General features: G+C 50.3%; 4 protein-coding genes across 7 annotated transcripts; 3 read left to right on the top strand and 1 right to left on the bottom strand.

Moving 5' to 3' along the window:
* The first annotated feature begins 11096 nt into the window (after positions 1 to 11096).
* Positions 11097 to 18875, top strand: STC1 (stanniocalcin 1). Its single transcript, XM_068421513.1, is given in 5 exon segments — positions 11097 to 11156; positions 11158 to 11527; positions 13819 to 13961; positions 14986 to 15197; positions 18431 to 18875. Coding segments are annotated over 5 exon segments (1056 nt in total). The 3' UTR covers positions 18702 to 18875.
* Positions 18876 to 35248: 16373 nt separating this feature from the next.
* NKX2-6 (NK2 homeobox 6) lies at positions 35249 to 37402 on the top strand. Its single transcript, XM_068421295.1, has 2 exons — positions 35249 to 35366; positions 36804 to 37402. The coding sequence occupies exons 1-2, from the start codon at positions 35249 to 35251 to the stop codon at positions 37400 to 37402; spliced, it is 717 nt and encodes a 238-aa protein (XP_068277396.1).
* A 3753-nt stretch (positions 37403 to 41155) lies between these two features.
* On the top strand, positions 41156 to 43568 carry NKX3-1 (NK3 homeobox 1). Its single transcript, XM_068421581.1, has 2 exons — positions 41156 to 41501; positions 43159 to 43568. Exons 1-2 carry the CDS (start codon positions 41156 to 41158, stop codon positions 43566 to 43568), a joined length of 756 nt encoding a protein of 251 aa, XP_068277682.1.
* Positions 43569 to 56038: 12470 nt separating this feature from the next.
* On the bottom strand, positions 56039 to 69126 carry SLC25A37 (solute carrier family 25 member 37). 4 transcript variants are annotated; one of them, XM_068421530.1, is made up of 5 exons: positions 68911 to 68943; positions 64900 to 65026; positions 62144 to 62372; positions 60652 to 60708; positions 56039 to 59454 (listed from the first exon to the last, which is right to left on the bottom strand). In XM_068421530.1, exons 3-5 carry the CDS (start codon positions 62364 to 62366, stop codon positions 58934 to 58936), a joined length of 801 nt encoding a protein of 266 aa, XP_068277631.1. In that variant the 5' UTR covers positions 62367 to 62372; positions 64900 to 65026; positions 68911 to 68943; the 3' UTR covers positions 56039 to 58933. The 4 variants fall into 4 exon arrangements, with proteins under 4 accessions (XP_068277631.1, XP_068277630.1, XP_068277632.1 ...); XM_068421529.1 differs by lacking the exon at positions 64900 to 65026 and having other exon boundaries at positions 68911 to 69126; XM_068421531.1 differs by lacking the exons at positions 64900 to 65026; positions 68911 to 68943 and adding an exon at positions 67080 to 67338.
* Positions 69127 to 69506: the final 380 nt, after the last annotated feature.

Here is a 69506-nt window from a genome sequence, read left to right as displayed (position 1 = left end):
TGACCGTGCGCTGTCCTGTGCGTGCCATCACCCGCTCACCTCCCGTGATAAAAGGTGGTGCAGAGCGCAGCTCACCAGCACAGCAGGCTGCCAGGGAACGGGAGCCTGTAGATTTTATATCATTTAATTCTGGTGAGAACACCTGTGCCCAGCCTCTGCCCAGGTCCCGTGGTTAGAGGTATCTGTAGGTGTTAGGATGTGTTTTACTGCTCTTGGGCTACAGCCACCCACTCCACCCACCCAAAGACGAGCGAACACTTTTGCTACACTGAGAAGCCTTTTGCCGTGCAGGTAAAGACCCTGTGGATGATTTTGGGAAGGGAGCAGGGCCGGCTGGATGCTGAGGCTGGTGCTGCCTTTGCAGGCAGAACTGTGTAACAAGTGCAGCTCTGTTCCACCGCTTTAATGAGGAAGCTGAGGGTAAAAGGCAGCCGGGGGGATGGGGAGGCAGGCACAAGTCTGGCAAATCCTTTGAACAGTTTGGACCAGCAACTGAAATGTATTTAACCGTAGATATGAACCTCCAGCCTTTCTTCCCCTCACCCCCCCTTTTCAATTAGCAGTTGGTCCCCAGGCTAGCAGCCTGCTGATTCACTCACAGCAGCCATACAGCTGATGCTTCATAAAGTCTCTGTGTTAATCTAATCCCTAAATAGCTCTGGTCTCCATCACGGGCGCAGCGGCGATTTCGGTTCCAAATTGTAATTTTATTCTTGTAGCCTCTGAAAAGTCAATCGGTTCCTGGAGGCATTGCCTTGCCCGTTGGGCAGCTCGGATGGAAAAGGGCTATTGTAAACCCAATTTAACATGCCCTTCGGTATGGACGGGGCATGACCCAGAGCCTGCTGAAGTCAGAGAGGCTTTTCCGAGAGCTTGGAGTGGGCTTTTGGAGCAGGGCTGTCACAGGCTATTCTCAGTTTCTGTCTATATATTTAGATGGGATTCTGTGCCTCTATTAGGGCCTTTCACTGCTGCTCATAACCAGAGTAGCTGAGCGACTCTGCATTCTTTGCATCCTTGCCCAAATTTGCACTTTTATTCCCGGAAGCCGTGCTGAAGTGCAGAGCTGGTGTGAAGGGAATGAGTTTGCAGATTTTGCTGTGTGAGCTGGCTGCCTGGTGGCATTGTACACTAAAATAACCAAAACTCCAGGCTATTTTTAGAACGAGAGCATTCTCAAAAGCTTCCTGCCTTGATTTCCCTACCTCCCCCCGCTATTGTTCACTACTTTGGGCTACACTGTTGCTCCAGGAGTAGCCCCAAAAACATACCTGCCCCAGAGAAAAAAAATTCAATTTCTGTGACATGGACTCTTGAATTACATTGTTGCACCCATACCTCTTTTAGCCAGCTATTAAGTGCTGTTAATTAGCTAGCGTCGTCTTACAGCTTTAGGAGATTTTTGCTACCCTGAATCTAGGCCCTGGCAAGCCAAGCGAGACCATACTTCTTGCCTGTGACCTTTGGAAAAGATCTAAGCAATTTTCACTGATTATTCCAAGCCCCTTTCTCTCTCCTGAGCCCTATCTGGTAAGCAGGAGGCTTTCAGCATAGCTCTGAAATCCCTCGAAATAATACCTGCAAATACCTATCACACGCCATAAGAAATTCTCCATAAGAAGAGACAATCTCAGCTGAGAAATCAGGAGCTTCCTGGTATAAGATTGCTAAAAGCTTTTCAAAGCTTTGGTAAGCTCTTTGGATTAGCTATTTGGTAGCTATTACAGCGGTCACTGCGGAGCAATTGTCTGGATCAGGGGCGGACTGGCCACCAGCCAAATTGTCCTGAAGCCCTGTTGATAGTTCCCTGGCTATAGCAATCTGCAACGTCTGAGATTTCAAAGCCTTGACACTGGATGGAAAGCGTGGTTGCTGTAGTGAAGGGCAGGGGGTATTTGGGGGGAGAGTAGGAGTGTCCAAACAAATTGGCCAAAAGGTAGAAGAGTGAGGGTAAAAATGATGGTAAAATCCACCCAGTCCTTCAGCCCGTCTTTCTGAATATCACAGGTTGGTTTCCAGTGTTCTCAGGCTTTGTCCAGCCATGTCTTAAATATCACAAGACATTAAGCTTCAAATTACTTGTGTAGCTTGTCCAGCCAGGTCTTAAATTTTTAGATCTTAAATGAGCGTTGGGTGAGTGGCTGGATGCTGTCATGGCACGTACGGGGGTCCTGAGCGGTGGTGGCTGGAGACACCCACCCGGGTCCCTTTAGTGGGAAGGCAGCTGGCAGGAAACAGGCCCCTTCCTCAGGGTACGGCTAAGTATTTCCTTGAGTGCAGGGATTAGCAAAGCCTGGTTTCCCACAGATTCGTGTCTTGTGGGCAATTGTTAATTGCGATTGAAGCTTTTCCCACAACTGGGGCATTTGACGTCTCCCTTCCCCCTTCTTCCCCCACGGAGCCTCTGGTATCCAGTGAGGGCTGATCAGATGCTGTAGGGTTTGGTTTTTAGGGTTGTCTTCTAACAGCTTCTCCCAAAGCTGTGGTGATGGGGGACTCTGAGGTGTTACACCTCCTTCAAATACAGCTGAAGGTGCCCAGAGAATTAAAACGATCAGAAACGTGCACACACCCATGCATACAAAGTGTGTTTGTAGAAATGTCACCTTGTTAAATCAGGCTAAAATTACTAAGGGTGGATTTGAAAATCATGGCAGACTTCATAAACTTCATTGGGTTTGGGTTAACTTAGTGGTTTGGGTTTTTTTTTTTTGTTTTCATTTTATGGGTTGGGTTTTTTTTTTTTTTTGCTTTGTGGTGGATTTTTGTTTTATGTAGAGCCTGGTCTTGAATTTTTGGATGAAAAGCATGCAAGATTAAATTCTGCTAATCTTGAAATGAGGATTGTGGGCATTATCCTCTCTGTCTTAGCACAGGCAGAGCAGGACCAAAGTCCTGATTTTTGTTCTATGACCTAGCTGAGATGTTAGTTTCTTGATATTGGCCATCAGCTTGTGGATCAAGCCTTAAAGTCTCTGTATCGGTTTCCCGACTGTTACATGGGGATAAAAGCTCTCCTTTGTTCTATTTAAAATGAAAACTGTGAGCTAAGATAATGGAGTTTCCCAGAAAAAGATCCTTGGTGTTTAGGTGTTTGCGATGGACAGAGCTGCTGTTCTGTGCTGGGAGATGTAAGCTGGAAATCCCTGGGCAAATCTTTCAGTGTACTGGCTTGAACTGGGGCAAATTCCCAGTTCCTACAGGGCCTTTAAGATGCTTATTCTTATGGCTGCACACCAGATAAGTGACAATTAGAAAAGACAATCAATTTGTGGCTGCTCTGGTTTGAGTTTCCATCTGATGCAACTGCAATCTGGAAGACAAATCTTAATTTAGGACTACAAAGGGATTGTTCTCTCAGAAGATAACACGCTGCTGGCCAGGCTCTCATCTTCTGTGAAAATTGATTGTCCCGTTTAGCGATGGCTCTGTTTTCCCATAGCTGGTTCAGAAGGAGCTGCTGAAGAGCGAACTAAATCGCAGTGGGGGATGCTGTGATTGTTGTGAGAGGACCGTTAATGATCCCACCTCTTCTCCCTTCACCTTTGCAGGCTCCCTAAAACTCGCCTATTTGCGACGACATGATATGGATGTTTGACACTCTGTTCTGTGAAATCTGCTTTCCTCTCACTTTTAGAGAATGGTGTGAAAAAGGCAAAAGCCTGATTTAAAAATGTGGACACTGGAGCTGTCATCTCTTCTGTATTACTGCGTGTAATTTCCAGTTAGGAAATGAGTGGAGGTGAAATTTCCCATGGCAAATACATAAAGCCTCCTTGGAGGTAGGGGACAGCCCCAGATTAGCTTCTTCATTGTCACCCCCTTTATCCTTTTCCCTTTCATTTGGTCCACTCCCTAGATTCCTGTTTCTTTCTTTCACTTACATCCCCAGACCTTGCCTGGCTAGCTGCTTTGATAACACCTCCTGTCTCTTTTCCTAATAAATGGCCAAAACAAGTCTTCTGACTAAGCTAAAAAATCAGGTTCTTCGCTGTTCTGCTGGTTACCATACTAGTGAGAAAGCTTGGAGCAGCTGCCAGACATCTATGCAAGCCCTTTTCCTCTTCTATTTTAAGTTCAGTTTCGATCAAAAAGAGGGTGAGGGGGAGAGAGCGGGGCTGGAGGGGGAAGAAATCAGCTTGGAAACCACAATACATTATTCAGAGCTCCCTGTTTCTTTTTTCTGCTTCTTTGCAAAAGTAGGTGTGAGGTGTGGTGACGGAACGCACTGTTTGAACTGAACCTGCTGAAGGAGACAGCAAGCAGAGGATCGGGGATGCTGACTTGCTTCTCTACAAAACCCAGCCTTGCTCACTCCTCAGGCTGTGCTGCTGAGTTAATCATCGTCTCCCTTGGAGGCCAACCCACGGTGAACTTCAGCAGAAGTTCAGCCCCGGCTCTGGACCCTCCCATGGCTTTGCACCTCAAGCAGGACTTTGTAGGGGTGAGGCATGGCAGAGGAAGCTGCACCATTACTCCCTGGACAGGCTTGGAGAGCGAAGAGGTGTGCGGTGCTGCCTTTCCCCCCAGTTAGCGTAATAAATACTAAATTGTAAAGTTTCCAGGGGCAATGAAGCACAATCATTGTGGTTGAGTTCACGGTGAGCTAAGGGTATGGGGGCTTTGCTTTTCTTCTGAGACCGTCGTTTAGCAGGAGCCCTAAAAGGAGGAAAGTGGCTGTATTATTGATGTGCAACCGCCGAGAAAATATGGAAAATTTCCCTAGTTTTCTCCTTCTAAAAACACCCTGTGTACGTTTCTGCTGTGACAAACAGGTATAGCGTGTGGGTGTTTCAGGGCAGGGACTGGGACAAGAAGCATCCAGGGGCCTGTGCTCTGACTAGCCCAACATGCAGGGGGTAAGGTGATTTCAAGGGACCTTCAGCCTCTGCACTTCTGGGGTTGCATCGGCTGCAGGGCAGCCCCTGACACGGGGACCAGAGGCCATAAGCCCCAGGGGAGCTTTCCCATTCCCTTCTATGTGTTTTGAATTATGCTCCACTCACTTAGCTCCTCTTATCTAACGAGGCACTGTGTTGTTTAGGCCTTGGCAATTAATAGTTTGTCCCTGAGAGTAATCTCTGTAGCTTCTGAAAAATCACGGGGAAAGAATGATTCTCATGTGAAATGTTCTTGTCAGTACGGTAACCAGAATATTTAATGTACTAACTTTAGGAACTGTGACTTGTTATGGTAATAAAAAGAAAAAATACAAAATGACACTCTTGCAAAACAAATTCCAGTAACTATTGGCTAGAAAAGTTTCAAGAGACTTTCTCAAGAATAGAGTGAGGAGGCTGCCATGCCATTCCCCCTTTTTTTTCCTTTTCTTTTCTTTTTCTTTTTTTTTTTTTTAAAAGAGCTGCTGTACATATTGGAATGTATATTGCTGGCTGATTCCTGCTTGCCTTATTTCACACCTAGTGCTGAGGTCACCCTGCAAGAGGCTGAGCAGGGAATGCTCTTGCCTGCTTGTAAACAGGGGAAAGATCTTCCCAAGGATCCTTCCCCAGCACACAAAAAAAGCAGATTCATGATTCATGAAGGCTCTGGCCATAGATCTTGCAAAGAAATGCTTGGCAGCCTTAGAGAATAGCTGGGTTTATTTTAACCTTTAAGAATGACACCAATTTCACAGCTGTTAATGCTATGTGGCTCCTACGCTTTCCAATGCAAATTGCACATGAAGGGCTAATGCATTTTGATGAAGGAGGGAGGGTGAGGCAGAATCTCCATATTAATGTGCCAATATCTTTGTTCTGAAGTGTTTAATTTTATGCTTTAATGAGAGATCCTCTTTCTGGTTAAGGCAAGCCTTTGCAAGAAACTATTTGGATATTTGCTAGTGTCATCAGGCTCTGGAGCAGGGGGAGGAAATACTGCAGGCATGGGGGGTGCCTCTGTGGCAGAGACTGTGGCGGTGGGAGTCCAGTGTAGATGGGGCTGTCCCTGAGCAAAGGCTTTACCCAGAGCCCCTCAAAATTGGGTTTGGGATTAACTCTTTGCTGCAGTCAAAAGGATTGTGGATTTTGGATCAACCGCCTGGTGAACTGCTGGGTGGAAAGTAGATGTGATGGGTGTCCAACCGCTCGAAAATTTTGGGGGGCTTCCTCCCTCCCTTCATCTGTGCCAGCATCTCTGAGCTCTGACTGCCTTTACTCCAGGTGAACAGCTCTGTCGCTGTGTGCAAAACCTGGTGTTCTGTCTCCATGTGCATCCTCCAAAATACATTACTCATCAGCGTGGTGCGGGGTACCCTGCCAAAGCATATTGCCGCGTGTAAACGCAGCTTCCTCGCCTCCGTGGGCCACGTCTTGCTCCTGTGCCTCCTCTTGGCTAGTGCTTTAGGGCTGGGACTGGGACGGGCACATCTACCTGCTGAACAGAAGGATTAATATACCTCTGACTGTTTTTTCAGGTACTAATCCAGTCCAAGCCAGTGATATCCGTGTTTGGTTAGAGTGGAGTAAAGCTGTCAGCCTGCCACAGCAATGCCTTTAAAGGACTGTTCCACTTTCCACAGAGGAGTATTTTCACTGCCTGGATCAGGCCAAGGTACCAGGAATTGAGTGCTGAAAGTTCTTTATGTAGCTGATATGTGATGCACATTTGGTTTTAATCAAAATCCCATTGAAACAAGCAGTCAGGATTTAGAGCATAGGATTACAAGTAATACCAGGTTATTATTAGTAATCACTTTTCATCATGCATTGCCTTTACAAGATACAAAACAATGCCAGCAGAAATATACTAAAATACATAATTCCTTCTATTAAACTATCAAATTGTACGAAGTAAATAAATCATGTACTACAGTAATATGAGAAGACCTGTAACTTGCCTTCATTTATGTTTCTGATTAACTCAAACACAGTAGAAGGCAATAGTTGTAACCTTATGTTGGGCATTAAACAATTTTACCTTGAACGTACAGCGGTCATGACACAATTAAACCTTTTCTGACTTTTTGCATATAAACCACAGATATTAAATCCCTTTGTTTAATAAGATTTGAGCAGATTTTGTTGTTGTTGTTGTTGCCAGGTTTACGGAGCGGAGGCCAAAGCCTGTAGACAGATCCAAGTGGCTTTGTTGGGGCAGACACCCAGGTAACTCTTAACTTGTATCCTGCCTTTTGGAACGAGTTCTGACATCACTCGCCCCGGTGCAGCCGGGGTTATTCATTTGGGCTAAGCAAATTAAAAGGTTCTGCTTAGCCTCTCCCTTACTTTGCTTTTATACTGTCAGTGTAATTGAAGCTACTCCTGGTTTATAACTCCGCAACGGGGAATTGCATCCAGACAGCGTGTAGTGACGCATCAGAGTAATGGCGCAGATGAAGGGCTAATACCGACCTCGGCGGTTACACTAATGTGCACCTGCTGGGGCTCTGGTCCAGCGAGCTCTGCGCAGGCGGCTGGCGAGCTGTCAGGGCCTGGAGACAGCACACGGTGGATCCTTACAACGCACAGAGCATTTCCCACGAGGTTCCACGCACGTTACGGTTGCGGTGAGGAGCGAGTGTGCTCTGCCCCTTGCCGGCCGTGGGTCCTGCTCCGTGCGAGCCCACCCCGGACGCACCGTCCTGCTCCGTGGTGGCTCTTTCCAGCCATCCCATGGCGTGTTCGCAGAGTTAACTGCTGTGTGTCACCCGGCCGAGCCGCGAGGGAAGGGTGGGGTGGCTGCGGACGTGTGCGCCGAAGTGTCGCGGCCGTAAGAGGAGGCTCCTTTTCTTGGAAGGAGCAGACGTGCAGGGACGAGCCAGCGGAGCGTTGCTAACTCCCGAGGTGATGCAGTTGCTCACGTCCCTCCGGAGCGGAGCAGAGCGAGTGGAGGGGTCCTGTGCCGGGGAAGGGGGGCCGAAAGGTGGGCAGGGATCCAGTTACACAATGGCAGGGGGGCCACTGCCCTCGGGGAGCAGCTGAGCACCAGGCGGGGGGGTATTGACTTTGGGTTCCCCTCTTTTCTTTTTTGTCTTTTCTTTCCCCTATATTTCTTCATGAGGTTGGACAAAAATTGTAACGCCTTGGGAACAGGCTGACTGGTACAGTAGTGTGTGCTGTTGAATTTAATAGGATCTCGTGAAGGAAATGGGAAGAAGGGGACGGTTCACTCAGGGCTACCAGTGCTTTTCTTTTTTTTTCTTTACATGTATCAGCCAGGAAACAAACCCTTCTCCTTCAGGGCAGCGTGTAACCTATAAGGGAAGCTGTGGAGAAAATTCTTCTAGCAGGTTATGCTGAGCCTTTAGTAACGAATACTTCCTCTGGGGTTTTAATTTTTAGGTTTTTTTTTCTCTTCTGGTGAGATCTCTAGGGTCCAGGCCAGCTATTAACCGAGAACAGGAGGAAAGGAGATTTTGGGGGAAAACCTTATCCCATAATGGGTATTATTCTTGTGTCCCTAAACCTTCTAGCAATGGTCTTGGAGGCATGACCCTGAAATAGGCCAACCACCGATCTTTGAGTAGTCTAACAATTCCTGCACTGGTTGTTTCTTTTTCCCTTTAAAAGCTTGAGTACAAGAGAGAAGCCAAGCTCCTCTGCCACCACGCAGTGAGTGCAGAATGGAAGTTACAGGGCGATTTTGCAGTTCTTGTTGCAAAATAAGTGACTCAAATGTGCTCTGGTACCAAAGGACTCCAATGTCTCATGCAGAAATTTGCTTGTACAAGTCTCACACTAAATTTGACAGCAGCTCGGTGCGGGTCCTTCACTCCTGAGCTCCTTTTCACACTTGCTTAAACACTAATAAAGGTACTGCATTCACAGGGTCTTTTTGGAGACTTGATAAAGCTTTTCTGATATTATAATGTTTGCGTGTGTCCTGATCCAATATATCACTGTATTGTAGTGCCTGTTCCCGTCACCAACCTGAGCCTCATCTTAGAGTTAATCTCTTGTTACTGCTGTTCGTAATTAAAACCGGTTGCTTTAAAAATATGCAGTGGGTGTAAATACTAAATATGTCCCTAAAGGAGTAAATCAGCCCTGGAATAATGATATGAAAAATAATAGAAAATGTGCTGGAAGAATTTTAGTATCTATAGGAACTACTTGCTACTAGTTTTTCCTTACGCTTGGACTCAAATCAGGATGTATACGTGCACACAGGGCCAGGACAACCTGTTTTGTTTTGCAAACTATTTCAGTTCAGATTGAAACATTAAAAAGGACAAGTAGGAATGTTCACCTTGGGGGTGAAGGGGTGGAGAAATCAGGCTTTGAGTTTGAAATTCAATTTTGTGGAAAATGCAATGCTTCCACTCCAAATAGGACTTAGATAGAACGGTGATTCATCCCCCATTGAAGTCAATGCCAGAGTTGCTTTTGATTTAATCGGAATCAAACCCGATGGGACTATTCTCACTTGCAAACTGGACTGGTCCTATTAAGTAGAGAAACCACAGTGCTTTTGCAGGGCTGCTGCTGCTTTTTTTTTTTTTTAATTTATTTATTTAATGAAATTGGCTCAGTGTCACAAAACTGAGACGAAACCCGAAACCCTTCTGTTTCAGTGCTTTTTGAATGTTCTTGGAACATCTGGCACAGCTGTTATTTTGACCCCAAGGCAGGAGTACAACCTCGCTCCTCTTCCCATTCCAATTGAAGCTGACACCAAATATGCCAACGTGAACGGGGCTGCACAGCCCAAACTGAGCTGTCAGCTCCTCCTTGGAAGAAATCGGAGCTCAGGGATGGGGCGAGGAAGCAGAGCGGTCCCGTTGCCACGGGCAGAGCTGTCAAACTCAGGCTAAAAAAGGCAGGAATGAGGTAAAGCAGTGGCCACTGTTTCTGGAGCTCCGCTAAGGAAGAGGCTACTTCTGTTTTTCTTTAAATTGCTTCCTTATTGACTTAAATTTAGCCACCCATAAACCTGAATGAATGCCCACAGGACGAGGGTTTTTTTGCACCTCCATTTAAATGAGGTTTGTAGAATTGGTTCATCCAAACAGAACTTCTGTGCGTGGACAGATCTATGAGCCTGTTTGAGCTGCATTTCCTTACCTGGCACCTGCACTTCCTTGCCTGGCACCACAGAGACGAGAGTATTTTTCCCTCGACAGAAAAGATCGTGGGGATAGCTGAGTGAGAATCAAACATGCTCAGGATCCAAAGAAGCTATCTATCTCCTCTCTGATCAGTAATATCTGATATCTAAATCTTCCAACTTATTGTAAGCTGCAGGAACTTGTAACTTTTTATCTATAAATCTTCTTTCTCCCTGCACCTTCCCAATTTCCTTTCAGCTCTAAGGCTTAATACTACTGCTTATACTTTCATCCCTTAAATACTCGGAGCCTTAAATTGTCTCTGGTATACAGGATAATCAGTTCTCCAGTGTGTTAATCCTCATTATGTGCCTATTAAAATGAAGATTAAATCAAGCATTAGGGTGCCTCCTCCCGTTATGAAATCTGAAAAACAGGATTGAATTTGTGGGGGAGGAAAACTACCAAACACCTAAAAAATTGTTTCTTGAGCTTCACTGGGAAGCAGTAAAAGCAAGACTGTGCTGAACTCTGAGGTATGAACGTGTGCTTTTACTAACATAATTGTGCAGGTGAGGGGAAGATAAGGAATGTGGTGCACAAGGAATAAGGTTTTAGGCACCGAGAGGGTATTTGCATGTGCCTACGTGAGGTGTAGTGTGTTTGTACACGGGTTTGGCGTTGCGCACACGTGCTTTGGCAGGCAAAGGCGATGCCTCCCGTCTGCACGCACACAGGTACGTCCTCTCTGCCTTTCTGGGGGGCCGAGGGCAGGTGCGGAGCTGCCCCGCTGCGGGAAGGCTCCGTGCCAGCCCCCATCGTACGTGCCGTACAAAAATGCCCCTTCCCTTCTTCCAGGCTGGGATAACTGCTAAACGGGTGGGAAAATATCTTTTCTTAAAGGGCAGGTGATTTTTTTTGGGGGGGGTGGAAGATTTAGGACTGCCCTGTCATTTCCTTGAGCTCAATTATCCATAGGAAGTCCCCCCCTCCCTTTCCCACCGCCTCTCCAAAGATTAACTTTTTGGTTATTGTTGTTTTGGCAGGTACTTTTAATTGGCTGGAAAATATTCTTCCTGTGAAGTTGCAGTTTTCTGGGGCTTGAATGAGTCCAGTCTGCCATTGGCTCTGCCCAGCGCCTCCCGATTGGCTCGGCAGCCCGCGGGGGGACCGATAAGGGCGGCTATAAAAGCCCTCGGCGCTGCTCCTGGTCCCCCAGCGAGCAGGAGCCAGAGGGGCCAGGCAGAGCCGGGCTGCGGCACGTCCCCGTGACTCCTTTCTCTCTCCCTGGGAGCGCGTATCCAGATCCACATCTTTGCTCGAGCCGAAGTGGAAGAGGAGAGACACACACACATACACCAAAAAAAAAAAAAACCAACCCACCCAAAAAACCACACTTAGCGGAAACTTGTCAGAGAATGCTCCTAAAGTCTGGTTTTCTCCTGCTGCTGGTGATCAGTGCATCTGCATCCTATGAAGCTGAACAGAATGACTCTGTGAGCCCCAGGAAACCCAGGGTTGCAGCCCAGAACTCAGGTAACACCCAGCAAGGAGGGCTTTGAGCCTGAACCCTCAGCTGTTAAACTGTTTCAAATATCTCTACTGCTGATTTTTTTCTTTTTTTTCCCTTCCTTTTTCTTTTCTTTTTTCTTTTTTTTTTTTTGTTTTGCTTATAAACTTAATGACTGGTAGGAACAAATATTAATTAAAGGGTCTGATTCAGGAGGATATTGGTGCATAGCTGGAGAAGAAATCTCCTTTCAGGAGCTGGGTCAGGGAACCGGTGTGTGATCTGCTTGCAGGATGCAATCCGTTTTCTCTCCTCCTCCCCCATCTACTAAATGAGTTCTGTGCACTTTTTTTTCCCCCCTGCTTGCATGTATCTTTCTCTCTTCCCCAATTGCAGTCATACTTGGGTTTAAATTCCTTGCTTTTTAGGAAGTTGATAAAATCCGTGGAAATTTGACTGAACCATTGTTCTGCCAAACATCTGTCTGTTCAAAGAGGGGGAGAGAGATATGCGACTTTGAAGAATGCAGTAACCTAGAAACTGTCCACTGCTAGCATTTATTTTCAAAAACTGATTGCTATCAGTGAGATGGTACCGTAAAAATGCGATTGTGACATTTAGCAAACTTGCTTTTACAATGGATAAAAAAATTGCTGGCAAGTCAGCTCTGGATGTCTCTACTTTGTGCACTATAGATGCTTAGATAAGTTGGACACATTGTCTGGAACAATGGAAATTAAAAATCTGTCTTCTAGTATACTGAAAAGATATTAGGTCTCTAATTTGGAGCTCATTAACAGATGTCTTATTTTAGATCTGCAAGGCTCTGCAGCATTATACTAGGGTGTTTGCTCAATTTCCTTTTGTATTTGGTTGCTATAGAAACATAGGGTCTCACTATTGCACCGTGCCTAAAACAATAAAAGCTTAATGCATACTAAGTCTGCTGAAAGCAAAGTTATAATTTGAACCTGTGGAAACATAATTATGGGAATGACTTGTGCGACGGTGAGGTTATGAACTGGGGAGAGGATGATCTTACCAAATATTTCTCCCTTCAGGCACGTAAGCAAGAGTGGAGAATAAGCAGGGGTTAATTGGGTGATTTTTTTTTTTTAAATATTTTTTTTCCTCCTCTTTTCTGTAAAGATCCTGGTTGTATAGATACGTCTTTAGGCTACAACTCAGCTCTTAATAAGGTGTGTTCTCGTCCACTAAATGCAGATTCTCACTTTTCCCACACCTAGGATCTTGATGGGAGCCTGGGTTTGTATTTCTTCCTAAAGAATATCTCGTAACATGATCTGCAAAAGTAATGAATGTGCCTTGCACAGACACATAAGGGGACAGATGTTCAGCTTACCAAAAAAGGTTAATCCCTACTAATTTCAGGGCAATCATGTGGCAATACTGCTGATTCATTGTTAAAATGCGTAGTATCTGCACTAAAAAAGATGGGATGACATGGATACCCTCCTGTTCAGTCTAACTACTGCCTCAAGGATTTTAATTATACATGGTCAGCTCCATTACCTTAACTTGCTCTGCCCAAACCTCCCTCCTCTTTGCGAATCTCCAGCAATATGACCTTTCTTGGCTGTGCTTGCAAACTGCTGGGCACCAGGTTAGTATTTAGCACCAAGCTGCTCGTTCAAGTCCTTTGTAGTACTGATAATTGACACCCAAACTAAAATCTTATTTCTGGATACTTCACGCTTTTTAGAAAAGCACAAACACCTCCAAAGCCAGCGCTTGCTCGCAGTGAGTGCAAATTTCATGCCAGCTTATTGGCAATTGCCATCACTTCAGTCTCATTTTCAAATGAGGTTTGTGAGCCAGATGCTGCCAAGCTGCTCTGACCTCCCTTGAGTCTAAGACCGTGGAGAAGACCTCACCTCCCAGTGCTCTTCATGGGCCCGTCCTCATTACTTCTGCCTTCTTCAGAGGAACTCTGAGTGAAGCTGTAAATGCATGCGGTCGGAATTAGGTTGGGATGGAGCTGTAAGTCTCCACCTAGCCAAAGACTATCAGATGTTGCCTCTCTTTTAATCCGTGTGTAACCTATTGAAGGTTTTGGTTGTCGCAGTTTCTCTTCCTTGATTTGCTGGTGATGTGTTGCATGACTTCACTTAATAACTCCCTTTGGCAGCGCCTTTGGCCTCTCTTCCTTACCTCTCCCTCCAGTCCCGAGAAGCAATAAGGCCACTGCCTGACCACAGCTGAGCATGACATGACGTTGTGCTGGAGAAGGGCTTTAAGGCGCGGGGCATCGGGGAGCGGTGCGTCCGTAACGTTGTGCCTGTGCCTCTCTCCGCAGCCGAGGTGGTTCGCTGCCTGAACAGTGCCCTCCAGGTGGGCTGCGGGGCCTTCGCCTGCCTGGAGAACTCCACGTGCGACACGGATGGCATGTACGACATCTGCAAGTCCTTCCTGTACAGTGCTGCTAAATTTGACACTCAGGTACGGTACGAGTAGAAAGGGGACAAGAATAATACCTCGCCGTTAGAGCTGCCTTTTCATGCTGTGATCCAATAAAGTGCTTTTACAAGTCCTGTGGCACTAAAACACGTGCTTAAATGCTTTGCTGAGTGGATGCCTTAATTTCTGTGTCCTTGTGGAGATGGGGTCTGTGCAGGCTTAACCCTTCCTTTCTTGCAGCCCTTCCTGCTGCTTAGCTACTCCTCTGAACCACGATTCTGGTTTTTGGCTACAAATGCATCCTTCAGGGCTATTTTCTACAGTACATTTTCCACATACTGTATGCTATGTGTGAGGACTTGGCAGGGAGTGTTTTGTGGGGCGGAGAGCTAAGTTTCCTCTTCAGGAGGAAATATAAACGTTCTTCTAACAAAGTAAGTCTTCTGACTGTGTGACCTGGCACAGGGCTGGGATTTGAATTGGAAGTCTTTGGGCCTGGGAATGCATGGCCAGATCAGCCTCTCCGGAGCTGCAGTCGCTCGCAGCAGAATAAATAGGGTAATATCAGAGGACTGTGGCTCTGCCAAGGGCCCTTTCCCTTCGTACTTTCTTCCCAAAACATGCACGCCCCCTCTTTCCCTGCCCTCTCGCTCCCAAGGACAAACTTAAAAGCTCTTAAAGCATCTTGAGGTCTGGTGAACCAGATGCGTTGAATCGCTGGTGTGCAGCGAGCAGTCCGGCCCCCTCCCGGAGGGCAGAACTGGCCCATCTTTGGTGCTGGCACTTCTAGGTGTGTTCACGCAAAGACTTCCATTGCCTGAACCTTTTGGGAACAGGAGCTCGCTGTTCTCCCTCTGTGCATCCCAACTGGAACTGCTGTGAATGTAACCATGCAATATCTGCAAGCATTTAGGTCCAATTCCCTGCCGTGCTTGGGAAGGGACCTCCAGCAGGTCTGTAATTGCAGCAAGGGTAATTAATAGCAGCCAGCCACAGCAGAGTATCTGTTAATACATCCCTTTCTATGAAATCTGTTGCAGTTTTAAGGTTTTTCTTCTGTTCCCAGGGAAAAGCTTTTGTGAAAGAAAGCTTGAAGTGCATCGCAAATGGGGTAACGTCCAAGGTGTTCCTCGCCATCCGGAGGTGCTCCACTTTCCAAAGAATGATCTCCGAGGTGCAGGAGGAGTGCTACAGCAAACTGGACATGTGTGGCATTGCGAAACGGAATCCTGAAGCCATCACGGAGGTCGTCCAGCTTCCAAATCAGTTCTCAAACCGGTACGTGGAGCTTTCCTCAGCTGAAACGCTTCAAATGCAAAAATGTGAAGCGCAGAGAAAGAAATGAGAGGAACCAAGTTGACTAACTTCTTACAAGTCGTAATATAGCTTAGCCTAAGTAATGCTCTCTGCCTTTTCAAATCCTTGTTAAGTTTTACCGGCATTCTTCTGATTCTCTTTTTGGTAAATACACTTATAAACATCGCCAGGGGAGAATCATAAAATTCACTAGATATCCATTACTTCAAAGCCTGGAGTTTGCTTAAATGTTAGTTCTTTTAGTTTGAATGCAGTATAATGGTAAACAGAGCTTTTAAATACCAAACCAGTTTGATTAAAGGAGCATCTCTGGTGTATTGAGCACTTAAGAGCTTCTCAACCTATTGCAACTTCATTCAGACTGCAGCCGTCCCCTTTTTTGGGTTTATATGGCACTGAGCAAATGAGACTTTTCCCTCTGACTTACCATGGCAATATGAAGAACTAGGAAAGCTTAAAGGGAACCAGCAAACAGGCTCCTCTAAAACCTTATTCTGCCATGAGCCGGTGGTTCATATTTCTGGGGATAGTCTGGTGTTCTTAGTGGTCTCTTTTAGGGTTGTCTTCCCCCCTGTTCCTTCTTGATAGCGAAGGCTGCCTGCAGAAACGGGCACGTCATGTTGCTCTGTGACGCCTTTATCTGAGCACAGAACTGCCCTGTCCCCATCCTCCAAGGACAAGGGACAGAGAGAGGCTTCGGGAGCTACTGCAGTCTGCGCAGTCACGCTGCAAGGGCAGGGATTTCTTCCTCTAAGTCCTGGAACAATCAGTGCTGAGTCTTGTGATTGGGATAAAAGGGATCTTTTTGAACAGTTTGAGTAAATATGCTCTAGAATTTGAGTGCAAACAGACCAAGCTGCAATTTAACGTGTTGGCTGACTGTGGTGGATGCTACAGCTCCTCTGGGGTGGCTGTTGGACTTGATCTAGAAGTATCTTAAGCCTCCAGACCTATCCTAGGACAGGTGTGGAAGTGATATATAGACGTTGCATCTCTGACCAGCGTAAATATTATAGAAAACTCTATTGTAGATATTAGAACCAGAAAATCATACTTGTGGGAAGGCGAAAATTATACTTGTGTGTCTTTCCTCTCTTCCCCCAAGCAAACTTGGAAGAGGTTTGCTTGAGTGTTCCCCCAAGGGCTGGGATGAGGAGCAGGCAGCACTGTGGCATCAGTGTTTTATAGGCTGAAAGAGCAGTTTGGGTTAATACGATGGAGTGTAGAGTTAAACAGCCCTTGGTGGGGCTGTAGGGGCGTTGGGGTGAAGGGGGGACGTGTGGCCACGCGGGCGAGGGAGGATGCAGCGCTAGCAGCAGCGGTGTTCTACGTGCTGGGGCCGTTCCTCTCCAGAGCCGCTGTCTCCTGAGGCGGAGGGAACTCCTCCCCCACAGCCGCCAACCCTTGCGAAGCCAAAGGATATTATGACACGTTGAGTAACAAAAGCAGCAGGATTTCCCAGCTAATAGTTTACATTGAGAGCTCCTAAAGCATCCTGCTTTCCCAGCCCCTGTCCCAACATAGCCACAGAATAAGAATGTGCCACTTGGCCTGGGACACTGAGAGGAAGTAGTTAAAGGTCATAGCATCTTCCTGTGATTTAATCTCATGGCAGGAGCGGGAGGGAGGAAAGCCTGGTTGCCTTTGCTTGCTGTCTAGCTACAGAAAGGCACTAGCGAGCTGTTTGATTGCAGCTCCGGCCATGGAAACCACCAGGCTGTGTTTGTGTGAAGGAGGTGGAGGCAGCACAGCAGAGGAAGGTGGGTAGGATCTGCTCCTCCTGTCCTCTTCAGCTGGGACTGACTGAAGCTGGACGCACGGCTCGCACAGATGTATTCGTCATCAACTACTGTGCACGCTTCAGACCTTAATATTAGCACTGCTGAGCTGTGCTTGCACCATGCTTCACCGTGCCAAAGCCAGGTCCTTTTGTACTTCAAGTGCAGCAGAAACTTTAACCTCACCTGACCTCCCCTGGCTGCTCTAAAGGCCAGAGCTGAGAGTTAGGAAAGGAGTTTGAATGTGAACTCTCATTTCCCTCTTCCTTCCCCTCCTCCACCTGCAGGTTATTCTCTTCTCTGCTCCTGTGGAAAAATGTCACCGTGACCTTAAAAGCTTAAAATAAGTTCCCTGTTGTCCTTTCAGGCAGAAGTAGCCCAGCAAATATGAGACTGCTCCTCTTTTCCCAACTTTTTCCCTAGGAAGATGTTCTCTTGTACAGTGAGGTCCCACTTGCCAGCTTTGCTCTCCCTGCCCAAGCCAGCCGTGCACGCAGGCTGTGCTGATCCTGCCTTAGCCCCGTGGAGGGTCGTTCCTTTGAGCACTCTTCTCTGCTCGGCTCAAGCAGCGCTGGGGAAACAGGTCAGCACAATTTCCTGGCTCCCTCCTTGAGCAAGGAACGTGTACTCGAGGCTGCTGGAAGGCGAAAATGCAGCAGCAGGCTGTGGAGGAGGCAGGCACGCAACAGGGCGAAGCATAAGGTCCTCACTTGTGATTTAATGCATGGTCAGCTTGTTGGAAGTGACAACTGACTGTATGTCCTACAGATCTGTCCCCGGGGAATACGTGCATCTGTCAGGCTCCGACTTGGACTGAGCTTCTCCCTCTTCTGGTCCCTTGCTAAAGGCTGTGCATGGAGGGGAAGGGAGAGGGGCGGATGGTGCCACAGGGATGGATACATTCATAGGAAGGGTCGTGCTGGCTCAGACCAGTGGCTTGTTCAGTCTGTTATCCTGTCTGGCGATGGGCAGTATCTGTCCATTAGAAAGATGCAATTATTTTCTTCCTAAAGCTCTAGAAACTCCCATTGTTTAGTGGAGAGTAAAACACACACTGAAGCTAATTACTAGATCGTCTTAGCTCCTCCCTCTCACCTTCTTTGCGATTCACCAGGGTAACACCAAAATCACTTGTGCCTTTCAGAGCTGGAGCAGCTGCTCGTTTAGGATGACTAAATTAGAAGTTCAGCGGGTTGTGTTCTTTCCGTATGTCACAGGCACAGCGTCTCCAGGTCCAGGGCATTTGTTAGATGCAGTGAGAATGTGTGCATTGTGCACTGTCAAAAATCAATTTCAAATACACCCCGAATGACTTAAAATCCTGATTCTTGTAGTTCTATCGCTTGGATTTGAGTTCAGCTCTTACCTTGTTTCTTGGGATGTGCCTTGACATAATGGATGGTGACTCTCGTGCAGGTATTACAACAAGCTGGTGAGAAGCTTATTGGAGTGTGATGAAGAGACTGTCAGCACCATCAAGGACAGCTTGATGGAGAAGATCGGGCCCAACATGGCAAGCCTCTTCCACCTGCTGCAGACAGATCACTGCGCCCAAGGCCACCCGCGCGCGGACTTCGCCAGGAGACGTATCACCGAGCCGCAGAAGCTAAAACTCTACTTCAGGAACCTCCGAGGTGAGGGGTCCGGCCCGGCCCACACAAAGCGCAGCTCCGCCGAAAGCGCGTAAGGCCTCGGGGGAGCAGCCATGGGTGTGTAAGGGATGCTAAGCACTACCAAAGCTGAGGTCTCTCTTCTAGAAGAGTAATGCACCCAAACCAAGTGTACTGTAGCTAGTTTTAATAACAACTAGGAACTGGTTTTAGATTTAGTCATTAATATTTTCTATTCCTCTCGAACAAAACTTTTGCATGGATCTGTGTTCAGTGTCTCAGCTTTCCCACCATCAAAATGTCTCCATCTTCCCCCCCACCCCCTACAAAAAGATACCCCAAACAATCTTAGTCTTAAATATAACCGTACAGTAGTCAGGCCTTCAGACACCAAACCCTACATGTACCTTAGCACTAACACCATTGAAGTCTGAAGATTTGGCACCGAGGAGAATAGCTTATTCTCTCTTGTAGTAAGCTGGTAGGCGACGATAGATGCACTAATAACTATTGCACACCCGGAAGGTGTCAATGGAATTCGTGTTATGAATCTGTGCTGGCCATGGACGAATATGAATGTCATATTCCTGGTCTCTTAGTGTCATGCAGTCCTAACCCTTCCAATACAGCACCGTTAACCCGTTGGTTTACCGAACTCGCTAGCTGTGGGTGAGTCTAGTTATCATGACCTGGCACCACAGTGCAAAATGAGTTAAAACTGCCCCCCCCGACACACACCAAATCAGGAAAGGAACATTTTGTACTATGGAAATGATTAAGAGAGGTGCCAGTCTATGGTTGAAGCTAGTCAGAAGGTTACATAATCTTGCATTGTATTTAAAAGCTAACATCTATGTACTGTATTTAACTGTCTAAAGCTTTAAAAGAAATCTAACAAAAACAAACCCTGTCTTAAGACTAGAGTATTAAAGGTCTTGCTCTAACTGTGGTATAAATAGTTTTAAAATCTGTCATGTACTGTACATAAATTCCATGAGAGTCTGCTTAAAAGGAGCAGAATATAATAACTTTATTGCATAAACTTAGTTTTGTAAGTTAGCTATTTCTTTTTTTCCTGGAAACAGTCTCTCTGTCATATTCAAGAGTTCACATTCTACTCTGTGGCCTTTTTATAATGGAAGAGAGAAAGTGTTCAGGACAGAAATTATTAAGACAGAGCTGGAAACAAGCCTCTCTTCTCATAGTTAAAATGGAAAAAAAAGGAGAGTTCAGAGTGGCCAGTCCTATCTCCACAGAACTGCTGTGAGACGTAGCTCTGCCCGAGGCACGAGTGCTGCTGGAGAGCTGTTGGGGGGATTATCAGAGGGCTGACAAAAAGCTGCTTTGGGATCTCACAGCTGCCACAGGGTAAAACTTCCTTTAGAAAGTTGATTTTTGGGGAAAGGCAGGAAAAATCCTTCAGTTCCCTTAAGCTTCAGCAGTAAAGCAGCGTGCCTGCCTTTGGGAGCATTAACACGCTCAGACCTGCCTTTCCTGCTGTCCAGCTCGCGGGAGCGGAGCAGCCGGCCCCGCCGCGGGGCCCGGGGGCCTCCCCCAAAGGCTGCACAGTAGCCGGGGCTTCAGGGAGCCAAAAAAAGCCACGTTGTGGTATGCGATCAACGAGGCCAGTTCCACTCTCCAAATCCATCCCGTTAGGGCCCGTCTGCAGAGTGGATGACTCTTGCTTAACTAGTTAGAGAGCTAATAAAGGAGGGATCTATTTTTCTTTTCAAAATCTAAAGCAATATAACTTTTTTTTTTTTTTTTAAACCACAAAGCCTTTAAACAATAACTTGCTGCTAATATATTGAAACCAGATGCAGTGGCAGCATTTCTGATATTGCTGTCTTCATTAAATGTAGCCCAAAAGTGCTGTCATAAAATTGTAAGCAGCAAAAAATGTTGCTGACGGTAGAGGGTTGTTATTTTATTTTTATTAATACTCTGAATCGTGCTGTCCAGGGCAAGCAAGATGCAATATTGCTCATTCTTAAATCACAGTCAGGTATACAGAGTCCAACACAAAGACATTTTGCAAGGTGAAAACCAAAGGCCCCTTGAATATCCTGACCCTGAAAGTTCAACTTACGCTTAGGAACTGATCCCAGAACCGTGCACGTGCGACTGGCCGCCCTACAGCGTCCCACCTCGCGCTGCACCGCTGGGAGCTGGGCATTGCTAACGAGGGGAGGCTGCTGGGGTTGGTGCATCGAGTACGTGTTGCTGTGTGGGGAAATCGTTACAGAAAGGTCTTTCCGTGGCTCGAGGCAGTGTCCAGCCCACGCCTGGATGGCCACGCTGGTGCTGCGGAGCTCACCGGGGGCATCCAGCAGCCACGCGTTCCCGTGGAGACGCTCCTCATGGCGAGTGGCTTCTCCATGACTTTGTGCATCCGTGTCTACAAAAACCCAAAGGTTTATAAAGTTGATTTGGGGCTGGGGAGGACGGTCAGAGTACCCCAAACCCCATCTTTTTGGGTTGCCATAGTTAACTTTCTTTTTCCAGTGGGAATTTAAACTTGTCCCCTTAATTCGGGTGGGGAAGACGACTGGGAAAATAACTGGGAGAGACGCAGGGTGCCCCATTTTAGATGGTTGGAATTAGGTGAGGGAGATCCCCTGGGGATGGGGAATGATTCTCAATGTTAAGTCCAGCTATTTCACATTTTATTTAATCTCTAATGCTTTATTTTTTTAATCTTGCGTTCGTTGCAAAATGATTTCTCTTGGGGGCGGGGAGGGGCTTATCTAGAAACGTTTGCATGATTCTCATTGTGATTTGTTTGCACTTTAGATGTTTTGTGCCATTATAAATTTGCATTATGTATTTATAATTTAAAGATACTTAGAAGGGGGAGAGAGTTTGGGTTTTTTGGGGTTTTTTTTGCTGAGTACTGGAATAAACAGTGAGCATATCTGGTATATGTCATTATTTATTGTTTAAATTACATTTTTAAAGCTCAGTGTGTTCATATAAAGGTTATTTGAAACATATCATAGTAATGAGAAAGATGCAAGTTATTTTCTTTGCTTATTTTTATAATTAAAGATGCATAACATAATGAGGCCTATGTTGGATTTTCTTCTGCAATGAAATAAAATGTCAAATTTAAGGGTTTTTAGTGTCTGACTCTTTCATTGACCCTCACTGTGACTGCTGATACTGGTACTTGCTGCACTTACCTTCGACCGCGCGTCGTAGCGTTGACGTCTGTCCTGGATGCTGAATGTCTCTGGTTTGGATCCTGCAGCGGAGCTGGTGTGAACTCAGAGGTTCATCTCATGCAGGCTCCAGCTTTGGATGCTCCAGCAAGGCTGGAGAAAAACGTGAGTGCAGAGTAAGTGATTCCTGAAGTAGCCTCTTGGCATCTAGACCACCGTGCCGAGCGTCACTGGAACAATCCTCTGGGTAGGTTTGGTCTGACCAAAACCTCCAGTCCTGGGCCCCGCGATGTCCGAGAGCAGCTGTAAATCCCAGTGCTAATAAAGCTCTTGTCATGGTTCTCTTGGACAGTGGCCTGACCTTGTACATTGTGTCTTCTTCAGCCTGATAACAAAGCTAAAGCAGAACCATTTTGTAATGAACGCATCCATAACAGCACTGCAGGAAAAAGAAAATACCTCGCGTTTGGCTCTGATGTACGTGTAAATGGGCATTTACTCTTCATTCAGGAAGTCTCTAATTTCCAGTGGAAGATAAAAAATGTTTAATACTCATCAGAGGAAGAGTGGCAGGCTGATTCAGACTTAGTGCTCCAAAAGCTACTGCGAAGTCTAAAAAACTATTTCCCCCAGCACGTTGCCCAAGAGAACCAAAGGGCAAATATTAGCAATAAAGGTGGATTTAAAAAAAAAATCTCTTCTTCCTTCTTGTTTTGTCCAGCAATGCAGACATTTAGCCCACACCCAGGGCTAAACAATAAGCAGTTGTTCTCTCACCCAATGTCCCTTCCCCGACCGAGAAAGGGAATGGGGAAAAGGAGGGAAACTCGTGGGTTAAAATTTAAACAGATTTAATAAAATAAGGAAACCAACATCAATGCTAATACAAAAGACATAAAATTATACTTAGCCCATAGAGTGGTGGGAAGTCACTCCGGGGAGAGCAATTGTTGAGAGGAGAAGGAGAAGGAGAAGGAGAAGGAGAAGGAGAAGGAGAAGGAGAAGGAGAAGGAGAAGGAGAAGGAGAAGGAGAAGGAGAAGGAGAAGGAGAAGGAGAAGGAGAAGGAGAAGGAGAAGGAGAAGGAGAAGGAGAAGGAGAAGGAGAAGGAGAAGGAGAAGGAGAAGGAGAAGGAGAAGGAGAAGGAGAAGGAGAAGGAGAAGAGAGGGGAGCAGAGGAAAGAACCCCCCTCCCCAGCAGCTTTCCCATTTATAGTGGACGTGATGTTAATGTCCCAGCACACACCTGTGGGGCAGCCTGGGGCAGCTGCGCTGGGTGTAACCACTCATGGCCTTGATCACCAGCCACAGCTGGCCACAAACTCAAACAAAATGGAACAGAAAAGGGATTCCATAAATTTTATCCCCACACAACCAGGACACCTTCAAACGGGGCTATTAAACCTTTGCTTTTGTTGCAATCTCTTTTTAGTCAAAAGCGAAGTTCATAGTCAGGTGCAGTAACTCACCAAACCCTGAATTTATTGTTCTTTGCAGCCAAATGAGCTGCTGTTGGTCACAGCGTTGATGAGCCAGAGCGAAGTGTGTTTAACCCCGCTGCAAACCAGGGCTGAGGTGCCGGGGAAATGGGCCCTTCCTTGAGCTCCCGTTAATTCATCGCGGGTGCCAATCTCGGCTCGCTGACGACGGCGAGCTCAGAGTGCATTAAAGTCCTGGTTATCATCTTGAAATGGAACAAACAGCCCAGGAGTTAATTTGATTTGGCCGAGGCCCAAAGTACATGATTGACTGATGTTCTTGTCTTGTCTTTTTTTTTAAAAAAAGTTTCATTACAAAACAAGGGGAAAATCATTTCAGATTTTCCTGGTCCTCACCCTTCCTGCTCGCTTTGCTGTTCTGAGCAAGGGGGGGAGAGGGAAAGAGCGAGAGCAGGAGAGGAGGAGTGTGAGTTTTGGCACTTCACATGACACTGGGCAAAACGACTGGGAGTGAAATTTGGGAACAGACTTTGCTTCCTGCCTCCCGTGAATAAAAACCAGAAAAAAAAAAAAAAAGTTCCACAATATAATAAAGGACATTGTCTTTGCCACCGTGATTCAGCCGGTACAACCGGGAATATGAAAGATGTTTCAAAAAAAAAAAAGTGAAGTCGGATGCTAAAAATATAATCAAAGTGCAAACAAACGGACTCTGCAGCGGCCGTTCCCATCGTGCGAGGTTCGATGGGCGAGATGCGAAGGGAAGAGGCAGAAGAAATGCAAATGGATGCAGATTTCACCCTGTTAGATACTGGGAAACACTGAGCCGTACAAACGCAGAGATTTGCCTATATTCAGTGTGAAGCAATGGCCAAAATTTACACTGATGGATTTTTTGTGGGGGTAACATTGCTTGAAATCCCTCTTTCCGAGGCCTGATCGGAGGGAGGGATGCTCTGCACATACGGAAAGCTCACGGACAATATTGTTCGGCAGCATAACCCGCTCACCAAAATTACTTTCTTTCAATAAATCAGTGTTTTCCAAGGAGGCAGCTCTTCCTCACCTCGGCCACCGCGTACAAACCTGTATTTTCAAAGGCTGGGCTCCCCCTCGAAAAGGCCGAGTTAAGCATTCGAGATAATCACAATTTTAGCCATAAACCCCCTTATCTCGGTGATCCACGCTGCAAGCGGCTGGAGAACCTTCGGCAGAAAATACCTGCAAGACATATGGGGGTTTTGTTCAAGACGACAGCTGGAAAAACCAGTAAAACCTGTATGAGCTCATTGGGGGGGAAATGTAATTATTTTCACGCAGGTGGGATTTTTTTTATCTTTTTCTTTTTCTCTTTGGTTTTTATTTTTAAGCAGACAATGCCAGGATAGCCCAGCTTGTAGCTAAAGGATGATCCCTGTTACCTGTGCCTTCCCACTCCCCCCTCCAGCCTTTCCCCTGGCCGGGACGGATGCTGCGGGTCCAGGCGCACAAATCTGAGCTGGTCATAATGGTTATTTAATGAGAAAAAACACTTTACAGCAACTGTGTTCCCCGTATTTTCAAGCTGGGAGAAAATTCCAGTTGGTTCTTTCGAATTTCCTTCAGGGTTATTTTTCATCTGCAGGCTTGGAGCGTTTTTGTGCTGCGAAAACAAATCCCTGCTCCTCTCTCGATGTGCTGTTTGGCTTGGAGTAATCAGCCGGGCTCAATAAAATCATCAGCCTTCTCCAGCCAGTCCTGCCGAACACCCAGCACGATTTTTCTCTCAACTGGGGAATTCAGACAGTCCGAACCAGCAGAAAGAGCCCAGCTATTTATTTATATTACTGTGCTGATAACTAATCCTAGAAGTTTTTTCAGGACTTTAAAAAAAAAAAAAAAATCTTTTTCTGAGCTGTTGTTTGCTCAACTGTGTCACGTGTGCTTCTTAGAATCACTTTTATTCGCTGGCCATGATTTCCATGGGAATGAGGTGTCTGTCTGTGGGATTCGAGTTCACGTTTGTTGGTTAATTAATTATCTGAAAAAGGTCCCTTTGCTCTTTTCCTAAATACACCTTTATTCCTACAGCCACAGTGAAGAGCGGGGTCAATTCTAGAGAAGGCGCAAGCGTGAAAATTTTAAAAAATTAATCTGAAAAAATGAGAGGAATACAGATGTTTTCTTGGGTTTATCATTCCTCCACCACATCTGCTCACTCCAGTGCTCCCATGCACAAGTTTCCACAAGCCCAGCATCTCCTGGCCGGGCAGGACACGCTCCTGCCATGCAGCCGCGAATCTTTCCTGCCCGAGGTAAATCTTTCCTTCCTTTGGGCAGAGGCACCATCCTCGGGAAGAAGGGAGGAGGAGGAGGCTGAGAGTCCCGGCGGCTCACGGCAAAGTGCTGCCATCGATGAGTCAAGAGGGTCCCAACGACGCACGAGCGTCTTCCTCCCCGTCACTCCCGCAGGGAAGGACACCCCGGCCCTGCTGACACGGTTAAAGCTTTGACTGACGGAGCTGGAGAGGGCAGAGGTTTCATGGCTGCATCAGAGGAAAGGGCTCCGGGCAGATCCACCCACGGGCCCCCGGGGAGATGTACCAGCCCCGGCGCTGGATTCCCAGGTCAGGGAGCAAACTTCCCTTAAGGATGGGGAGTGGTACGTTCTGGCCGAAAAAATGAGCTTACCAGAAGGACACTGTTGGTTTTTCCTCTGTGTGGAAAGGCGTTCTGCTCTGCTCCCAGCATTGTGCGGCTCCGTTCTGCCGAGGGAGGTGTTTGGAGTTCACGGAGCCTGACGTTCACCTCATCGTTAGTCACTCATCAGAGTCAACTATGAGGGACCTTTTGCTCGAAGCCTCGGAGCCCCTCGGTGCTCCGGGGAAGATCAGCATCCAGAGGAATTTTCCACAAATACCCGGATTTTCCCATCATTCCCTTTTGGGGCTACTCAGGACACGTTGCCAAAGCCCTGGTTTCAGTTCATGGGTGCTCAGCAAGGCTGAGGAAGCAGCTCGACACCAGCTGAGTCAATCCCAGCCCCAAACATCAGCTCTCCTCCAGCGCAGCCAGCCCCAGCCACCACCCACGTCCCATTTACGTGCCACTGAGTTGCCAGGAGCATCTGGCTGCGACATCTCCAAATTTCACATCCAAGCACAGCTAAAATATCACGTTAGTGCCACAGAAATCCTGCACACGTTGGTGCCCGGCTCAGCTTTACCATCTCCTACCCAATTTTGCAGCAGCTAAGGGTTTCATCTGCCACCAAAACAGCAAATAACCCTCTGCTCTGATATTCAGCTGCTAGAAAAAGCTCATCATTTGCCATATAAAGAGCAAAATCTTCCCTATAACCTGAATTTCCAGCAATTTGCTAAGCAGACACCAACCGAAAGGCCAGTGGGAGCAGCATCCCACTGCACGGCCGGGCTCCAGCAAGATGCAGGTTAGTTTTTTTCAGCATCCCCTGATATTCAGCCGAAGGAAACGATATAAATGAATGAATAATATGGTGGTTTTTCTGAATTATGTGTGTGCTCAGAGAGGTCTGATGTGCTCTGGCTGCTCGTCACGCAGGTGGTAGTTCCTCACCGAGGTTGTCAATGTTGTTTTAATGCAGTAATAAGTTTCTGAGTGAATGATTGGCCACGTTCGCTGCCCCTAAGTGCCTTAAAAGAAGTGAGCCAAGTGTCCCAGCTTGCTGCCACCTTCAACATCGCTACGCCCAGCTGCGATGTGAGCTCCCCAAAAGCCCTGGGATGAGCCTAACCAAGCCAGACTAAGGTTTAAGCAATGGCAGGAAAGAAAACATGGAGATGCTCTCTTCTGGCGAGGTGTTTCAGGCTTCCAGCTCAGCTCCAGTTTGATTTTAAGACAACTACTGATGAAATCTCAAGAAGTTTGGGATTTGGACATCCTGGCAAAGGGCAAAGCTGGAGCTCAGGGTTAATCCCTACAGAAAGCCGGTGGGACCGGGGCGAAGCTGCGTCAGCCCTTGCGCAGCATCACTCCGGAGGATTTCTCATGCAGCTCCGGGGCGGTCAGGAAGTGATTAAGAAAGCAAAGGAAGTAAAAGCAAGTCAAAGAGTTTTGATCCCGCTCACCCTCTTCCCCCCACGGCGCTGACGCCTGCGAGCGGGATTATTCAGGGTCCCCTTTGAAGCCGCTCTTGCGTCAAAGGATGGCACCTGAGAACGGGGAACTGTCTCAATTCCAGCCGGGATTCGAGGCAGGGAGGAGCGGGGGCTGATGCGGGGCAGAGCCTCATCCCTGCACACTCTTGTGTGGTTTGCCACCTCGAGCACAGCACTTTTCCCAGTACTGCTACAGGATTGCACTGGGCAGCAAGAAAACCAGCGCTTGTCCACACACTTCTCCTTAAACTGGGCTTAAACCACATCACGGCTGAGCCAGCAAAGCCCATCATGATCCACATCCCCAGCCGTGCTCAACTGCTTCCGAGTGTCAAAAAAAGACACGTTTCAGAGCAAACAGACAACGGAAAAGTTGATTTCTCCAAACCCACCCAAAAAAGCCGGGGGTATTATTTGCTTTGCCCCTCCCAGGAGGCTCCGCTGTGTTTTCAGCTGGTCCGGCCGCCCCCGGAGCCGGCGCGCAGCCTGACGTCACCCCGCGCTGCACCTCCAGCTCCCATTTGTGCTGGCAGCGCTCTAAAGATAGATCCAAGCAAAGATTATCAGCCCAAGCTGTATTAATAGGAGGCAGCTGCTCTTTAAAGAGCCTTTTAAATAATGTAAAGGAACTTTGTTGTATTTTTAAAAGCCTTTTAAGTGAGCCAAGCTACCCCTCCTCTTCTCTCGCACCCCCCCGAGCCCATGTGCACCCACGCCCACGCGATGTGTTGGCCCTGAAGGGTCCCTTTTTGTCACCCTCTTGCTCAAAAGCAGCTCTCCCATCCGACAAGGACCAGGGGACACCGCTCCGTCCCTGCTTCGCCCAAAGGGAGGGTGGTGGCAGGTTGGTGGAGCCAGGAAGGGGTGCGCTGGCCCCCGTGGCCGCTGTGCTGGGCCAGCTCAGAGCAGCGACCTCTCAAAAAAAGCCGTTGGCAGAGCTGGTTTCAAGGAAAACACGGTGAGATGCCTAAACTAGCACCGAGCAGAGCAAACACATCCCCGCGGGTCAGCGGGGGTGTACCCGGGATCTTCCCCGCGCCGACACCCCCCAGCTCTGCAGGGGGACCTCGCACGTGGCACGGCCACGAGCCGTGGGACGGGCCGGTGAGGTGGATGGTGGCCCGCTGCCGTGGCACGAAGGGAAATAACACAAGATCTGGGTCTTTCCTCCAGCCTGCGCTGTGCTTCAGCCAACCGAATGGCTCCCCAGTGCAGCACCAGCCCGAGAACCCCGTGAAAGGCAAAAATAACTGTTGTGAAGCTGGAGGTTGTAGGAACCAGCTGCAGCTGCCCATGGGCACATCTGGCCGCCGTGGCATGGCACAGGCAGGACCCGCTCGGAGGTCGGAGGCAGAGGCAGCATGTCCCCTCCCCAGGTGCCCCGGCAGGAGCCGGGGGGTCCCCACCTCTCCTCTGCTCAGTAACCTCAGCTCCCTGTTGATTTCTCCATCACTCTAATGGAGTGAAACCTTAGCTGTGCTGCCCAGCCTGGAAATAAAACCCTCGCCACACTGCAGGCTCCTGCTGGGGGCTGGCAGCCCCGAAAGGCGAGTGGGCACCTGGTAATCCCATCGTTATATAAAGCCAGTGAGCGTCCGTGTGATGCTTAGCACAAAAGGGGCTGGAGCTGGGCTGGAGCAGGAGGAAAACGCTGCCCCAGGGGCACCAACGTGCTGCCTTTGGGCACAGAAGAGCCGCAGGGAGGATGCTCAGCAGATGCCTGTGGTTGGTGGATGCCTGCAGCGCGGCGTTGCTTTTAAAGGCCAAACCAGGGCAAAATTTATTGCCGTGACGTGAAAATAGATGAGGGCAAATGCTATTGGAGTGGAATAAATGCTGCTCCCTGCGCAGAGGGAGGCAGCGAGGCTGGACGGGGATTTGTGCCTGTGCAAGGAGCAGAGTGTGGGTACAGCCACCCCCGTCTGGGCTCGGGGGACACAGTCCGGGTGTGGGACGGGGCTCCCAGGGGACCCCAACTCCGTGGAGGAGTTTCTAACCCTCCCCACGCACAATTCACACACTTGTGTTTTTAAGGAGGCTCTTCCTTTTGGCAGCCTTCGAGCTGAAAGCGGAAAATTACACAGCTCGCCCTCGGAGCTGATGGCCGTATCATTAATCATGATTATTATTATTATTTTTTTTTTAATGAATACATTCCAAAGAGGACACCACAAACGCGAGCACCAGCCGGGCTCCTCGGGTCGCCCTCCAACTGCCTCGACACATATTTCGCTGAGGCTCAGGAAGTTGCTCATGGCCAGTTTATATATTTTAAGGGTGGGTAGATTGACAAATAGGAAATCTATGACATGTAATAGCTGATAACACATGATGCATTTCCCCCCGCCCTGCAAATTATTTGAGGGCTATGTTTTATTTAAATATTATCATGCCTAGGATTTCTGCGTGCGGCATCCACGGGTGACATCAGAGAGAAAAAAATGAAGCAATTCTCCTTATTTTAGGAGCTTATTTGGTCCTGATATTTTAAGTTACATTTTTGGCCCAGTATCCAAGAAATCTTGCTTCAATCTAAATAAATGTCTCCCATTAGAAAAAAAAAAAACAGAAAGCAAAGCAAACCAAAACAAAACACAACCCCAACAGATGTGGCGGTTGTTCCAAAGCAGAGAGCAAACCCGAGCACGTTTGCCAGGCCCCGTCCGCCCACTTAACCCAGCCTGTCAGCCCCAATAATAAAGAACATTTGTGCAGCGCTTGGTCGTTGCACACTCGTGCTGGGGATGTACGGAGAGCGGGAGGTGAAGGAGGAACCCCCCCCCCTTTTTTTTTAAGTGAGGATGTTGGGGTTTGGGGTTCAGGGAGGTGAAATTGGGAGATTGGGGGTACCAAGCTCAGCTTTTCCCCGATCCCACACGCCTTTTCAAACACCTCGGTGGGCGATGGGGGACTTTACACACCCCCCCCCATGGCTGGAAGGCAGAGGAGGGCTCAGCCCTGCAACGATTTGGGATGCGTTTTGCACACTGAGCATCACAGACCAAATCCCCCCTTCCCCGAGGAGCGACTGCATCCCAAACACCCCATACATTTCCCATCACATCTCATCCCTATTTTCCTTGCCGTAGTCATTATTTTTTTGGTTTGCCACCGTGCTCACAAGCCCCCTCAGCCCTCTGCTCCTGGGGGTGGTTAATAACCCCTCGGCTCCCTCCCGAATAGCCCAGCCAAGGGCACCGCAGCCTCGCTGCCCAGGGTGCAGCTGTGGGGAGCCTGAGGATGAGTTTGGGATGCTCCAATCCTAACGGAGCTGCTGGTAGGAGAGAGGATAGACTGGGCTCCTGCTGGGACCTACTGGGAGCTGTGGAGGAGGCTGGAAGGGACCAGCATCGGGCACCTGCGGTGCCTCCTGCTCTCCCATCAGCAGAGTGATGTACTTCTCTTTTTTTTTCCCGATTATATTTTTTTTCCCCAGCAGCTCTGCTCCCTGCCCGAGGCCTCAGCCACGGCTCTTGTGCCATCTGCCGACAGAAGGCTGTGGGCTCCGGGGCCCCGTCACAGCACCCACCACCCAGCACCCTCTCGGCCCGCCAGCGCCCATCCTCTCCCCTCTGGCAGCCCCAGGTGCCTCCTGCCCTCTCCTCGCTCCTGCTGCCACCTCCTGCCCAGCCCTGACTTGAAAGCATCCCTGGGAATTTGGCTAAATCCCTGAAAACCCAATGATGAGACAATTTTGCTCCTTGGTCATCCCCCCTACAGCCACCCAGGCAGCACGGGCAGCAGAGGATGGGGAAAGGCTGCACCCCAGCTGCTTTCAGACCTGTTTTTCAGGGAAAAAGTGTAGAAGCAGGAAAGGTCTGGCCAAAGTGTCCAGGTACAGAATCATAGAACCATTTAGTTTGGAAAAGACCTTTAAGATCATCAAGTCCAACCATTAACGCAGCACTGCCAAGTCCGAACGCTGGGAAGGGGCAGCCCAGCGGCTGCGAACCCTCCATGGGGAGATCCTGACCGTGCTCAGCATCCTCAGCCCAGGCGCTGCCCCCAGCCCCGGCAATCTCCACCCCAAAGTCCTGCACATCGATGCCATGGCACACACAGCTGCAGCCATCCCTGTGCCCGCTGCAGAGCAGAGGACTGCACGCTTCGTCGCAGAAATGCACGGGGGAAGGAGCAGGTACCTGCAATGGTTTGATGAAGGATGTTCCCTGCCGCCGCCTTGCTAGAAAAAGTGACAGACGGGTACCCAGAATGTCATTTTGTGATTTCCTCCAGCTGCCAGCACTGGGGGACACTGAATTATTCATGTCATTTCACCAAAATAATCCCTTTTATAAATAACTCCCCTGCTTGAAAGACGGTGAGAGCACGTTTAACACCGACCACTATTTTTATCGCCTGAGCGTGACACAGCAAAGCTCCAAACCTCCGCGATTCCTGCCCCGGACCCACCGCGGACCTGCTCCTCTTTAACGCCGTGGGTGAAGGAGCACGGGGGGGATTTATTTCCCCCCCCTTTTCAGCTCAGCTTTGGAGTTTAGAGAAGCCAAGCTGCACATCTGCGGTGTCCAAGCAGAGGGCACTGCTGGCTCATGAGTTGGGCTCGGGCTTTGCTACAGGGGTTCGGTTTAAGTCAATCCCAAAGTCCTTCTGGCACAGAAAACCTCTCCCACTAGCAGGTATTGCTGTGGCAGCAGCTGAGAAACCCTCTCTCCATTTAATCCCCTTGATTTCAACAGGTCCCCCAAACCCCAGAAATAATAGATTAAAAACAAGGTGATAAAACCCAGTCCAACAGAGCAGGCAGGAGCGGAGCATAGGGAAGCGCTGGCTTGTCTCAGAGGGGTAAGAGCTGGCTAAAATGGGGAAAAGAAAAAAAAAAGGAGATAAATGAATTCTTCATCTTGCTAAAGTTTCAAAGTCATTTTTAAGCCACAGCTTCTGAAAAGAAGCACACTTTTCTGCCTTTTTTTCCCCCCGATGTTTATTGGAAAGCTTTGGAGAGGGGCTCTGCTTTCCCTCACCCACCTGCCGCTCACTCTCTGCCACTGCTTCCATCTTCTCTGCTTTTTTGTTTCATTTCACTGATGAAAAAGGACAGAACATAGTTGGGAAAAAGAAGAGTCTGTAGAAAACTCTTTTAAGTTTAGTTTTAGTTGCATCAAAGCATTCACAAACTCCTTAGAGATGTCTATACATGTACTCTGTGCTTGCTACCCGCCCTGCATCCACCTAACTCATTATTCCCTTTATTCCCACTATATTCCCATTATTCCCATCAGTCAATATTCCCATTATTCCCTCACTCTGAGTGTTTTAAAGACAACACCTCAGAAGGTGGGAGGGCTGGCTGCCCCGCAGGCAGAGTCGGGTTTCCAGGGCCACGGATGCTCCTCCGACATCGCGTCCGGGATCCTGATGTGTCCCAGCGATAGCTGCCAGAAATCAGATACTTTGGGAGTCGCAGTTATGCTGCTGCCATAGAAATCCTCCCATTCAAACGCCCGACGGTGGCTAGAAGCAGCTTTCTCCTGATTTCATCTAACCTAGTTAAAATGAGGAGTAATGTCCTTGGAGAGTTGTAATAAAATTAACTCGCCAGTCAAAAAGAAGCTGATGATTTATGATCGCTTGTGAGAGATCCTCTTAGTCTTCTTCCCAGAAATCCCCCAGTGGCCTCTCGCTGCCAAAATGCGGTGGCCGAGAGCCGTGGTCCACCCCCAGCACCACGGGAAGGGCCTGAGCCCTCATGGGTGCTGACACCCACAGCACCGGGAAAGCTCCCGGGCACGGGGCAGGGAGCGGGGCTGGGCAGGTTCGGCAGCAGGTTTTGGCAGGGGAGGGCTGCGGAGCTGATTTACAGCCTCATCCAAGCCTCTGGATGTGTCAGAGGCCATCGCTGCTCTGCAAGCAAGGGAGGGCTGGATGCGACCTGTGGGGGCACACGGAGTGGGATGGGGAGCAGCCAGCACAGCCCCATGCCCTTGCAGGGCACTAATCCTGCCCCGCTGCCAGCTGCCCTGTGTTAAGCTCTGTTTTTCTCCACTCTCCCCCCAACTCAACCCACCCAACGCCTCATCTCTCCACAGGTCCTGAGAACCAAACTCCAGCCTCTCCATTAATCTCGGCCGCACCGAGTCATTACGGGCGGATAAAGCTACTCACCCCAATCCCTTCCTGCTCATCTCACTCCCAGCCAAGCATTTTACCTTGGCGCCGGCTGCCTTCTGCCATCAACAAGCCAAGGTGTAATGTTACTGTCTGTTTGCTCTCGCCTTTTGGTGTTTCGAGTCCCAAACAAGCCAGTTAGACGTGGCAATGAATCCAGCAAGGGACTGGGAAGGGGCTTTGCTAATGGGGCACAGCCCTGGACTCAGAGGATGGGGTCGCAGGAGCTAACCTGGTCCATGAGGACCATGGCAAAGGGCTGCAGGGAGCCCACGGCCGCTGCGGTGGCCGGCACAGGCAGGAGGCTCCAGCCTGAGAAGCCTGGGCTGGTTAAAGTGAGCTGCAGTGGGATTAGAAATTTTAAGGTCTGGGCAGCAAAAAAAAAGGAAAAAAAAATACCTCGGGGTATCCTTTCAGCATGCAAAAGTCACAATGAAAAATTCACGCTCCTACCAAGAGTAAAGAGAGCAGGATCAGGCCCGCAGCAAGGGCCAGCACACCTTGAAGCCATCTCAGAGGAGAGCAGGGGCTCTCTAGGAGGGCAGCCCAAAAGAAACCGCTAGAGCAGGGCCTGAGCTTCACCCCACCAAAGGGATTTAGCAGATGCTGAAGCGGGGGGGCTACACCAGGGGCCTGCAAAGGCATCATCCCAGCTGCGAAACCCTCCCCGGGGAAGGTGAGCACAGTGTTTTTCACTATGTGGTTGGACAAAATTCCTACTTAACGCTGGCAAATGAGGCACGGTGTGCAGGGATGTCCCACGGGCACGATGCACACAGAGCTGACACCATGGACCAGGGGCTGGGAACGACCCCATGCACTACACAGAAATGAGGACCGACCTGTGAGCACTTTTCTCCTCAAGCCACTGTATTTATTTTCCCTCCCGTTCCAGCCCCTCACTTCCTTGCCTGCATTTGGGTGGTTTATTTATTCAGCCTCCCCTAACAGTCCGGTTTGGCTATTTCGGTGGTGCGAAAGATACCGACCCAGCCCAGACAAAAACTAGCTCTGCTCTGTCAGGGCTATCAGCAAACACCAGCCCCTGAGGCCGGCCAGGAATTTTAATTGAAATAGCCGGTCACTGGGCTCAGATAAGGCCCAGCATCTCCCCATGGCCAGTGGGGCTCCCCGCTGCCCCACGGGGCTACCAGGACATGGCCCCGCTCCCCAAACTCATGAGGGGGGCCCTGGCCCCACTCTGTGTCCCGGCAGGGACCTGCCAGCTCAATGCCCACCCGCCAAGGCAGCACTGGGACAGACTGGGTGGGAACTGGGGCCCAGAGCTGCTGTCGGTGGGCAGCCCACATTGGCAGTGGCTCTGGCAGCATCCCCCCGCCCGGGCCCGCAGGAGCTTGGTGGTCTGCACCCCTTATCAGCCCTTATCTCCCAAAGCCGCTCGCTAATGTGACCTTAATGGAGCTAAAATCGACTCGATTTGTTTTATTGCAGCTTAGCCCACATCCCCCCCTTCTCGCTTCCCCTTGTTTTGGAAATACAGAGAGAACGGGTCTGGCTCCTTCCTCGGGAGCTGACGGGGGGAGCCGTGTCCGGGGCAGAGCATCCCGGACGGCAGGGAGAGTCCACCGGGGGACCGACCCCGCCTTCCCCTGCTCCCCCCAACCCCCGGGACCCCCTCCCCAAGCTCGGCCCGGCGGCGGGGGCCGGGGGTGGTGCCTGGCCCGGCGGGAGGGTCGGAGGCTGGGAGCGGGTCCCGGAGCGCACAGCCCCGCTGCGGGCACGGCGGCTGCCGCGGCCGCCCCATCCCGGGCCCGGGAGGATGCTGCCCACCCCCTTCTCGGTGAAGGACATCCTCAGGCTGGAGCGGCCGGGCGCTGCCGGGGGACCCCGCACCGGCCCCCGGGCTGTCCGCAGCCCCCGCGGGGAGGACGAGCCGCCGCCACCGCGTAAGTGACCTTCGGGGCTGGGGGGCTGCGGGACCGGGGGGGCCCCGCGGAGCCGCTTTCGTTCGCCCGGAGTGGAAAACCGAGGGCAGCGGAGCCGCCCGTTGCATCCTCGCACCCTCCAAACTCCGTCCCGCCGGAGCCGAGATTCTCCGCTGGCCGCCGCGGGCCATGGCGGGGTCCCTCCTTTTCTCTCTTCCTTTTTTCCCCCCAGGTTCTGGTTTTTGGGGTTGTTTGGGGCATTTTCCGGGCAGCCCCGTCGAGCCCCGGCTCAGCCGCGCATCCCGCCCCGTGCGCCCCCGCCGCTCCGGCTGCCCTCGGGGGTGCCTATGGCTGGGGGGTTGTTTTCCGCCGAAAGGCACAAATCGCCACTGGTTTCGATGACACAAAACCTCGTTTCGATGCTCCGTAAATTGTCCCCACTGGGGACAGGGACCGCCGCGCCGAGGCACGACCGGCCCCGGGGGCTGCGGCAGCGGGGACGCTGCTCCGGAGCGGCCGCCGAGGGGGGGTCGGACGGGAGCCCCCTTCTCCCCGCGGCCAAAATCCGACAAAGTTTCTTCTGCTCGTGTTTTCCTAATGTCCGGCGGGTGCAGAGCGGAGAAACGGGGAAACCAGTAGGACCAGAGCCTGAGTACTGGGAGGCACTGGGATATGAAGCCAGCGAGCCGGAGAGGGCGAAAGCAGCCCGGGGAGTGCGAGAGCAGCCCGGGGAGTGCGAGAGCAGCCCGGGGAGGGCGAAAGGAGCCCTCCAGCACCTCATTTCCCCGCAGCCCCCCAGCCCCTGCTGTGGCTGCCAGCGTACCCGAGCGCATCCCACCAGCCAGGGAGCGATCGCCGCACAGGAGCCCCGGCTGGTCCGGCTGCAACACAAAACCGCAGCAAACTAAAAAAAAAACCCACAAACTACTTTGCATCTTCTCGCAGATCCAACAATTTTTCCTCCTTCGTTCCCAGCCCCTTAATTTTTCTGGTTTTGCTTAAATTCAGAGAGCTGCGGGATTCCCCTTCCCACGGGCGCTGGAGGTAAATCCTGCCAGAGGTCTGACTGCCATCGCTTCCATCCCTCCGGAGCAGTACGGTGGGGAAGGGGATTTGTGTTTTGGGATATATGAACTTGTGGCATACCCCACTTTCCCTGTGCCCCCCCAGGACCCACAACAGCAGAGGCATCATTAGGAGGGACCAAAAGGAGGCATTATCTCAAATTCACATAACATTCAGGCTTCTAATTCCATTGAAAAAAAAAGGGAATATTATTGAATTCCCATTAAACATCACAGAAAAGTTCATATTAAATTTATCAGCTATCAAACCTACTTCATCTTATTCCCAAGGGTCTGCATTCCCAATTCTATCCCTCCTTTGGAAACACACTCGCCCTGAGAACAGAACCTGACTTGGGTCTCACTTTGCTTTGGGTTTTTCTCGCTACAGGAAAATGTTTGCTTGCCCACCCTTTCGAGGCAGACGAGAAGCAAGCCGACCCCTGCCACCATCCCAAGCAGCGACAGCGGAGAAAACCCCGAGTTTTATTCTCCCAAGCTCAGGTGTTTGAACTGGAGCGGCGATTTAAGCAACAGAAATACCTCTCCGCTCCAGAAAGGGAGCACCTCGCCAGCATGCTCAAGCTCACCGCCACGCAGGTGAAAATCTGGTTCCAAAACCGACGGTACAAGTGCAAGAGGCTAAGGCAGGACAAATCCCTGGAGCTGGCTGCCCACCCGCTGCCCCCACGGAGGGTGGCTGTGCCCGTGCTGGTCAGGGATGGCAAACCCTGTCTTGCAGGCTCCCAGCCTTACCCAGCCCCGTACAGCATCACCGCCAGCCCTTACTCCTATAGCTCCTACTACAGTGCCTACAGCAGCAGTCCCTATGGTGCTAGCTATGGGGGGGGCTACACCGGGGTGGCCCCCAATGCCACCCCTGGCAGCCCCGCCGTGAACGTGAGCTTGTGCATGGCCAGCGCTGCTCAGCACCAGCCCGCGTGCTTGCAAGCCACCGTGCAAGCAGGGATCAGGGCTTGGTAGGTGGCTGCGGAGGTCAGGACCACCTGAAAAGCACTGAGGAAAGCCCCCCTGTGCTCCAGACCCCAGCCTTGGACAGGACAGGAGCTGAATCCAGAGGGTTTCTGCCACCCCGGACAGCGGGACGTCTCTGGAGCACCCGTCCCCTCCAGGCAGCTCCTGTGGTCATGTCCCTGCAGAGGCAGGTTAGGAGAGAGGGGATGCTGCCGCTCCAGCACTGCGACTTTGGGGACCCAAAGACTGAGGGCATTTATTTATTTCAACACAAATGTTTCACAATCTGGCCCTTCCTGCTCCCAGAGGGTTTGCTCCTCCAGGATGCCAGTGCACTGCTGTCAAGAGGGTATGAACACTGGTTTTCTTCCTAAGGACAACTGGGAAACAGGGTCTGTGCACATCGCTGTGCATTCACTTTTTTATGAACACTATTTAATGCTTTGACTTCCTCTTATCTTTTGAGATACATTTCTGATTTATATTTCTTAATATCTCCCAGTACAGGTGTTCATTTCTGTTTTTATTATTATTATTATTATTATTATTATTTGCAAATAAAAACCAAACTGATGAAATTGTATGTTTTCCCTCTCTTGCCCTTCCTCACTTGGTATTTTGTCTTTTCCTATCCACAACTTGCATTTGAGCATCAAAACCTGATCCAAAGGAAAGAAAAAAATATCTTAATACTAATAATTAACCCAGAAAGATAATTGCTTTGTAGTCCAAGCCTGGCCACACTCTGAACAGGCAGCATGAATCCACAGCCTCACACTTACAGAATAAACCCAGCGAGACCTCATTAGACCGACCCACTGATCGGGCTGCCCGTGGCTCCCCAGTGCAGGCTTTACTCAGGGAGGGGGGAAAAATCACACAAAGGTCAAAGCCTGATGCAAAATGTTGGTTTAACAGAGATCTTTCCACTACAATGCCAAGATATCCCGGTGATGGAGCCAGACAGCAACCTGCATGCAACTCCCACTGCATGGGACAGGGAAAATGTCCCCCTCACAATCTCCTCTGCTGCCCCCTCCTCCCCGCTCCTTTCCCGACAGCTTCTTATCCTCCCAGTGTTTGGTGAAAAGAGACTTGCAGGAGGCAATTAAGCTTTTATCTCTAATCCTACTCAGCCCCATCGCTCAGTTGTCCGCTCGCTTCCCAAATGGGACATCCCTGACATCCAAATCAAACCAGAAAAACCCTCTCGGTGAGATAGCTCGCTCGCCGTCCCGCTGCTCCGAGGCTTTGCAGCCCCACCGAGACCCTGGAAATAACTGGGTAAGGCGACAGCTGCGCTGGGCACTGCCCCTTCTCCTGCCCTTCACCCATCCATGCTCGGTCGAGAGTATCTCCCAAATCAGCCGGGTCTCGGGGCTCTGTCCTGGCTTTGCAGCAGGGTCCTTGCACTGGGAAATGCTGCCAGCATCTGGGAAAGCCCCAGCAAACTGCAGCATCCCCAATGCAGGGGCTTGCCTGCAAGTCTCAACAACACTGAGAGTTTTTCCTTTGAGGTTCGGCAATAAAATGAGGCAAATCACATGAAACTCCCCCCAAATAAACACAGAAATCACAGAAAGAAATTGCTACCCTGCCCAGCCCAGAAAAAAAGCCTGAAAATGGGAATAATGAGCACTGAAGGCATCGTTTATATCCCTCCATATGTTTTGGAGGGGCTTCCTGAAAGCTCAGTTCCTGTAGGGTCAGGAAACCCTTAAAGCCCGGGTGTTTGCCAGATCCCCCATCACCTGCAGCACGTGCCAGGGCTGTCGCTTTAAACCTCCCCTGTTTCCAGCCCAAATCAGACATTACCCACTACACCAACCGCTGCAAAAACGAGCTTTCCTAAACACAGCAGGCACACAAACCAGCCCGCATTTCCCCAAACCTTCTCCTGGACCAAAACTCCTGTCCTGGACCAAAACTCCTGTCCTGGACCAAATTACTCACTGCTCATCAGCTACTGAGTGAGCCACGGATGCAGGCACTGGCAATGAAGGGACAAGAGCTTCTCGGGGCTCCCACAGAATCACAGAATCAATGAGGTTGGAAGAGCCCTCTGGGCTCATCGAGTCCAACCATTGCCCTGACACCACCATGGCAACTAGACCAGGGCACTAAGGGCCATGTCCAGGCTTTTCTTAAACCCCTCCAGAGATGGTGACTCCACCATCTCCATCCCAAGCCCCCCAGGCAGCACAGTGGGATGTGGTTAAAGTGCTGGAGCCGTGGGGCAGGGAGCCATGGGCAGCCCACCCTCCCACCCACCATGGCCATGGCAGCACCTTATGCCGGCTCCTAACTTGCTCTCCAGAAGCAAGGGTGGGGGTTAGAGGGCCAGCGGCCAGGGCACGGCTGCAATAATACTCTTGGGCTCCAATTGCTTCATAAATCTTTCCAAATTCCCTTTCTCGGATAATGAGGAGGATAATGAGGCTGAATTATTGAAGCTACTGAAATTTTCCAAGCTTACAGTGAATACAGGGGGACATTTCCTAAGTCAGGAGCATCACCACTTTAAATAAGAAAAGAAAAGGGCAGGTTAAACACAAGGTTTGGGGCACGGCTGCACAACCTGCTCTGGGCTTCGGGCTGCCAAACACCCTCCTATAAAATCAACAAAGTCCTCAGGGGATTTCAAGGAAATCTATTGTTTCCCTTTCTAAGGTTAAAAAAAAAAAACATGCCTGGGCTTTTTGGCTGAAGAAGAGGGGCTGGGTTTGAGTGAAGGCTTTAGGAATAAAAGAGGTGATCAGTGCTGCGTTATTCCAACAGCAAAAGGAGCTTGTAGACAACAGAGCTATAGGGGGTCACTATATATATATATATATACATACATATATATATATATATACACACTTTGCTCAGAGGGTGCCTGCAGTTCCCAGAGCCGACTCCTGCTCCCACGGGGGGCTTCCCCACCAGATTGCCTTACTATGGGGCAAGGTGATTTTTTAATCACTTGCTGCCCACATCTGGAGGGTAGGTTGGCAGCTGTTTGTGTGGCGAGTGAGGAGTTGTTTTCCAAACAGAAACTCTAGAAGAACAACTACAAATAAAGCAGATACTCAGAAAAAAGTCTGTCATAACAGAGAGCTCGACTCGGGGTTTTTCTTGGAACTGGGGAAGTTTTGCTCCTTTCGGATGCCTTTGGACGCAGGGACTTGCAGGATGGTGTATAAAGTCTGTAAGGCTTCTTAAATAAATGCTGTCCCATTCCACAGCTGGTCAAGGAATTAGTCTGAGGTTTAGGCTTAAATTTTCTTGTGAACCCTTTGCCCCTTTCTGTGCAAGGATTTGCCTCCGGAGCTGCTCTCCCTGCCTGTTATATCTTAACTTTCGTTAAGAAGCTGTCCCCTTGCAGAGCATCCTCCCGAGGCAGCGATGCTGCTCCCCGCTCCGCTCACCAAAACCCCCACCCTGGGAGCATTTGGATCCCAAAAAGGATGAACTCACTTTGGCATCATTCTCTTTGTTGTAAAAGCTGGGGGGTGATTTGCCAGCAAGGGAGCAACAGGGGAGCAAAGGAGGAGGCTGGGGCTGGGCTGTGACCCCCTGATCCGTGGGGAAGGGGCGTCCTGAGCAGGAGGGAGAAGCGAGCAGGCAGAAAACCCTGGGGAGCCAAGACACAACTGAAGGGCGTAGACTCCTGCCAGGGATCTCCAATCAGGCCCGGGAGGCTTGGCTGCCCGCCCTATAAACGCAGAGCCAGGAGGGTGGGAAGGCAGCGTGCCTCTGGGCAGGGAGAGGAGGAGGAGGATGAGTGCCGGGGTGCTCCCTGCAGGGAGGCACAGAGCACCCAGCAGCACCTCAGCAGGGATGAGCTGGACCCCGACGGCAGCCCGGCAGACTGTGCCTGTCTCCTCCAGGCCCCGGACATCCTTCCTCATCCAAGACATCCTCTGGGATGGGGCAGAGCGGCCAGAGTGGGGCAAGAGCGGAGGCTTTGGCAGCCCGGAGGACGGGGAGCCGGGGACGGCCACGGCGGAGGGGAGCGAGGGCAGCTCGGCCCTGGGGGCTGCCCCAGGGCACTCCCCTGGGAGCCCTCGTCCCGCAGGAGCATCCCCAGCCCCGGTCCGAGGGACACCCTACAAGGCGGATGCAGGTAAGGGGGTGAAGCTCCTGGCTGAGGTCGCTGGCCAGGGAATGGATCAGCGATGTCCACGCTTGGGTCAGCCAAGGGGCAGGATCCCGAGCCGGCTGCCTCAAGCACCCCAGAGCCAAATACCCCGAGCTTTAACCCCCAGGGAGTATCTGTGCTCTAGCAGTGGGGAAGGAAGAGAAATCGCAACCGCATGCAAACCTTTTGCCAGGCACTTCAAATAACTCAAAGGACTGAAACTGCCTAAAACTCTGTTTAAATAAAGCCCAGTCAATGGATTTCTGCGATATCTTGGGAAATAAAATTCCCTTTTAATGCAGAAGGTCCCGCTCCCGCTGCTACGACGCACCCAGCACCTCTCCCTAGCACACAACCACTGAATTCACTGCAGGCAATAATAACAGAAACCAACACACCAAAAATCACACCCAGAAGCACATTTTTTTTAACTGGTGCCTCTCGCGCTGCAGCAGCATGGCTGGGGCTGCGGGAGGGGACTCAGCCTTTCCTCGCCCGAGCACTCCTGGGCTGAGCTGCAACAGCCGAAAAAGCAATTTTGAACTCTCTAGCGACCGGCTCTTGCTTGCTAAGAGAGCCCTTGCCAGGGGAATTTTGGCTTTACGTTTCAATTCTATTAAAAGAAGCTTCTACATAAAAGCAAGTTCAGAAACAGCCACCAGACTATTACGAAAATCATTAAAAGCCATCCCAAATCTCCCAGAAAGAAACTAGTGTAGATCAGTGCAGCTCTGGGGGTTTCAGTGGGACCGCCGTGATTTACACAAGCTGGGAGTTAAGCCTGTTGTTTCTATCTTGAGATCTTAAGAAAATATACTAAGAAATTACTAAAGGAAAAAAAAATTTGGCCTATTTCCATCCCAAGCTGGGTAATACACAAAAAAGGAACTAACTGCATAAATAAATTGACTTAAGAAGTTTTAATAGCTATAGGTGACACTTCCCAGGGAGCTCAGCACCTTCCTGGCTTGCGGCTCAGGCGACAGAATGGTGCCACGAGAAATAAATTGGAGGCAAACGCCGAGGTGCTGCTTTGGAGTTGTGATCTGAGTCCAGGTCTGCAGCTATAAATGTAATGCCAGGCCTGAAGGTTTAAAAAAACTGCCCCAAAATTTCTTGGCATTGCCTTGGAGTGGTGAAAGAGAAAAAGGGAGGAATTTATTTTCAACGCTTTCTAACTGCAGTGTGCTTTAAGCTGTGCTGATTTCCCATTTCTGAGCTATCCTTGAGGATAAAAATTGTTTTTCTTTGGGGATCAGGATTTTCCCATGGGCACAGCAGAGAGGATGTTTCAAAGAAGTGCCTAAGAGTATGAATTCTCAATAAAGAGGTGTCGATGCCATGATATATGCACCAACAGTACGTGGAGGTTTTAGGCAGACCTCTCCCAGCATTGCAAAATATCCCTTTCTGTATTATTTTAGTCCCTTGAATGTATGTTTATATTGAATGCATGCTTATATGAATTAAAAAAGTGTGATTTTAGGAAGAAAAAACTCCCTTATATGACTTTAAGACAGTGTTCACTCCATTGAATGAAAATATTTCCAAGATAATATGAACATTTTGCTCTCTGGAAGGGAAAAAGCAGGTGATCCGGGCAATTTCCAAGTGGGTAATTCTCAGCTCTTTCCTCCCACAGATGCCACGGCAGAGACCTACTTGTCAGACTGTGACCCGCCGCTGCGACCCGTGCCCAGCGCCCCGCGTCCCCCCAAGCAGGCGAAACGCTCCCGGGCGGCGTTTTCCCACACCCAAGTCATCGAACTGGAGCGAAAATTCAGCCACCAAAAATACCTGTCGGCCCCGGAGCGAGCCCACCTGGCCAAAAACCTGCAGCTCACCGAGACCCAGGTGAAAATCTGGTTCCAGAACAGGAGGTATAAAACCAAGAGGAAACAGGTCGCCTCGGAGATCAGCAGACTGGGCACGCGTCTGGGCGGGCAGAAGGCGGCCGAGCTCCCCGGGGCATCGCTGCTCGCGCTGCGGGGCGGCTGGCACTACCTGCCTTGCCTCTACTACTTGAACAGCTGGAGCCCCTCGTGGTGGTAACTGCTTTTTTAAGCAGAAAGCATCCTTTTTTCTTATTTTTTTTTTTTTTAATACTGTGTTGCTCTTTCTAGTGCTAATTAGGGGAGGGAGATCCCATTCGCAGTAATGATCAGCATCTTGTTGCTGCATGAGCCTCTCTCCTTGCTAACAGTGAAAAAAAAAACCCAAAAAAAACCCCAAAATCCCAATATTTTAAGTAATTCAGTACTTTGACAGCACTGCTCTGGGGTTGATCCGCAGCTGTAAAATATTGCAGGCTCTTTCAGGGCCAGAAAGCAAGGGCTGGTTCAGCCCCAAAGATGGTGATCGCCCCTCTCTGCCCCCCTAAATCACCTGTGCCCCCCGCCCCTGTGAAGCCTTTGCCCCTTGCTGAGATCAAGGTGGCAAAAAGCAAACTGCTGATCCTGGGCTGGCACCGGTATGGCCCTGACTCAGCCACTTGGGCCACCAGCTGTGGTATGATCTAAAAATTAGGCTTGAAAAATAAAAATAAAATCAAAAAAATGTGCATTTCTGCCGTTGATGCCATAATTACTGACGGTCCCGGAGGGGACTTAGACGCCCCTGGGGTTTCTGTGTGCTGTCACGCAGCACCACAGCCTCCACCCAGGACAACGTGTTTTTGGGGAGAATTAAACCCCTTTCTGCCACCTGAAGTGCCTGATACCCGCAGAGCAGCAGCCAGGGATGAGGTTTGCCGGGACAGGAGCTAACGCGGCCACCTGGACTGTGATGGAGCCGTGCCAGCTCCCCCCCACCCAACCCCATCTCTCTGCCCTTCCACGCCGCGATGCCAACTGGTGCTGTAACAGCCTGGGGAAGCCAAACCAGAAAGCCTCGGGGACACGGACAATAGCACGATGACAGATGAGTTTTGCATATCCGGGTGCTGTTTGAACATTCCCATATAAGCTGTTTAAAACAGCACCAGCTCAGAGAGCTCGACGCTCCCGGCAGCTCGAAGCAGCAAACTCCCTGTTTGCAAGCGAAATCAGCCCAATTCCCAGCGCCGAGGCGAGGGGATGATGTCTTTACAAGTGATTTTTTTTAGTGAGACGACAACTATTTGCACTAGCAGAGTAGCAAAGATTTATTTCTTTTATAACTAATCATACTTAAAACTTTAGGTGCCGCTAAGCGCGTGGGAGAAAGTGTAGAAATAAATGAGGTTTCCGAGAGAGGAAACACCTCAAGTGCTGTGTCTCAGCTAGTGTGAATCAGCATAGCTCTGCTGGGACAAATGTAATCTTCTAAACCAAAAGTACATGGACGTTCCTTCCCTGTGAACCTCCAGGAACGTTTCTGTGGTGCCTGTTCTTTCTGAAAGAGAACTAAAAATGAGGGTGGTGCAAGTCCCTCCTGCAGCAGGGAAATACAGACAATTAGGTAACGCTAAGAAACTGCTTAGACGTGTCCCTTTTAATAAGATTATTTGGAAACTGATCTTTTGCCTTGCCAATAGGTCTTGCAAGCTCGCAGGCTCGCGAAGCTGCTGGGGGTACGTGGATGAGGAAAAACTCAGAGGAAGGGAGGGGAGGACGTGCCAAGTGAAACCCTTTGCAGCAGACACTCAGTTCCTATTGCTATCAAAGCTGTCTGCCCAATTCGGAGGACAATCAGTTGCTTTCTAATTGCCTGAAAGTAACCCTTAATATCTCGAGATAACATTTTTCTTCCAGCTCCCTCTCTCGGACGCTGTGTATCCCCAGCCCGTTGTCTCGCCGCCGGCGCGCAGGCAAGAAGGCCATCTCCCCTGCGCCGGGGCAGCGTGTTTCAAACCCAGCCCTGCTGCTTATCCACTTTGCACTTTGCTTATCCACTACTTGGAACAAAAGAAAAAAAGCCCTTATGGCCTCGCAGCCGAGCCCCCGCAGGGCACCCATCCCTCCCGTGGCATGGCCAGGGGGAGCAGGTCCTGCTGGAATCCCATGGGCTCACCCACACCCTTGGGATGCTGCTTAAATCAATGCAGAGACACTATTTTTGCACTAAATACACTGGATGAGCAGCTCTGACCATCCCAGACCTGCCCCTGAGTGGGGATCACGGTGTGTCCTTTGCACAGACAGCAGAAGAGCAGCAAGGGCAGGCATGTTATGCTGGGAAGGACTGAACTGGGCTGGGAAAATTAGATATAAACTGAAAATTAGATATAAACTGAACTTCTTGGATGCTTCTTTGGGAAAATGTTTGTGCCATAGCTGCTTTTTTTTCCCCGCTGATGGTTTACAACCAGTAAAATATCCTTCTTGTTGCTTCGACACCCAACTGCTCATACTTAACTTTGCTGGTATAAAGCAAGTCCAGTGCAAATAGTTGCTATTTTTGTACATATTTTTTGATACTATTTTATCTGATGTGCATTGTCCTTTGGAATAAAGAGCACAGAGTCTTTATTAAAAACAAGCTGCTTCTGTGGGTATTTTTTGCTCTGGGATAGAATTTTCTTTTAATCCCCATTTCTGCCACAAAATTACTCTTGCTGTCCCACCAGCACTGGCTTCTCACACAAACGCCTGCTGCAAACACAGCACTCGGGTGACTTCTGCGCGATGAATTGTCACAAGCGCCAGCTCACAAGGTTTTGCAGGTGGTAAATCACCGGCCATCACTATTTCTAGGTGCTCAGCACCAAATGCTGCTCCCTCACCCATCCAGCCAGGTATCCAGTACCACTAAGCATCCTCTAATCCCATTTACCATCTAATGAGCATAAAACAGGTGACTATTCCCCAAAAATAAGAGCTTATATAGTGAAGTCCTTTCTTTCTCACCCCCCAATTATCCATAATCCCCCAATTCCAGCACAATCCCACTGGCCCCCAGAGTTTTGCACCACAAGCACTGGTCCCAGTTTTTATTTCTGCCCCTGCCTTCCAGTCCTGCGGCCACATCAGCGCAATCAGGGGCAGCGTTGGGCTCTGCAGGACCATAAGAAGAAGAATTCACCCCAGGAGCTGTCGGCGTGGACGCTTCCCCCTCGTACAGAGGCGGAGAGGGACCGACCTTGGCTCCCAGCCTGCCTGTGCCCACACTCCCTCGCCTCTGCTGTTGGCAGCAGCAACTTTTCCCAAATGGAAAGTGAGCTGAAATACCACTGCTCCCAGATTAATTTTGTATTTCAGAAGCTTTTTTTAAAAAAAAAAAAAAAAAGCCAAAGCAGGCATCAAGATGGTAAAATGAGATCTCGGGGAGCTCCTATTGCCTTCGGAGGCTGGTGCTGGATGCTCACCAGCCTGATCCTCAGGCAGACGTAGCTCGCCAGGCTCTGCCGCCTTCACCCAGGGAGTTTGTGGAAGGGAATGACAGCTCCTGTAAGTGGGTGACCATTTGTCACAAGCTGTGACAAGCAGCAGTCCCAGCAGCCAGGGCTGGAAGTTGGGTCTCCTCCCCCTGCACTAATCCTGCCAGCAGCATGGTCCTGCTCGCAGGATCTGCCTGGTTCAGAACCCAGACCAAAAACCTGGTGCACGCCCAAGCTCGCTGCAACACAGGCACAGTGAAGTGCAGGTTTTTTTGTAGCGTGGGCACCTGCCAAAGCAGATTCTGGGCCTGAGACCAGTGCTGGTTGGAGGCAGGGATGCAGGCAGCAGCTCTGGGTTGGAGGCAGGGATGGAGGGATGCAGGCAGCAGCTCTGGGTTGGAGGCAGGGATGCAGGCAGCAGCTCTGGGTGGGAGGCAGGGATGGAGGGATGCAGGCAGCAGCTCTGGGTTGGAGGCAGGGATGCAGGCAGCAGCTCTGGGTTGGAGGCAGGGATGGAGGGATGCAGGCAGCAGCTCTGGGTTGGAGGTAGGGATGCAGGCAGCAGCTCTGGGTGGGAGGCAGGGATGGAGGGATGCAGGCAGGGATGGAGGGACGCAGGCAGCAGCTCTGGGTTGGAGGCAGGGATGCAGGCAGCAGCTCTGGGTGGGAGGCAGGGATGGAGGGATGCAGGCAGCAGCTCTGGGTTGGAGGTAGGGATGCAGGCAGCAGCTCCAGCTCCTGCACAGCCTCTGCCTTGGAGAAACATCTCGGCTGACTCACCCCTGCCACGAGCTCTGCTCTCCCTCCTCTCCTTCCCAACCCTTTTCTCTGCAACCCCTAAGTGGTTTCTTTATGGACAGAAGAGAGACTTCCAGTTGGTTTCTCCATTTTTTTTTTTCAAGCACAAAGCATGAGGACAAAAAAAGGGCTGTACTGTTTGGATAACCAAATCATCCGAGAGTGTTAAAGCATCAGTCACAACAAGGGGACTGACATGGCAGGCTTTCCCGGTGACAAATATCCCCTTGATTAATAGAGAAAAGAAAAAACCCACCCTAACTATGGAGTTTTAATCAGCCTTAACGAAGCAGAACTCCTGTTTGTACGCAACTGGAAACATAAAGCATCATTTAATGCCTGTCAATTAGTGTCATGCTCCGCCGCTAACATATCCATCAAGATTAAATAGTGTCTAATGCCGACATAACATTTACACTTGTTTGTGCCAAATCATTTATTTAAAGCTAAAAAAAAAAAAAAAAGAAGAAAAAAGGCTGCCTTTGGATAATGTAACTGTTGACTAACATTTGCATGCAATAAACCACATACTTGGCAAGGACTTGCAGGACTGGAGCCAAGAAAAATCTCCAGCTTGACCTACGCAACATTTGCAAACGAGAGCAGTGGGAACAAGATCGCTACATGGAGCTAAGAAGGGGATGGAAAATGCAAGGACACCCGAAGTGCCAGGCTGCATCCCCCAGCTTTGGTACCTGGTCATTACAAAGATGCTCGGGAGGGAAGCGCAGAAAACCCTCGCAGCAACGAGCTCTAGGATGTGTCTCTTGGGGAGCACAGGTGCTTCCCAAGGAGAGAGGCAAGCTAAGCCCTAAAGCACAAGGGTTTAGAGCTCTCAAAAACCCTTGAAGATTTTCAATATTTACTATTCTTATTCTGGATGCTCTTGGCATTCACAGAAACACTTCATCTCTTTCTAACCCAGCCAGAGCCTCCGTGGCAAGGAGTCCCACAGCCCATTCCAAGGTGCTTCCTCCACCCTTGAGCCACCCTGGCAGCAGCAACGCCAAAGGGGGGTCAGGGAAGCAGGGCAGAAGCCGAGTGGCACAGTCACTGAAGCAGATTTTCACCAGCTGATGGGGAAAGAAAAGGAAAAGGGGGAAAAAAGAAAAAAAAAAGTACTTTGGTGATGTGGCAAAACGCAGCTTTGCAGATTGGCGTTCCCATGGGAAACTCCTTCGCTGCCTCTCACAAAAATCCAAGGCGCATTCCTCCTCCTTCTGTTCTGGTCTGGGCATCATTTATTAAGAACAGTCAAAGGTGGAGAGAAATCCACAGCGAACAGCCCTGGAAGTGCTTCCAAAGCCGTCCGCCTGCGGTGATTTACGGCAGCCCACTCACAGAAGGGAAAGTCAAGAGATAAGACAAGTATTTTTACAAGAAAAGGAGTAAGGAGTGAAGCGTATATGGGTGGGTTTTGTGCTGAAATGCTCTGGTCCTGGAAGAAAAAGGAAGCAGGGCAAAGAAAAAGGCTTTTGGAGTCGGGTACTGGATGTCTGAGCAGATGGACTCAGGCTCCTTGCTTTATCCCCCAGCCCAAAATAGGAAAGTGGAGGGGAAAGAGGGGCACCACGTGTGTCACCCATGGTCACCTCATCAGAGACCCCCTGGCAATGCCCTTCCTGGGGGCAGGGGAGGCGAGAGGCATGGCAAGGAGCTGCAGCCGCTGGGCTCTGCCTCCAGCCGTGCTGCACGGGGGAGCTGGCCCTTCTCTCTGCTCAAAGCTGGCAGGAGAGCAAGGCCATAAGGGAGGCTCCCGGGGGGACGTTCCCCCCGGCCGGTGCCAGAGCAGGGGGATCTCTGCAGAGCCAGCGGGGGAGGATGCTCACGGCATTGTAGCTGTTGGTTTTGCCCAATTCTGTTCCCACTTAGGGCTTTTTCCAGCGCTAGGGTTTGGGTTTCCAAGAGATATCAGCCATGCACAGTCTCCCCAGCTCTTCTTCTCATTCAGAGCATTTTGGGGCAACCAGATTTCCAGAAATGGAAGTTTTTTTTCAGACTCAAGGTAGTACAACCTCGGAGCAAGGCCAGTGTCCCCCCAGCTGCCCAGCCTGAGCCTCCCACAGAGATATCCCCAGCTTTTAAGACCGAGCTTCCAACGCAGTGTGATTTTACATCCTCTGCATCTAACAGTTTGCATGGCCCAAGCCTGGATCAGGGCTCTCAGCAGTGACAGTGCAAAGAAGGAGAAAGGGACGCCATCCTGAAGAGCCCACATCCCCAGGAGGAGGGAGAAGCAGGGATATCATTCAGCAAAGCCTCCCGTGATACTTTTCCACCCAGCCCAGGCAGCACAACGGGGTCCTGCTCGCGCCGCGCCGGAAAGCAAAGGGATTAGCACAAGTCTCTCTGCAAACAGAGCTTGGGTGGGGGCACCCAGGGCTCCTCGCCACTCCCCTGAGAATAAATGGCTGGGTTAACCGGGAAAACACACCAGCCGGGCTCCAGAGAAGCAATTATTCATTTGGAGCCACTTTCTCATGGGAGATGGCAGCGCCCAAGGCTTCTGGGTTGGAGATTTGCAGGATTTACACAGGACAGTCACTCGGGGGTACACCCACAATAACTTCCTCTGCAGAAGGATGTCCAAATGCTTTACAAACATCGTCCCAACGGCTGCGCTGCTCGGTCAGGGCCAAGGCAAAGCTCCCTTCCCAGCCTGGGTGCAGGGCTGGCAGAGGGGAGAGCAGCCCAGAGGCAGCAGCAAATGCCAGATGTTCCCCTCCAGTGTGTGCAGATGTTTCCCACCCCGCAGCCGGGTCTGAAGCAAGCAGAACGTGGGCTCCCTTTGTACCAGCTAGATAATATTAATCCTTTTCCTAGACTCTGAGTGCCATGGCAGCCGGGAGCTCTGCCAGAGTCTATCGGGTTTGTTTGCTGCGGGGTATGGTCACGTACGAGGTGGGGGGATGCAGATTGCTCAGCTCCCAGGCAAGTTTCCATGATGAAACCAAGTTTCTCCCAAATAACAGCGTTTCAGTCTGGATATCCATGCTGTTCCCCAGTGAGAAGCTACCTGCAGCAGCTGTGCCCCCCAGAATGGTACTTACACATTACAGGCTTTATCCTTTTGCCCTTTAAAAAGGGAGGGACGGAGATAAATCTACAAGTCGGCACCAATCCTGCACTGCTCCTGCAGCAGGTCCCCAGGAAGCCCCAAGCATCCATATAAAAGCAGCTCAGTTCCCTGCTCCCCAGAAACACGATGTATTTGATGATGTGAGCATGAAAAGGTACCAAATCCAGAATGATTCGAGTCGTTTCCCATCTCAATTCAAGAGCCGGACACTCAGCCTAATTAAATAAGGAGACTGTGATGGTCACCACGAAAGCCAGCAGCAAAACCTCCCGGACCCAGGACTGCACCCCAAAACCACAGCCTTGTCCCTGTCAGCAGAGGCAGTGTGGAAGCATTGGGGTGTTTTCATGCCAGCTAATAGGCAAATGTGGAATTTTAGGGCAAAAACCCTGGAGCAGGAGCTGGGGAGCCTCTGAGGCACCTCTGCAAGGTCCAACTCAATGCAAGGCAGCCCCGGGTACCAGATAGCGAACAAAGCACCAGGGCATCGTCTAATCCCGGGTCTGGAGCTCTCAGGGTTCAGACCAGGGACCAAGGAACTCATTTAATTTGTGACACCAAGACCTACTCCATTTTCACCCCGATTTTGCGATCAGCAAGAGACGGGGACACTCTTTGCTCTCCAGGGCTTTCCCCCAGGTCTCCCCATTCCCAGCACCAACAACCTCTGGGCATTATTTAACAATCAACCAATATTTGACCCCTCCCTGCAGTGCAGCTTTTTGCTGGGTGTTGATGGCACATCAACCCTCCTCATCCTCTGTTTGTGCTGGTGAAAGGAGGAATTACAGCAGTATTTATCTACCACACACTCTTTCACCAGTAGGCTGCTCATCTCCTTTGCAAAGCAGCCCCGGGGGCACCGATCACTGCACACTTCTCATGCCACTTGCTAAAAACATCCCAGGGGGCAAAGCTTTAAAGCAAATAAAATAACAAAAAATTTTAAATGAAGGTGATTAAGGTACTTGGAGGATCCAGTTGGTCATGGCTGGGCTGGCTGTTGCAGACCTGCATCTCTGAGCAGTTTTTGGAGGGTTTGGTTTCCTCCAGGCAACCACAAATAGACTTTTGCTGCACAAATCGTAGCAGGTGAAAAAGAGGAGAGAGGGAGAGCCTGACTTTCCTCCTGCCACCAAAACGACTAATATTGGGGCCTCTGTGCTGGCAGCAAAACGAGTGGTAAGTGAAGCAGAGGTGAGGATGCTGCACGGGGGATATATATTGCATATTGGGGGTAGGGGACCTGCTTAATTCCAGGACCAAAAGGCTCATGGCCCGAAAGTGGCAATATTTAGGGCTGGAATTACGTTCACCTCCTCCACAGCCATCCGCAATGGGCCCTTGGCCACGCTGCAACGCTCCTCGACAGATTTACACCTGCAGAGTCTGGCGGAAAACACTTACCTGTTCTACAAACGGATCCCTTGTCTTTTAAAAGGAATTAAATCTTGTGGATAAATGCAAATGTTTTTATTCCCTTTGTAGACAATTGTGGCAGAATGAGATAGCGGGTTAAGGTGTGGCCGGAAAACCTTTCACTTTGTGGGCTGCATCTTGTCATCCAAGGTAAACACGCAGCTTAATGAAATTTCAAGAGGGAAAAGGTGAGATATTTGCCTTTATGTTCATTACTCTTTAAAGCAGAAACAATATTTGAAGAGAAACAAAGATAATAATCACACGCGGTGAACAAACACAGCCCAGATCCTGGATTAATCAAATGACTTAAATAAAAATCCAAACGCTGGGGCTTCGGCGGCCCAGGGAAGAGCACTCGCATCCCTCGGGGCACTTAGCCTGTGCACCCACCGCTGTCCCTAAGGCCTCTGCCAGCAGGTCCCCCCACATGGCATCCCCAGGCGCTGTCCCAGGGATGTGGCCATCGCCACCCTCCACGTGCCCCAAGGACCATTCGTCCCCCAGCATCCTGCTGCACTCACGCCTGATGCTCAGGGTGCACCTTCCACCCTCCAGCAAAGCCCTCGGTTGCTATTTCTCCTTCCACCCACGCAAGCTTCAAGATATTACAGTCGCTATTTAATTTTTCCCCCTCTTCTGCTTGCCAGGGAGGGGGAAATATCATTTGCGAGGTTTATAACACACAGATTGCACAGGAGAAGGGAATTTGTTTGTACCAACCCAAGACTTCAGTACAAGAGCGAGTGCTGAGCACAGCAAAGCGAACACCCACCCTATAGATCTTTGCTGCAGGAAATCCTGCAAGTTTAAGGAGTTGCTACGGTCTAACGGATAAATAAGACGTGTTAAAAAATACCCTCAAAAGATGTTTACACAATAACCTGTACAGGTTCCAAAGAAACCATTAGTGTCAGTTAGAAAATCGGATGATTTCCCAGGGCAAAACACCACCCAGCCCAGAGGGAGATGGGGACATCAGCGTGTCACGGCTCTCAGCGAGTGCCACATGCCCATGGGTTGAACCTCCAGCAGCTCGTTCTCCTTCCTGGGAGCCATCCTGAAAGTTTGGAGGTGATGGAGGAGCCGGGGCGACGCCTGGCCCTTGGGCTTTGCTGCCTGCAGCTCTCAGGACCCACATGCCCCACGGACGTGTCCCCTCCTGCTGGGCTGAAGGATGTCCCCATTTCCACTTGACGGCCATCAAAAAAGCCAGGCAGATGCCAGAGGTTTAAAGCAGAAAGGAAGAAGAGAGAACCATGGACAGGATATTTTGCAGAGGTCCCTCAGCCTTTCTAGCAATCTCAGCCAGCCTCTCCATGCAGGGAAAAACCATCCCCTTCTCCCAACCACAGCCTTTTCCTGCTGGGAAAACTGGGGCTCAGCCCAGGCGGTCTCAGCTCTGCAGCCACCTCGTGCTTTCCTAATAAACAACATCTTTTTTTATCCTCAATAATCAGCCACGTTTTCCATCATTATTTGCAGCACCAGTAGGACGCAGCACAAATTAAGCATTTAATGGACTCAGACAGCTTTGAGGTAAATTAAAACTCAAGAAAACGTAAGAAAAGTTTAAATTACTCACCAGGCAAATGGAGGGCGAGCAGCCTGAAGTCCTTGGGGATGTGGGGCCAAAGGGCTTCAGTCAATCTCCCTCTTGGGCAGGCGAGGAAAGCTTCTCCCAGGGATCATCTCGCAAGGGCATGGAGTGTCTTCCCATGGGTTTTTAGTTTTTATGGGTGTTTTTCCTTTATTTCTGCAGACTTAATGCAGAGCTTTGACAGCCTTGAGTAATTCAGGGGTAAAAATCCCTCAGTCCCCCTGGGTCTAATGGGGAAGAAGTAGATGGATACAAATAGGTGTTATCAGCAGTTGAGCTGCAAGTTTAATTATATAATTCATATCACCCAAGCACAAAAATTCCCTCCTGTGCAGAGACATATTAGGAGCGTTTCCCACTTGTTAAGGAATTACTGGAGGTAAGATGGAACTGAATGATGACTATAATGAAGAGAAATGCAGGGGTCCTCACCAGCCTTCATATAAAAAGAGTATTTAGTGTTTAAGTGGTATGCATGAAGTGTGTCACATACCTCACCTTGCAGGACTACACACATGTTTACTACACAGGGGGAAGGGGGGGGTTAAATATTTACTCTACAATGCAAACAGAAATATAAACCTGTCAAAAACATTTCGCTGACCATAAATAGCACTTTATCTTTTCATCTTGTCTCTGAAGCTCATCAGCCAGGCGAGGCAGCCTGTTCTCCACCCCAGGACATTCACAGTCCGTTGCACCTTCTTGATTTTTCATTGAAGATTAAAGAAAAAAACAAGGAAAAGAGAAAGGACAGAATAGCTGAGAAAAGGGAAGTCCTTTTTCCTTTGGGGTGGACCAAGGACAGCAGCATCTTGCTGCTGCTTCCCTTTACAGCCAGCCCAGACCCCCTCCCTCCCCAGGAAGGTGTTTGCTGCTAAACCCTGTAATTATCATTATTATTTTTCCAGCAGACCTGCTGGCTGGTTGCATCCCAACAGGAGTTCATCTTTAGGATTTTAGGTGCATCTCTTAATCGCTGCACTGGGAACACCCTGAAAACAATTCCTCCTGTATCACTGGAAGATCCATACCCTGTGGATCAGCATCTATTCCAAATATGTCGTTTTCTAAACAAAACTGATAGGAAACAAATTGTTCTCCATCCCTTTGTCAAAATTACACAAGGCTGCTCCCAAAAAAATCCTTCAGACCCAGCTCCAGCTTTTTAAGGCTGAAGTTTTACACCAAGGAGTTCCAGACTCTTCTTTTTAAATCAGATGCACCATACTTGGTAAAGCTGAAATATTATTTTAAGATAACCTGGTTTTCATGCTAGATTTGGAGCAAGGACCACGCGGTTCTGCCAGGTTTATTAGAGATGAAAAGGAGCTGCAAAAATCCCAGGTTCCCCTGACAATGTTGGAAAGATGCAAATTTAGAAATAGAGCATGGTAGACTTTGGACCGAATCTTGGCCCAAAAAAACAAGAGGTGAGGAATTCCTTCTGCTTCTGCACACATAACCGTGGCACCAGCCGAGATGACAAATAACAGTTGATTTACCACTGGGACCAGATCAGAGCAACGTTACCTGCATCAGGCACGAAGCTGGAGACCAAAACCCCCTTGCAGGGCCATCTTCCACCCAGAGCTGAAACAGTCGCTCCACACTGGAAACTTCATAATCAAGAAGTTTTGGTTAAGCTTCACTTTTTCCCCTCTAGAGCCCCTTTGGCCAAGCCCTGGGGGTCTCACTGACCCTGGGGACATGGGGCAGCTCTGGTTACCCTGATGCTGCTCAGCCCAGCTTTAGGGGCAGGATTGTCCCCCCCAGCACCAGTGCTGTGCACAAACCCCACTGACAAACATGTTTTTCCCTTTTTACTGAAGGGAAAGGTAAGATCTAACACAGCTTAATATTTTCTGGGGTTTTCCCTTCAAATTACACAGCAAATATTATTGAAACCTCAGCAAACAAGTGGCTCCCCCAGGGCCTTCACCCCGTGCACTTTCTTCCAGGCAGGATGAAATTCCAATTTGGGAATTTGCTGCCGAACAAACCAGTTTGTGGGTTTGCTCTGCAAATCTCAAAAGCCAATTTATTGCCAAGAGGTCGGTGTTTCAAAACTCTCCAGCGGCTCCTAGAGGAGTGCAAGCCCGTGATACAGCCATCAGCTCCTGCCAGGCTGCAAAACCCCTCCCAGAAGTATTTTCTTCCTCCAGTGGGATGAGGAAGGGCTTTATCTGACTCAGAGGGTGAGGTTCAGGCAACGCTAGAAGGCACCATTCCTCCAGAGCTCAGAGCCATCGACACCCTCCTGCTGCTCGGCCCCGGCTGGAGGTCGATGCCCAACTACGCAGCCAAGGAAAGCCACAAGCATGAGCCTAAAAGGACAAAAATCAGAATATTTTATTTCCTTGAGCTCCAGTGATACAACTGTAGCAGCATTTCACAAATGAATTCCTGCATTGTTAAATACAAGTTTAAGGAAAAAAACATTAAATTCCAAAGCAGGCAAAAAAAAAAATACAAATTAAGAACTGCGGACAAAGTTACTCATCCTCCCCCTTAAATATGTGCGTTTGTTGCAGACAAAGCAGCAGTACATGTTTCACATACCAGGTTAAAATAAAACTTCAGACTCGCAGCAAAACTTTCAAATGCAAACCTAGAAGAGAGGAGGAGCAACGGCTTTGGTGAAGGGGCTTTCACCTGGGGATCCAGCATTACATACAGCAGGAAACATTTTAAACATGATACCTCTGCAATTATTAGACCAACTGGGCACGTTCCCAGCTGCAGATTGGGAAGTCTGGCTTTATCAGATACCCGGGGTAACCTGTAAAGAGCTTTAAAAACGTACAAGTGCTCTTCACCTACTCGCAGCTTGAGGCAGAACAAGCTCCCAAGAAAACCTTGACATGCATTTTTCCAGCTAGCAACCACAATGGGATGCTACCTCCCCCTCCCAGTACAATGCTCAGCTGGCCAAAGCCACAACTGCCCTCCCAATCACTCCACATCCCTTGAGCAAGTCCATCCTTCGTATCCCGGCTACTCACAAGTTACTCCAAATGGGAGATGAAGTTCTCCCCCAATAGCCAAGGTGAAGTCAGATATTAAAGCTAAGCAGCCAGAGAAAGAGGATGATGCACTGGGGACCTCTTGCCCAGCATGACTCCTAGCTACTGAAGTCATACTGAAAGCTGTCACCTTCCACATTACACTACAGTTTGCCTCTTTAATATTAAGTGACCCAAAATTTTCATCTAAGTGTTTATGCCCATCTCTGATGGAAATGTTTTGTGCAGTTCTGGTTCCTGTTAGTGACTCTCCAGTTTGTAAAGTCAATAGAAAAAGACATCTGAGGCTAACAGACAGCTCAGAGACCTCCAGCCTCGAGGATCTCGGCGTGCAGAGAGAGCCGAGGGCTTTCTCCAGCTGCCCCACCAAGACCAGTGGCCTCCAGCTTACAATTCTTACACTTTAAGACACAGGGTGCATTTGACACAGTGATTCATTCAGTTTAAGTGACAAAAAGGCATCAAGAAGCTCACTTCACCATTATCAGTGGTACAAGGTTAATTTACACAAGGCACACGCAACACCACCCAGAGAGGTGCTCTTTGATTTACCTTCTCCAAGTAACAGAGCAAAAGGGTTAGTGTCATCCTACTCAAGGCGCCTGGCTGACAGGACACCTCCAGTGACACGTGCCAGCCCAAAAGCTGCCCTCTGCATTGCAGCTGCCCCCTTCCAGTGCCAACACCAAGCTGAAGCCACGTCTCCACAAGCTGCCCCAGCTGTAAGGAGATGGTCCCACCTCAAGCCATCAGCTGCTGCTGGAAGGGCAAGTTCCAGGGAGGATGGAGATTTGCCAGTTGGTGTCCTGTAACTTACACTTAACACATCCAGGCTCCTAAAAATCCCTCATGAGCTACTGATCACCCAAGTAACGGGCTAAAGGATGCGTTTTGGTTTGGAAGAGCCATTCCTAGGAGGAGCAGGGCACGCAGCGAGGTTGCCACCCTTCCCAAGCAGGCACAGCTTCACTGGCCACCACAAAGCCCAGCATCCCGCAGCAGCAAAACCAAACCCACAGCACGAGGAACCTCTCCAGGTTGGTTGTTTTTTTTTTTCCTCCCCAACAGAGATAAGCAGCAGCTTATTGTCAAACATGAGTCGGGAGGTGGCTTCGGTTCTGCAGGTCAGACTTGCCCAAGGCTTTCGCTGCCTGCCGCTGGGCTGGTGCTGCCAGGATGCGACCCTTGCGACTCAGTAGCCAAACTGTAAACAGAAGCTCCAGGATCCCCCCAGGGATCAGAGCAGCTCCGTGCACCCCGCTCCGACCCTGCCAGCTATCGAGATGTGCATGGTCGCTCCTGTCAGCGGGATCAGGGCCTTAGTGAAAAAATATGAATAAATTAAGGGAGGATGAAGGCTGTTCAGCTATCACACATGATAAAAATGTACCTTTAAAAAAAGTGTTTGCAAGAAAAAAATACTATTCTTTAAAATCTACATTTTTTTTTAAGAGTCTCCTTGTAAAAAAATTTAATTGCTCGTTTCCCCCCTCTCCCCCACAAAGTGACCAGGTATTTCGGGGTGCCCCTCCTTGGTGCCCTACAGTTTCCCAAAGCGGTGTCCCCATTCCTTCTTCCCCCATCACAGCAAGTCTCGAGGGGCTACCAAGTACCTGGACACCCACACGAGAATCTGGGCCACCATTTGGGGGCTAAATGCTCTATAATTAAAGCCAATCTGGCTATAAAAATAAATGCTTTTGTGTCTTCCTTACGTAGGATGGAAGAATTTAGCCCTTTTTAAACAGCTCAGCATCTAGCTGTAATAGTATTTAAAAAACAAATCAAATGCCTACATAGAAAAATAAAGGATAAACATTATCCATCTATTTTATATTTATATAAAAAGTAAGTTCTGTGACAGGATATTTTGCTTCTTCGCTGTAAAAAAAACCCAGCCTAGGCTGTACAGCCTAAGCCTTCTGGTGAGGAGTAAACTACACCTTCAAACTTATTCAGAGAAAAATATCACTTAGCAATTTCACTTGTCCAAAATAAAGTTATTAAATAGATATATATTATTGTAAGTCTTTATAAACTATTTCATTGTTTAAGCAAGGAACATGTGACTGAGGACCACTTCAATCCTGCCTTCCCTGGGGAGGGAGAAGCGGCCATCAGTGGTGAATCCACCAGAAACCTGGCACACACACACGCACGGCGGGGCACGGAGCCTTGCATTCACCCTCGGTAAGTCCTTCACAAGGATGTTCTTTTTTCCAGCTTGTGCTTTGTGAGAAAGTACTTGAAGAATTCATACACCGACCAGGCGATGGCCGTTGAAGGCATCTGGTAAATGACGCGTGCCTGCACCCCTCTGAAATACCCCGCGATGCCCCCCAGCTGATAGACAGTCTTGAAGGCGTTCACCATGCCCGAGAGATGGCCGCTGATGTTCACAGAGCTCAAGGCCATGTTCTCCTGGGTGTTGAGCAGGGTCTTGCAAACATCCAGAGGAGTGGTGGCGGCGGCAGCCACGGCCCCCGCGATGGCGCCGGAGACGATGTGGGAGCGAGGGTTGTACTCCCGGCGTGGGTTGATCTGCTCCTGCATGAATTCGTAGGTGATGAAGTGAATGGCCTGGAAGGGGACGTTCATGGTGAGCTGGGTGGTGTAGCTGCGGTAGAAGGCACCGAACCCCTCCGTCCTCTGCACTGTCCTTATGCACGCCAGGACGGACTTGTAGGGGGAGTTGAACATCTGCATCCGCTGCTTCACCACTGGTCCAGGTGATGGCCACAGGGGAGGAAGGCAGGGCAGGCAGCACCAGGCAGGACAGACACAGGCAGATAAACACTTATTAGCTAAGGCACATGGTTCCTGGTCATCACAACACCCAGACCAAACCCTGCTCCAAGTCCCAACTATCCAGAACCAACCTCCCCTTCCAAGTCCAAACTGCTACGACATAAACCAGGCATTTCTGTGGCAATGAGCTCCTATCGACAGGCTTTCACCAGAAGGCTGTGTACATCCTCTGCTTCCCCCAACCTGCCCCGTGCTCCCAAAAACCTCAATGCAACAGGGAAGCGGGTCAGAGCTCAGCCCCAGCTCAACAGCTCTCCACTTCCATGGGCCAACGCACTCCTCTCAAGCTTCATCAAGAAACCTTTAGTTCTAGCTAGAAAGGCATTAAGGCAGACTGATAAGGACCCTCCTTTGTATCTGTAAGGATGCAGAGCTGTTGTGCAGGAACAGACATACCAGGAGGACAAGGGCAAAAAGGTGATTAAATAACTGTCCATCACCTGGGAAGTGTAACAGACCCCACCTACAGTCCCAAGTCCTGAAATGGAACAACTTCCACTGCCTTAACCCAAAGGCCAGTTAATTTAATTCATTTAATCAGGATATGATTAAAAGGATTTTAAACACCAGAGACATTTTTTTTTCCTTCAGAAAAACCTGACTTTGGGCCAACTCAGAAGTACAATACATTAACACTGAAGAGCTCAGGCCAGATAATTGTCTTTGTTTTAGCTGCATTTTACCATCAGTTCTCTTCATGCCAGACTCTACCTACCCAGGAAAGCCACGCAACAGTCCCACCAGCTGCTGTGCTTGTCTAGCGACACAACTGAGCTCCGTTTTGTTTGGGTAGCCCAAAGCTTCAGAAAAAACCTCAACCACTTTAATAAAGATGCACTAGCAGAGCAGTAACAGCATCGTGTTAGTGAAGGTGACACCAGTTTTCCTGGAAAGTCACCATACGCCGTGCAGATGCTGCGCAACCCCTTGGCAAGCAAGGGAAAACAGCCAGGCAGAATTTATCCCTTTACACTGGCCCGTCTGAGCTCATTACAAGCCGGACAGAGTCACTAAAGCAAAGGGTTTGAGCTGCTGAGATGGCGCAGGGTGTCCCCGATGCCCTCCCAGGCTAACGGGGTGCAGCACTTCCCGGGAGCGCAGGGCTTTACCTTCAGCCGGATTCATCACCGCGTCGTGGAGCAGCGTGGCCACGCTCCCAGCTATACCTGCAAGACACAAAAGCATCCTTCAAAAGGAGGATCGGGAGGCCAGGGGCTTGCTCGGGCACTGCCATCCGTGCAGGCAGCAGCCCGCACACCACCGAGCACCTGGGTACCGCTGCCCGGGGAGCTGCAGCCCAGCGCCGCAGCAAGCCCAAGCACCCAGCACCACAGCTTGTTCCCACTGGAGAAAAATCCATCCAGAGCAGCTTGATGGACACCAGGATCTGCTTCACAGGATCACAGCCCTCCCCTTCGCTATTCCCTGCAACAACTCACAAGGTTTTGGCTACTCAAGACAGCAGCGCCTTCACGCAGCCTGCGCTGGGCCGAGAAATGAGCAATGTTTAGAACTGGCTCAGCGCATCCATAATTAGGTATTTTCATCCGTTTACTCAGTCTAGTTTTAAACACTAATTGCACAGATTCTGCAAACACCCAGCCAGCCATTAATGATGCTGCAGTTGGCTCTCAGATGGGCCTCTCAAGCCACACCTTCTCCTTTGATGTAGGTTTCCATCTCAAATTCTCTCTTGCCCAAATGACTTTTGGTCATTTCTCATTAACGCAGGGCTTCAGTTTTCCCACTGCACCAAAAGCCTGTAGCTACTTGAGAGGCAAACACAGGAAGCGTATTACTAGCTAAAAGCAGCAAGCCAGAAAGACATTATATACCCTTAACTGAGTTGATTCGAGTCAAGTCAAGTGACTGCCGCGGCAGATTCCTACTGTCACATCACATGAAGGACCAGGCAGAAGTGTCTTCTGCACAAACCCTTTTGCAACACCCTGGCTGCTCAATTAGAGCATTTCTGTTGTCACAGTGGTATTGCTGGACCTAAAAGCAAAAGCCTTCCTGGTAGAAGCAAAATCTTTAACAAAGCATGTGAGCACACAGAGGATGCAGTGGACTTTGCCATGCTGGAGCTCCAAGGGAGACATGTGGAACAACCTGTACTTCAAACCTCAAGAGGTTTAGATGATGCCTTCAAACAAAGCCAGAATCAGCAGCCTGCGACTGCATCTGAACACCTCTTGTCCAATGCATTGATTACTTGTGCTAGAATAATTTGAGATTAAAGAGTAGCGCAGAAATCTAGATCAGACTAAGACTTTGGAGGGTGCACACCAGTGCCACCAGGGCTTTCAGGCCAGGAAGGGCTTCTCTACCCTGCTGCTCACAGCCAGCCCAGCCATCTCTACCCTCTGGAAGACAGACGTACCAAGCAGGGTGTGGAGATCTGCAAGCCTGGGGTTACGTTTGCATCTTGCATCCTCCCGTACGGGTATTTACAGGGGCAGTCTGAACGCAGGCTGCCTACAGCAGACCTTCCAGGAGCAGAGCACAGTGAAGGATGCCAGGCTAAGTGTGGGAAGCAAGCAAGGGACAGGCTGTTAACTGCAAGCTTTTATTGTGTGTGCAAAAAAAACCCCAAAATACCATTGGCCAAGTGGCTGTTTCCTCCATGCTGGATAGTATCACTTAGAGACTTTTTCATTTTTTCATAGCAGGCAAAGTACATTGCGTGGGCAGGGCCAGCCCCCAGCATGGTGACATTAATCCCACGTAAAGGCCTCCAGAAACCCTCTGTAAGGACAATCTTCTTCAGAGCTTCGTACACGCTCCTGTACTGGGCTTTGGGGTCCGGCTGCAAGCTCTGCATCCTTGTCTGCAACAAAGCACACGAAGGGAGAGGCCTCAGTTACCTGTCTTGAATGCAACAAGCACAAGCCATAGAGTTAAAGAGCTACAAGACTTCCAAGACCACTAGAGGGGTCAATAATTTATTCCCAGCTGCACCCAGACCGGGGCCACAGCACTATTTATCCACGCTTTGCCTGCCAGACCAGCGAGATTAACTCCACGCTCACATTGCAACACCAAAACGTTACGAGGCTGCTCAGACAAGTGCTCAGCAGAGGGAAGTGTAACCTCTGCTCTTGTTTGTGCATGGAAAGTGCAGGGAATTAAGCTGGTGCAGTTGTTCAAAAGCCTCGGTGAAGAAATAGTCAGGATTTAATTGCCTCTTGCTTACAACACTCCCGGCTCTCTGCCCCAGCTTGTCCTCCTGCAGTTGCTCAGCTGCTTTGACCCTTGGTGTGCAGAGTCAGTCTGTTGGGAAGCAGGATTCCTAGAAGGGCAAGCTGACAAAATAGAGTACCTGCAGTAACCCACCCCAGAGACAGGGAAAGGCCACCCCGTTCCCCTGCACAGAGACCCAAAGAAGACCCAGCTGGTGCCGATGGCCCCCAGCAGCCCGGAGAGCACAGAACCACCCTCCACCCTCCCAGCTCCTGGTGCACTGCAGCCACCAACTGCGTGAGCCAGGAGGGTTCACCTGCATCTTTGTTCAACAGTCCTCGACAGGCTTTTCTTCCACAGCTTTCTGAAGCCAGCTAAGCTTCTGGCACCCAAAGCACCCTATTAAACTCACTGCCATCACTTAATTGCTCACCATGGGAAAACCGACTTCCTTTACCTTGTTTCAGGCTTCTGCAGACTGATGCCATCACACACCAGCCCTTGCCATGATGATGCCAACCTGCAGCGGGCATTTGCGGGGCACAGACCCCAGCCACCTCTCACCAGCAACAGGAGAGACACCAGCAGGGCTTAAACCTCTATGACTATCCCAGAAAGACTGAGCAAATCTAGAGGATTGCCCAGGCCACCTCCACACTTCCTCGCTGGAACACGTCCCTTCAAGCCTATCAGTTTATACTTCAGTAACTAGCCAGGAGGCAATACTACAGCCAAGCTTTCAGACAAGATTAAGTCACTAAAAATATTTCAGGTTTGGACCTTTGATTCCCCAAACCACCCTGGTTACCAGAAGCTGAAGAGCACTTTCACATACGCCTTCTGAGACCAAGCAAGAGACCAGGGCTGAATTCAGGACATTTACCCAGTGTAATAAAACCAAGCTATGAAAGCAGCAAAGCAATGACATGAAGCTAAGTCAAACAAATTACTGTATTTGTAGTAAATAGTCTAAAAAAATTTGCTCAGGAATTACATTTGCAAAGCGACTTAGTCCAGCAGCTGGCTGAACTTCAGACTCGAGCATCAGCCGGTGGTCATGACAAGGCATCACCCTACAACAGGGAATGGGGTGGCCTCGAGCAAAGCCTCCTGTTCCAGAGCACTAAATGCATTGTACCTATGAACAGCGCTGGAAATAAACCCAAAGGCTCAGAAAAATCCTCCTTTAAAGGTAGCGACAACACTGAATTATCTCGGAATTTAAAAACAGGTTTTAAAGCCGGCTCTGAGTGCTTGCTGAGCACAACTAAGGGTCTTACAACCCCTCCATGGGTCTCTGCACTTTCCTGTCCCACAGATGTCCATCAGGAGGGGCTGGATTTCATGATGCCCCAGAGAAACTCCCGGCAGCCGCTCCACCACCAGCGTGACTCAGCGTGACCCACCGCTGCCGAGCTGGTCACATCCAGCTGGCGTTTTGGGTTTGGTTTTTTTTTTCCTCCCTGTGCTAGTTCTAACTTGAAGGCATTGCTTCAGACTCCAGAACTGACCCCAGGAGATCTCACCCCGGTCTGTTGCTGGGATGCCTTTGAAGCAGTCAGGATAATTTAAGCATGCAGCAGTGTCGTCTCGTCAGAAAGGTAATCAGGGATAAGTGCTTCTGTAAAGCAATAAACTATCAACCTGGCGTGTGCAGGACCGAAGCACACGGTGCCGTGTTGTCAGGATCTAACCCCGAGTATCTCCACCCTTACCGAGGATCCAGCTGCTTTCACATGAGAATGGATAAGCATCAATTTTTATTTCTCCATTGATAATCTGCACCACTCTAGAGGGGTTCAGAAGCTCACACCGTACCCCAGAGCAGGCGGTAAGTGTATTTGTACCCCTCCTAACCCACGCACGCTGCAGTCTGCATCACCTCCAGCACAGCCAGGCCCATGGGCTCACACCTTTCATTAATGCTGTGGACACAAACAGCCCAAGGAGTAACCAAAACCAGGATCTCCTGTGTGGCTGCTGCAACACAAGAGGCACAGAGCTGAAAACAGGTTCAGCTCTCTTTCATCCAGGATAAGTTTATCGTGGTGTGAACAATGACGATTTGCTATGCAGTCCTTACCCTGCCAACTCCTGCCACCCACCTGAAGCCAGCAAGCTCCTCCGGAGCCTCACCCCCCTGTTAACCAGCCAAGAAACACTTCTCCACCTACTTATATTAATCCTCATTGCATAAGGCAAGAGCACGCTGACAACCGCAAGCATCCCAGTCGTCCCGGTTTCAGTTTGGGCATAAGAAGCAACACCAAAAGTCACAGCTTCAGGTTGGCCTCCCTGCAGCTAACAAAAGACACAGAGAAGATGCTTTCACCAGGAAATAAGCAGCATTTCTGCAGCAACCTGCTCAGATCCTGCTGGCTGGAGAAGGCTTTGCTATTGCATGACCCACGCCACGCTCAGGGAAGCGGCTCTGAACACCCCATTTTTTTTGCTAGGCTGTTTTTCAGCCAGAGCAGCTCCCCAGCCAAGCAACACACTTGGTGTGGTACCCACCCGTGTCTGAAAAGGCCCACGGGAGGGGAGCATAGGGTCAGTCGAACAGGTTAGCCGTGAGTTTCCAGCACCCCAACACTACCAGCTGAAACAAGAGTAACTGCTCCTCCTGGACCTGTGTCAAGACAGGTGGATGCAGAACCTCCCACTGCCAAACCCAAGCATCCCTCACCCCAAAGTCTAAATAAACCACAGTAAAACAGCTCATAGGAGCTCATCTGCCCTGCCACCCTCGTACTTGTGTGCCTTCAAGACCTTAGTTACAAGCAGGAAAGCTCCAAAGTCTACTTGCACCAGGCAGGTCACCCACAGTTGACTGTCCTAGCTGAAGCCAATGAAACACTCACTCCATCGTTCCCAACAAGCCCCACCGTACTTGCCCTCTTTACCTTTCCACTCCCCTCTCTGACATCACAGATGTAGGCTAGATGTTTCTCCTACCCTTCCATTAGGAACCACGCGCAGCCACAGCAAAGCCAACTTACAGACGTCTTGTTGCACCAGCTTGGTTAGGAGCAGTTCAGGTTTTCATGGAGAAGGACTGCAACGTAGTTAGGGCTGGTGCAAGGACTTTTTGTCATTAGTGCAACTGCCATCCGCTGCGAGGAAGGGAGGTTCAAGCCCAGCACACCTCCAGTTCCTCCCTGAGCTGTCTCACATGAGCAATTAGTTCCCAGGTGAGGACAAGAGCATTCTTCACATCCTCAAGGCAGCTACTTTACCTGCCTTGGGAAACCAGCTCCAGCAGCCTTGCAGAAAAGCCACCAAATGGCTTAAGCAAGAGGAGGCTCCAAGGGAGTCCTCCAGAAACTCCCTTCCTTCACCATCATAAGTCCTTGACATGCTGATCTCTAAAATTAATTCAGAGACTCATCAGGCTTGCCACAACAGCTGCATTTTCAGCAGCTCCAAAACAAAACAAGCCTAAGCACTATGAGAAACACCACCAGCACACATCTAACACCCTACAGTTCAAGGCAGTGTTTTACCACAACCACAGCACAAGTGGGTAAGACAGAGGCCAACGTGTAGTTAAGGCTGAAGCTGCAAAGAGGTCTTTACCATTAGAAGAAAAATGATGGGAAGGAAAAGACACCAAGCAAGTCTCAATAGTCACAAGCCTCCAGCTGAAGGTTTAGTTGCTAAACACGACCTGTAACACATTTCCCCTCTAAACAAACAGCAACACTGCCACAAAACACACACACCACTAGCAATGCTTTAAGCTACAGCAGAGTAATCGCAGCCAGGCGCTGTAGCAGGTTGCACACAGGCATGTGCATCACGGATTTACACCTCCCCTCATCCCATCCCAGCACGTGCTGCACCGTGAGCACCATCAGCACCTCTGGGTATTTTCTACGCTGTCACACAGGCGTACCTGTGAACTTGAGAGGTCCATAGGGCACTACGTTAACTGCTTGCCTTGACTCACCTCAACAGGCCACCACCATCGCAGCCTGCCCTACCCCGACCCCGGCAAGCTCAGGCATTGTGCAAGTGTCTGAAGCAAACAATTCCCCAAATTAAAACAGTTTCAGTTTCTCTTTCAGAGGAAACAACTTGCTGGAACCAAAACATTTCCTCTACAGCACGACCTAGCCAGGTGCCTGAAATGCTTCATCCTGCAGCATCCACAGCCCCCACCTCCTCCATGGGCTCTGCTCAGCTCTACAAGCCCGGTAGTTATTATCCAGAAAGTCAGCCTAAGGAAGGAGCTTTGCTGCTTTTCTGTAGGAGGAGAGTGGCACATTTCCCATGGTAAAGACAGCTGTTCTTACAAGCTTAATTAGTTACTCCCACTACAAAAAAAAAAAGCCCTTTTGGGGTCAGTTCTCACCTTTTCCTGTAGCAAACAGACAGAACAGGCTCAGAGCAGCAGCAAGCGCCCACCGCAGGAGCAGGACCCGCAGCCTGCAGCTCGGGATTTCACTCTGCCCCCGACACACGGGGTGACCTTGGCCGCGCTCCGCCGGAGTTTTCCCACAGCCAGCCAACAGCCGGAGTATTTTATCTGCTTCCAAGCACCTCAAGGCAGTTTGCTGAGTGGGATTAGTCCCAGCGTAAGGCATTGCCCCGGCACTCTCCTAGCACACACAGGCTGTGAAGCAACCAGGGAATTCACTGCCCCGTGAAATCAACACTTTTACCTTCCCATAAAGCACCTCCCGCTTCGGGAAACTGGGCACAACTTTCGTTTTCTCCCTCTGCCTTTTCCCCGCAGAGGAAATGCCCTCTCAAACAACGCCATAAAGTTCGGAGTGACGACACGCTGCTCTGACCGTGACTTGGCAGAAAATACCAGGCTCGTTTGTGAAAGGAGCCGGTGCGGAGGCACTCGGGGTGGGCACAGACCCTGCGCCTCCGGGGGACCTGCGACGCGGAGTAGCCCAAACCTACGAGCCGGGTCCAGCAGGCAAAGACCCAGAGGGAAAACACAGCAAAAAAGCAGAGAGTATTTCCTTTGAATGCTTATCACAGCACACTGGCAAGACCTCCAGTGCCTCAAAGCGAAGGCATTTCCTCTCCTCCACTCTTTCTACTCTTTCAGGGAGCCCTGCATTGAAAAGAGGAGAAATTAGAGCATCGGCTTGCAGCTTTTCCCAACCGGACCACGGAGGATCTGTCAGCACCGACAATACATTATCGAGGGCAGTTGGCTTTTCCCAACCTTTTTTAAGCTGCCAAAGCAGCATGTTGGCAGGGCAGAGGGAGAAAAATACCCTTCACGACGCCTCCTACCACGCTGGTGACGCCATGAAGTCTTCCCTCGTGTGTACTCGACACCAGCGAGAGCTCACCCATTAGTCTCGAGAAGCTCTTCTGCATCAGAACCCAACCACCACCGGCACATCTGCAGCCACACAAACCCCTTTATAAGCCCTGACCTCGATAAAGTCACCACTCCCATGGGGCTGGGGTCACACATCAGGTCGGGTTCACATCCCTTGCAGCCATCCTGGCAGGCAGACAGACGGATCACCCTGTCCCACCAGCTTTTCCCTCCTGGGTTGGGATTCCAACACTACAGAAGGGAAAAGCCACCTGGGGGGCTCCTGCTCCAGCCATAGGGCACTGGTGGCATCTCCTGGTGGCATCTCCTGCCCCAGGGAACAGCGCGAGGACTTTGGTTGCTGCAGCGGGAGGCGGTAAGGCCCGGCACACACCTTTGCACCGTGGGTTGCGCAAAGCTCACCAGGGCCGAGGACGCTGGGTCTGCCCAGGACAGCACCCAAGGGGCTGCAGGGACGGGTCCAGGGTGGGTGCACAGCTCACCTTCCATCAGCAACGTCGAGGGTGACACCTCGGGGACCTGCCACACTGCAGCACCCTGCTCCTCACCCACCCCAGCACCCCTCGCACGCTCCCCAACAGCCCGCTACAACTCTGCTCCCCCCCAAACACCACTCCGCACCCCGGGAGCCCTGTACACCGCAGCACCCCTTGCACGCTTGCCCCTCGCTTGCGCCCCGACACCCCTTACACGCTCCCCCCCCCCGGTCCACCCCCAGCACCCCACGCGTGCTCACCGGCTTGCACCAGCACAAACCCCGGCACCCCCGTACACGCTCCCGGGCACCCCCGGTGCACACACCCCCGTGCACGCCTCCCCCGAGACCGCCAGCCGGCGGAGCAGGTCCCGGAGGCCACCCTCACCCGCAGCCACGCACCTTGACCGAGTCCACCGGGTACATGACCGTGTGCTCCATGATGCCCGCCACCGCCCCGGCCATCATGTGGGTGCCGAGCGAGGCGCCGCTGGGCAGGCTCTCGTACTCCTCGCCCTCCATAGGCGGCGCGGGGGCGGCGGCAGCGGTGGCGGGGCGCGGGGGGCCGGGCCCCGGGGGCGCCGCCGCGCTGCCCCCGACTCCGCAGCTCAGCTCCATCCGCCCGGTGGACGGCGGTTGCGGGGGGGTGGGCACCGGGGGGGTCCGCACGGGGCTCGCGCACCGCCCCGGCCCCCGTTTTAAAGCCGCGCCCGCGCCCCGCCCCGCCCCGCTCCGCGCCCGCCAATAGCGAGACGCCGCCGCCGTCGCCCGCCCGCCCCCTTGGGCCGCGGCATGACGTTACAGGGCGCCGGGCAGGGGAAAGGGGAAGATTGACAGGGACGCTGGCGAATGGCGAGGAGGAAGCGGCCGGGGTGGAGGGGCTTGATTGGCTCTGCCGGCGGGGGGGCGGGCCGGCTGGCCGGCGAGCGGAGGGGGGCCCGGCGGCGCGCGCGCCTCCCGTGGAAGCGCGCGGGTCCGGCGTGAGATCCTCGTGCAGG

Source organism: Nyctibius grandis, chromosome 33, assembly GCF_013368605.1.
Source record: "Nyctibius grandis isolate bNycGra1 chromosome 33, bNycGra1.pri, whole genome shotgun sequence".
NCBI lineage: Eukaryota > Metazoa > Chordata > Aves > Nyctibiiformes > Nyctibiidae > Nyctibius > Nyctibius grandis.
The sequence above is the reverse complement of the archived record's forward strand: the minus strand, read 5'-3'. Positions and strand labels throughout refer to the sequence as shown.

Excerpts from the sequence above, each read along its gene's own strand:
- NKX3-1 (XM_068421581.1), top strand. The coding sequence starts at position 41,156 with ATGAGTGCCGGGGTGCTCCCTGCAGGGAGGCACAGAGCACCCAGCAGC. Across the intron at positions 41,502-43,158 it reads ACCCTACAAGGCGGATGCAG|ATGCCACGGCAGAGACCTAC; the intron begins GTAAGGGGGTGA and ends TTCCTCCCACAG.
- SLC25A37 (XM_068421529.1), bottom strand. The coding sequence starts at position 69,126 with ATGGAGCTGAGCTGCGGAGTCGGGGGCAGCGCGGCGGCGCCCCCGGGG. Across the intron at positions 62,373-68,910 it reads ACCCGGTGGACTCGGTCAAG|ACAAGGATGCAGAGCTTGCA; the intron begins GTGCGTGGCTGC and ends GCTTTGTTGCAG. Across the intron at positions 59,455-60,651 it reads GGTGATGAATCCGGCTGAAG|TGGTGAAGCAGCGGATGCAG; the intron begins GTAAAGCCCTGC and ends CACCTGGACCAG.
- NKX2-6 (XM_068421295.1), top strand. The coding sequence starts at position 35,249 with ATGCTGCCCACCCCCTTCTCGGTGAAGGACATCCTCAGGCTGGAGCGG. Across the intron at positions 35,367-36,803 it reads CCGCGGGGAGGACGAGCCGC|CTACAGGAAAATGTTTGCTT; the intron begins CGCCACCGCGTA and ends GGGTTTTTCTCG.